This window comes from Salvia splendens, chromosome 10, assembly GCF_004379255.2.
Source record: "Salvia splendens isolate huo1 chromosome 10, SspV2, whole genome shotgun sequence".
NCBI classification, from domain to species: Eukaryota; Viridiplantae; Streptophyta; class Magnoliopsida; order Lamiales; family Lamiaceae; genus Salvia; species Salvia splendens.
This window is the reverse complement of record NC_056041.1, coordinates 14,328,753-14,400,841: the sequence shown is the minus strand read 5'-3', so window position 1 is coordinate 14,400,841 and position 72,089 is coordinate 14,328,753. Positions and strand designations below refer to the sequence as shown.

The following is a 72,089-nucleotide window of genomic DNA, read 5'->3' as shown; positions in this document are numbered from 1 at the left end:
GGAAGGAGTTCGGCGAGGGAGCCTCTGATCGCTATGATCGGGCTTCTTTTTGTCTTCTCTAGATGAGCTGTCTAAAGACCGTTTTCGACGGTCTGCCTCATCGGCACGAGAAAACTGGTCCGCAATGTCCCACATCTCTTGAGCTGTTTGCGGACTGCATTCCACGAGCTTTCTGTAGAGAGCTCCGGGCAGGATTCCATTTTGGAATGCCGAAATGACAAGTAGATCATTGAGATCATCTACTTGTAGGCATTCCTTGTGGAACCTCGTCATAAAGTCGCTGATCTTTTCGTCGCGACCTTGACGTGTAGAAAGCAGCTGAGCCGAAGTGATTCGGGCTTCCGCTTTCTGAAAGAACCTCCTGTGGAAAGCATCCATTAGATCTCGGTAAGATCTAATGCTGCCTTGGGGGAGGCTATCGAACCACCTTCTTGCGTTCCCGATAAGCAGCTCGGGAAACAGCTTGCACATATGGACCTCATTGAGACCCTGGTTCACCATGTTATACTGATAGCGTCCCAGGAAGTCATGAGGATTCACCAACCCGTCATAAGTCATCGACGGAGTTCGGTAGTTCTGTGGAAGGGGAGTTCGGGTGATATCGTTCGAGAACGGAGTCTTCAATGCTCCGTACATGGCGAACCCGACATCTCTTCGGTATGGAGGAGATGGAGATCTCCTGTGATTCCGGTACGGAGGAGGAACAGGAACATGTCGGGGTTGAGGATTCTTCTTCCTGGAAGACACGGCACTACTGCGGTAGTGACTTTCATGTCTGGATGAGGAAGGAGAATCCACCGTTTTCGTCTTCGGCTCTTGGCTCTTTTGCAGGAAGGCTAAGAACTCATCCTGCTTCTCAGCCAAGAACAGCTTGACAGCCTCATTCAAATCAGGCTGCTGGGAAGACTCGGTGTGTGGACCTTTTGAGCGGCTTGTTCCTTCATCGTGAAAACTGGAAGTAGATGTCTCCCGAGGCTGTTTTCCGGACCTGCGGGCTGGACTAGCTTCCTCATGGTTTTCACGAACGGTATTACGGGTAGTATGTGATCTGGTATGCATTTTTTTGGGGTGGAAAAAGGGTCAAAAATTCGCTTTATCACAAATTTGGTTCTCTGTTTCCCACAGACGGCGCCAGTGATGGTTGGGCGAATTTTTGATGGTGATGAATGTAGGAAAATACAGATCACGATACAGAGATTTACGTGGTTCGATTTACTGAGGTAAATCTACGTCCACGGGAAGAAAAGAGGGCAGAGTTGTATTGCTTGATCTGTTTTCTACAGCTTACAATACAGACTTGCTATTTGATCTTTGATCTCTAGAGAACTTTTCCTATCTGATCTAAGTTCTATTTATACATTGAACTAAGATCGTGGCTTGCATCACCACTAACTAGGTCGTGGCTTACATCATCACTAATTAGGTCGTGGCTTACATCATCACTAATTAGATCGTGGATGTCGTGGAGGTCATGAGATCTTGCATGGGTCCACCACTGAATAGATCGTGTAGTGGAGGTCGTGGAGGTTCTGCATGAGTCCACTATCTCCCAGTTCGGTCGAATACTGAGACCGAACTGCTGAACTATTGCCGAGCAGCTTTTGCCGATCTGAGAGTAGAGCTTGATTGGTCGGCTTTTACCGAGCTGTAGGCTGGGGCCGAACTCTTTGGTAATGCCGAACTGATTGGTCGGCTTTTACCGAGCTGTAGGCTAGGGCCGAACTCTTTGGTAATGCCGAACTGATACTCTTCCTTGGTCTTTGGGCTGATGGGCCATCACTGCTATTGGGCTTGTTTAGTCCGTACCCCATCACATACTTAGGTATTTGAATCTACACAAAAATTTATATTGAAATTCATAAAAGAAGAAAAAATTGCGAGCGTCTCTATCTAGATAAGCTTAGATAGCATGTTGGTCGCTTCTAGATTCATTCACTTGCTAATTTTACTTTTACACTAATTATGATATTAAAATGTTGAAAATTCAGTTTTAATCTTCCAAATTCAGTTTTGAGACTTTTCAAAATCTTCCAAATTCAATTATGAAAATTGAAACCTTTGTAATGATTGATTAGTGGGAATCCCTAATAATTAACAATATTCCAAATTTGGACATATACATATATATTAAAGTCAATAAATTCTTTTACGAATCTAACTCTTCCAAAAACCACATTCGCTATAAATAACGAACCCATCTCAACAGAACTCATCACACACACACACAAAAAGATAAATTATCATATCAAGCAATGGAGAAAACAATAATTTTATCCTGCATTCTTCTTATCATTCTCTCCACATGCGCAAGCACAGCGCTCTCAAAGTCCTACTCGCAAAGCTCAACGTACAAGGCAAGCCAGTCAAGCTGCAGACAACACACTTCCATTTCTTCATCCACGATACCCTAAGCGGATCCAACCCGCATCGCAGGCCCACCCGGGCAGGAGAGCAATCCGATTGGGTTCGGGTCCGTGTACGCCATCGACGACTTGCTGACGGAAGGGCCGGAGATCACGTCGGCGGTGGTCGGAGGAAGAGGAAGGTTCAGGAGGGCTCAAGGGACTGTTTTCGTCAAGACTTATTTCTTGAACAATACTAATGGAGATGCTATTCTTGAGTATGATATCGAGGTTGCTCACCCTTGAATGCCTACTAGTGTTAGGGTTGCTGCCTGAAAGGGATCATGATACGTGCGTGCAGACATATGAAATATCTCTCTTATCATTATTTAATTAGTTATTGATTTGCATATTTTTCCCATATCATTAGTTTCTTATTCCCTAAGTCGGAGTAGTTCTATAAATAGGAGATATTGTATTCTTCTATTTCAATTAAGAAATATGAAATTATCTTTTTAGCTTTTATCGTATTTTATCTTTTTGCAATCCTAAATCTTGGTTTGATCGTCCGGCAAAGCTCTGGCGACTGCCTTTTATCATGTTAAGGGAACTTCACCCTTAACAATTGGTGCTTTCATTGAGATCTCTTCCTCTGAATCGCTGTCTACATGTCGTACAGCTACACCGGATATCAACTTCGGCAGGCAGATTACCACCCATGGCAGCCCGTATCTCAACCCCTGCTCCATCCGATCAGAGCGTTAGATCAACAACCAACATATCCATATCCACAGGATGAGATAATCCACCCACAACACCATCCTTACCAAGCCCGTAAACCCACTTCCTGGCACCCGCCATGGCTGCGCCAGGAAACTGCGTATCAGCCACCACAACACCACCCATCGCAACCCATATATCAGCCATCACACCATCCGATTGGATCATTAGATCTGCAACAATCATATCCTGTGGATAGACACTTCCACCCACAATTTCATCCCTACCAGGCCCGATAGCCCACTTGCTGGGACCCGCCATGGGTGCGCACCCAGCAGAGTTCTTTGACGTATGATCAAGCGCCGTTGTTATATCCGCAACCTCCCAATCAACCGGATTGGCAATGTATCCCAACGACTAATGATGTCGGCCATATGGAGCCTCTCGACATGCCATGTGATCCAGTGACCTCCCAACTGTATCAGATCACCTAATACAGTTTTTAATACACTATGTACTGAATATGACCTGATATAACACGGCTGCTCTTATATTTTAAGATTTGGAGTTTTTGGTGCATTGGTGAGTCTACATGAAAAACGAAATTTATTATTATTTTTTTAGTAAACTTCATTATTATTTATTATTATTTTTTAGGTATGAATATGTCCATTGACATTCTTCTTTTTTACTACTCACTCCGTCTCATAAAGATTATCTCACTTTGACCGGACACGAGTTTTAGAAATGAGTTAATGGAATATAAGGTTCACTACAAAAAATGGTAAAAAGTGAAACAAACTTTATGGGACGGACGAAAATGGAAAAATGGGACAATCTTTATGGGATGAAGGGAGTATTAATTTCAATTTTATTATTATTTTTATTACTTCCTTCATTTCACAAAAGTATACATTGGGATGACACAAAAGCACACAATTAGTAAAGGAAAATAGAGATACGAAAAATTAAATTTACCACATTTAAAAAAAAGTTATTAAAAATAAAAATAACTAATTTATTGAAACAAACCAAAATAAAAAATATCTATTTTTATGGGATGAAAGAAATACTATTGTTTCTATTGAGAATAATATACTATTTTCAGTGGAGATTGCAGCACATTTATAGGACGAATCAAATTGGAAAGAATTACTAATTTTATGGGATGGACAAAGTAAATATATATGTAAAAGATAAATACAATAATAATGAATATATGAAATAATTAATAGAAAGAGAAAATAAATAATAAAATAAGGGAGACATAAATAGAAAATATGAGTGAATTAGTTATGGTAAGAAAAACGCCTAAAATGAGACAATTAAATAAGGAAACGTTTCACCTTAATTGATTAGTCATTTACATTTATTTCATAATTATTTTTTGTCGTAATGGTAACAAATCATTAGGAAGATACGAAAGATCTCACCTTAATATATTTATTATATGTATTTCGCTGCTTTCCCATAATTGCAATGGATATTAATACTCCATATGAGAGTGAGTAGAGTATGCCAACACAAACATATCAACTCTTGTTGAATCTATTTACAAAATTACTCCCACACCTCTTCTTGAATCTAAGTGTACACCCACCTACTATTATCCAATACACCATCATTGGCGTACAACTTTCGTCCACAACTTTTGAAAGAATCTATACTAATAATAAAAAATAACAGTTGGATGAAACTACTATGATACCCTTTTTTGGCAGAAATTTTGTCTATTTATTGAAAGTTAGTCCCTCAGTTTCACTATAGTTGAGTCATTTTATCATTTCAGGAAGTTCCTATCATAAAACACTAAGTCTAGAAAAGGTTCAAAAAATGGTCATTCGACAAATTTTGAGACGATCTTTCTCCAATGAAAGAAGGTCAGCCGAAGTTCCCAAAGGGCACGTTGCCATCTACGCCGGTGATAATGAAAACAAGCGGTTTGTGATTCCAGTCACGTACTTGAACCATCCTTCATTTCAAGAATTGTTGTGTCAAGCCGAGGAAGAATTTGGGTCAATCACCCGATGGGTGGACTCACCATACCTTGCAGTGAGGACTTGTTTGTAGATCTCATCTCTGGCTTGAGCAGAAGATGATTAATAGCATGTACTATTTAGGTTAATCCAATTACATATAGTAAGTCATTAATTAAATAATGTCATGTACTAATTATTTTAATAAAATAAAAGTAATTAGTCTTAAAACCAAACTCGTTCATCAACTTTTCGAATAGTAACAAGTTAATGAACCAAATTATTTACTCCATTTAAATTGGGTCATTTGATAAAATTTATCAAAAGTCAAACCCCATTTAAGAAAGGCCCAATTGATCCAAACATAAAAACGTGCGTCACCATTTAAGAAAGTTGTTGGCATGTGCGTCCTACTTTTATATATTGGTTTTATAATAAATTGTGAGTATGAATGAGTTAGTGGAATATAGGGTCCACTATAAAAAATAATAAAAGTGAAAGGTGATAAATTTTCAGGGATGACGATGGAAATAAGTAACAAATTTTCAGGGACGAGTAGCATAATGGGAAGATGTGATTAGGACATTAGGTAGATCAAGTATAATGTGTTTGAGACTTAGATCACCCTTTTTCGCATTTTTTTTGTTTTTTTTCTTTTTTTCAATAGTATTTAAATTTTAATTAGCATATGAATATAAAAAATTTCATTTTCTTTCAATTTAATTCACATAAAAATATTATTGGCATATGAATGTAATTACGTGATTGGGTGACAACAAAATTTAATTATTTAATTACTAGAATATATAACAAATAGTATGAAAAATAAATAATAATTAAAAAGTACTAGTAAAAGATTATGTTGAATTCCCTTCGTCCTCCATTATGTGTCCCAGTTTATCCTTTTAGTACATCTCTTGTTAATTGTCTCACTTACTTTTAGTAATAGACCCTACATTCTACTAACTTATTTTCCTTATAAAATTATCTCTCACATTATATTATAAAATTAATAAAATATAATAGTAGGACTCACATACTACTAACTTTTTCAACTCACTTACTTTTTCAAGTCACTTTCTTTTATGAGGTATTTTTTAAAACTCTTGTGAAGTCAAAACAAGACATATATATAGGGACGGAGAGAGTATAAAAAATGTCCTTAAGCTTTCAATAATATTACCAATAAAATGTTCAAACTAATAGGTAGTACTCATTCTACCCAAGAATGTCATCACTATATAATTACTGAGTTTAAGCAAAATAATGCTAATAATAATCCATCCATTCCAAATTAATCAATGAATAAGTTAAGAAAATACTTTTAGTAAGTTGAGCAGAAAAAATAAAATATAAGTGATTATGAGTAAAGAATAAACAAGAGAGTTTAAAAGAATTGATTTTTGGAAGATTAAAAAAAAAATAATGATTCATTAATTAGATTGAGACATCAAAAAAGGAATGCCAACTTAATTCACTTAGAATGAGGAAAAGTAGAGATCTATTTAGCCAAAAATATGAAGTACGTCGTGATCTGCATCATGGAATTGTGTTTGTGTATAGACTTCTTCCACGAAATGAGCTTTTGATTAAACACAGATAAGAATTGAAATCTATTTACATCTACATGTTACATCGATGTCACGTTATACGACGTTACATATATAGATGACATAATAGCAGGCTTGATTTCTTAGACAATTAATCGTCTATGTAATTTGTAGTCGGATAACTGAATAAACTAGTGTAAATACACTAGTAAAGCAAGCTAAAAACAGCCAATTTTGAACTTTGATCTAGTGTGAAGCCATAACAATAACCATTTTAAACATAAATCTCGAAAATGTGTAAAAAACGATGATAGAACTAGCTACTAGCAACACCAATACAATAGTACATATATTAAATTCTAAAGTCTGAACAACTAAGAAGCCTGTCATAACACATCAGTTAATAACAAATTTAAAAACTTACAACATTCAGAACGATTCAGCCAAGAGAAGGAGGTTTTCGAACTTTTGTAACTTGCTCAAACCCATACGAAATCTCTATCAGCTTTGCTTCGCTGCCTTTCAATCCTCTGAAGCATATCCCAAACGGCATCCCGTCTCTCTCGTAGATTATAGTAGGAGCAATATAAACTTCACACATAGCTCTAGATTATAGTAGGAGCAATATATATAGGTCCAAGTAATGGATTTGAAAACTAGAAGTGCAAATACGTACCAACTCCGGATTATTCTCGTTGAAGGCGATGATATCTGCTAAAGAACGCACAGGAGAATCATCCAATTCTTTCAGGTAAACGTGTATGTGTGCCTTGAACTCAGCCGCCATGATTATTGAGATCTCACCACTTTGATTTGGATCAGGAATCGTCTCTATTTGATCTATCTTCAAGTTGTCAATTATTTGTGCACCTCTCAAAACAACATCAAACAAACTAAACTTCCTACTTCCTTTAGCTCATCAGATTCAATATTAGAGTTGATATGAAAATTCACCTCAGTGTATCTATATGAAGCTCAAAAGCTTCAGATTCAGCAGTACCATGTATTTTCTCCATGAAGGGATGCCTAATTATACCGAGCCTCTTTCCTTTCAGAGCATCTTCATTAAGAAGCCGCCTTCAGGGATGTACTTGGATGCCTCCCAACGGGGTGTCATCTGCTCGGCTCGTGAGGCCAACAGTTGGCTTGATCCCCACGACCGAGCTGTTAACCGAGGGACAGATGATGGAGCTGTGAGTCTCACTCCCGAGGGAAACACACACCATGATATTGCAGATCCACTGCTCGATCCACATGGAGTCCCAGATGACAGATACGGATTCTATAGCATTGACAAAAGAATGAAAAACTATGGCTACTAGACAACAAGAATCTGTTAAACATACACCAAATCTCTCCAGCAACCCCCAAACTAGACCTGGTTGTTAAGCAGTCAGCTTGAGTTGAACTGTCCTTCTCCAAACGGATCATGTTTACTCATACTATAAATTTGTAGGTTCCAATGAACCAAAAATCTTTGCAGGCAATCACACAAACTATATCTAATTGGCAAGCGCAATGTATGATTATCTACTGTACAAAAAATTCACAGAATTATACACACCAAAAAAAAAGACGACAAGAGAGGGTTAAGAGGCACAAACCACTCCTTGTCCGGAGCGAGCACACCAGCCATTGGGAACTCCACTGAGAGAACGGAACCTATTCCACTCACTCAAGCTCGCCTTACCTAAAATCAAGGCGCCGCTCCACCACCGCAGCGTCGCGCTGCACCTTCGATCCGAGCAGAGCGTAGGAACCGGCGGTGTTGTTGAGCTAATCGCGCGTCCCGATCGTATCCTTGAGGAGCACTGGAATACCGTGCAATTCCCCCAAATCCGCCAATCCGCCGCCGCGTCTCCTTCCGTAACATCCCAAACTTTTGTGACTTCTTTTTATGTTATTGGAATTTTGGAATTTTGGAATTTTGGAACGTTTGATTCAATATGATTAAGTGTTTTATGTGAAATAAATTGACGTGGTTATTGTGGAATGACGAGCTTGAGATTTTATATTATTCCAATGTGGGGAAATAATTAATAGGACCATGCATTTATTCTTTACCAAGTCAATTCATTGAAAAATTCGGCCATCCCTAACTATTGAAATAGTACTTCTTTTTGTGGATTTAATTAATTATTTTGGGACATTATTCCAAATTAAATCCAAACCAATGGACCTTAAATTACACTACATGAAATTCGAACTACATCCATTTATCCTTGGGAGTTTCGAAAATCTCCAATAGGAGATTGGATTATTTTTCATTTGATTTAATTGGTGCTTTATTGACTCTCCTTCTTTTGAATTTAATCCAATTAAATCATGTTATATTTTATTTCTTCACCCCAAAATAAAAGAGTTAGGATTTTTGCCTTGGCTATTTGAGCCTAGTTTTTCGGCCCCCTCCAATAAAATTTGGGAGAATGTTTTATTTGTTTCCTAATTTGTGGGATCCCTTTTTATTCAAATAAATTCTCATGTCTAATTAATTGGGTATGTGAATATTTTTCTTCTATTTTCCTCCATATCACACGCCCCCTATGCAATATTTTCCTTGTGGGAATTTAATCAATTGTTGCCTATTTTATGGGAGCCTTTTTTTCATAAAGAAATTACCTAATTTAAATCCTATTCTTTTAATTGAGGATTTAAATAATTTCATTGTGCAATTTCTTCTTAAAATTTTCGGCTCCCACCCCTTTTCCCTACTTGGAGATCTAATTTATTTGTTTCCTTGTATTCATTATTTTTATTTCCTAAATTATGAATATATTCTCTCCAAGTAAATATTGATATATTTCCTTGTAATTAAATCAACAAATTTTGGAATTAATCCCCTCAAAATACACGCTTACTTTGTGTTCTAATTGTGAGATTTTTATTTAATTTATTCCTCCCACAATTTAATTATTAATTGGGTGTGAATTAAACCTAGTACATAAAATAGAATAAATCCTAACCCTAGCCACTATTTTCACACGCCTTCCTCTCCCTCATTCTCTCCCCACACGCTTTTTTCATCTTCCCCCACTCTCCCATCTCCAAAAATCTTCCATCCAACTCTTTTTCTTGCAATCCGTTGAAGTTATTTTCGAGAGCCTCCGACGAATCGCTTCACTCTTCGTTCTACCGATTCGTTTTGTCAAAGGAAGGTATATTTGCACACTTTTTCTCTTCCTTCTCTTTTGAACCGTGTTTTGAGTCCTACATGCATGGAGGGAGTGTAGGTTTGATAGATCGCAAGTTTTAACGGGAGGGAAATTGTGTGTTCGTAAGAACTTGTTTGATTTTTACGTTGTTGATTGGAATCATGTGTATTGGATCGAAATATTTGTGAATAATATGAGTTTGTATGCAAATATGTGTATGAGGAACGTGTAAGCATGATTATGTGTTTTCGAGCATGAAAAATCGGTGGTTGTGTTGTGGAAGTTTTAAAAACCCTATTTCCGAATTTGAACCAGAAATCTGTGATGCACGACCAGTGACTTATGATCTGTATTCGACCCATCAAACGAACGAATTTTGCTACGAAATTTTTACTGAGTAAACTTCGAGGTGTTTTCTGTGTCTCGTGTGAATTTCAGCCTGTTTTATCGAAAAATGAATTTTTAATAAATTTTTGAAGTTGACTGCGCAAATCTGCCAGAGACGTGAGTTCTCGCCATGAATGTTTCGTTTTCTGTTTGACTGACCAAATGACCTCCGATTGATGTGATTCTTGAACTATATGAAAATTTGAAGTGTCTTCTGTGTTGTGTTAAAATTTCAGCCTCTTTCCTTTCAGGGCATCGTATGAAATTATGGTGAATTTTTCAAATGAACTGCGCAATACTGTCAGAAATTGTATGTTCCGACCAGAGAGTTCAATATGTGATATGACTGACCAAATGATGCGATTTTGATATGAAAATTTTCATGGATGAACTTGAATGTGTCCTCTGCATCGTGACCAAAATTTAGCATGTTTTGAGGTCGGGTGAATTTAAAGTGATTTTTACAAAACGGTCGCGCAATTCTGCCAGTTTTCTGCCTTGATTAAATGACACTTATTTTTCAAGTTTAAAAGTATTGTATGATGCATGTATGTCCAAGGAATGTGCTTAAATGTTGAAATCACTTGTGATAAGTTGAAATGTGTTACGTGTGTTTACACCTTTGAGATGTATGTTGGGTTTGGGAAATTGAGGAAAACGATGAGAGGGAAACTATAGGACATGCATAGTAATGTGTTGTTGTGTGAGGCTGACTTGTGTTGTCGTTGACAAGGGTGTTGTGTACTCGTGAGCTCGAGGATCGAGAGTTGCTAAGTTGGGTTGTGAATTGCTAAGATAACGAGGTGGGCTTTCTTTTCAAACCTCTTTACTTTTCCGAAAAATATTATGTGGAGATATAAGGGTGGTTTAACTGTTATCTCATGCCATGTTGTTTTTGTTATGAGATTGTGTGCCTGATGCCTAGTTCGTATGAGTTTACTCCGTTAGGCTATATGGCTGTGTTGTGAAACGAATTCGGGTCCGAGTAGGGCCGTAAACCCTGTCGGGCTGTGTACACTGGTGGGATCGTGAGCCGTCCTTGCAAGTCGGCCGGTCTCGTGGGCGAATAGTGTGGCCACACTATCGTCGCACTGTGATGTGATTGATGGATTGATGTGAAAAGTGGGGAGATAAATTGTCTGGCCAGACTTGAATATTTTTGTGTTTCTCGTGATATTTCTTACTACATAAAACTCGAGATCACTGGTATGGATGACATAACTTATTAAAATGTTTTCGGCATGAGCCCATTGAGTACAACAAGTACTTAGCCCTGCATATTATCTTTCTTATGTGCAGGTTGAGCGGGATGTTGCGGTGGATGTTGAGCTGGCTTAAGTACCTAGGATGCGTTGTGTCTTCATACATAGGCGTTATCCTTGACTCTCCTTAAACCTTATTTTTCCGCTGCTATAATTTGAACTATGACACAAGACTTAATCTTTCCTTTATGTTTTTGTGTTTGAACCTGTATGGTGGTGATGAGTTTTAAACAAGTTTTACGTTGCCTTTTAAAATGGTATTCTTCGAGATTTAAGTTAAATGTTTGTTTTACTTTAATTTTTAATTGATGTATTTCTTAAGTCTAATTTTTCCGTTGTCCTTTTTTAAAAGTATTTTATCTTATGTCTTTTCGAAAAAAATATAACCTTATAATCTTTAAACTAAGTTGTTTTCCCTTCTTTAAATTAATTAAGTTGTTCTTTTAAACTGTTATCCATGCACGTCGGTCACGATCGCCGCGTTTGTGGTACCCTTTGTATGGGCGGTCGTGACAGAGTGGTATCAGAGCTTCGTTCTTTCGCTCTGGTCCGAGAGTCTTCTTTCATTTTAAGTCTAAGTTTTTTTTTTTTTTTTTTTCATTTTAAGTCTAAGTTAGTGAACCCTTTTTTACTAGAAGTGTCACGAAGCCTCAACATCCAAAGCATCACGCTCAACCAATGAAAGTGAGGTATGTCTTAAATTGTTGAAAGTATGCGAGATTGATGCATGAAAATGTATGATGATATGATATGACGTTTGACAAGTTTATGCATGTGAATGAACGATATGCATGAGGATGAGTTGTGATGGGATGACTATGTGAGCATGACTGCTACGATAATCTAAGCATGTATTATGTGTGTGAATATGACGTTGTGATAGTATGATTACGTGCAATACGAGTATGAATGACATGATAATTAAACCACGTGTTATGTATATGTGAATACGGTATTGTGATAGTATGATTATGTAGAGTATGAGCATGATTGACATGATGACTTAAATATGTGCTATGTGTGTGAAATTGTTATGACGTAAGCATGTGAACATAGGAAGATGGCGTGTTTTACATGAAAGGTGGAAATTGACGAGTTGTTTTGAGAATGTTGAAATTTTTGAAAAAAAAATGAGTAATCTAAAAATGTTGTTTCAAACATATATGTGAAGTGCATGAGTGTTTTGTTTGGAATGCAAATGTGTTATGAGTTTTGAAAGATGTGCATGGTGTTTGACATATAAAAAAAATGGAAAAGGATTTTGTGATTGATGTTTTGCAATATTAATGACTATTTGTTCTAGTGGAGTTTGGTTAAGGAAAAATGTTTATGTTGTGGAAAGCTGTCGGAATTTTTGAAAGAAAAAATATCTTTGAATTTTAAATGAAAACATGTTAGTTCTTTCTTTTGGGAAAATTTATTGATCAACGGAAAATGTTGTGTTTATGAATGGTTCAAAAAAAAAATTTGGAGTTTCGAAAAAAAAAAATTTAATTAACTTTTCGTTTGGAAAATTTAGCTGCGAAAGTGTGATGTTATGTATGTTATGAGGTGCGAAATATGATGCGTTGTTCTATGGAGTGTTTTATACGCATGATGAAAGTTGATGCAAAAGCATGTTTTAGTTTGAGTCAAAGCTTTTACTTTAAAAGTGAGATGTGGAAAAAAAATTTGGGAACATGTGAAAGTTTAAAGAAATTTTGTTTCTAAAGTTTTGAATATAATTGTGAAGTTCGAAAGTGTTTGCTATGGAATGTGAAAATGTGGTGTGTTTATCTTGAGGTATGAATGACGTAAATTGTGGTAGATGATAATCTATGAGATGATGAATTGTGTTGTGAACTTAGAGTACCTAAAACATAAGTCTAGTTGACCACGCGAATCGTAGATCTAAGTTGGAAACTTAACTATTGCTGTTCCAAGCAATGAAACATAAGAGAATATGAGAGTTGAGGCAAACGCTTAAGTCAAGGTGTGAGACAAGAAGAACCGATGCTAAAAGATATTTTCATGCAACGATGAGCGATCATACTCGCGATTTAAATTAGTATAGTGTAATCTTGCGTAAGTGGCAATACAATGGAGATGATCTTCATACCCTACTAAGTAGCACGAGGATGATAACAATGTCCTACGAGGATAGTCAGTATGACATGCAAAAGAAATTACGAAGATGTAGATTCCGACTACCATTATTAGTGGCAATGACACGAAGAATCTCAGTGCGGAATCCACGGTTCTTAGAGCGATGTTACCAGTTTCGGCTTGCAAAAGATGAACGAGGGGTGCGACTTTAATAGCTAGAACAAACTATTCTAATCAACAGTTCTTACTTGGATTCTAAGAAGTTATCTTTCAGGACCTTTCAAATAGCCGTGAGCCCTTATCGGTTTAACAACTTGTTCCATTCACCCCTTGTAAGTGATGCATAATGTTTCTTTTCCTCCATTGAGTCATAACTCATTTTCAGTTCTTGGAAAGTGGTGTTGCCTTCATAACCTTGGAAACTTGGGTTGATTGTAGTCTTCTTTAACCTATTATTTATACGGACCATACTTTGACTTTGTAAGCCTTTGCTATTGAACTTCATTCCTAAGGCTGCTTGCAGTTATGTCCTTCAATATAATCAGGTTTCGCAGACATTTTTTTATGGGCTATTCTTCTTTGAGTTTTCGTTCAGTTTTTCATTTTGTCACCATGCATGTGTCAAGTTCTTTCTTACATAGTGAAATTCTTTTTGGTTCAGTTCCACTATGTGTATCCTTTCAATATTAGAACACTTCTTTCTACAACGCGAAGTTAAGGCCTACATTTTATACCTTTCCTTGACAAACTTAATCCACTTGATTGTTTTCGAAAGCCCATTTGACTTTGGTTGCCTTTCACAAACTTATGAACCCATTGATGTGATTCTACCATTCCATATTATGATTTTCGTTGAACCATGATCAGTACCATTTTGTGACAATTGCCTACATTTCTCAATACTCATGCAACTGATCATTCTTTTTCTCAACCCTTTAAGTCATTATCCATTGATGTGTGGACCTTTCAAATTCGGTCGAATAACAGAATTATCTTGTTTGGTATCCTACCATGAGAATTGAGCTCCAATTCGATTCCATCATATATTCACATCTTATGTTCCTTCAAGCCCCGTGGGGATGATTATAACCAATTGCTACAATTCGAAACCGGTTCATATCCAAGCTAAGAATGTTTGAGTATATTTTTGACTTCGTGATTCATATTCTGATTAAGAAACTTTCAGCAGTGTTGCTACACTTTTGAAATCATTTGATATCCAAGTTAAGACTGTTTGATAAAATTTTGAGTTCTTGATACACATTCGGAGTTCTTGAAGCGACATTGCATGGAGAGGCAAATTTCTTTTCGAGCACCTAGCAAAGAGCCGACTATCTCGTATGGAATTTCCATGAACAGACGAATTCCTCTTCAATCGGAGTCCTCGGAGGAGCCCTTGTTGTAGCAGAGAAGCAGGTGGAAGCGCCGCTGCAGCACCGCCGCCGATCCCGCATTCTGTGAAACCATGATTCTGCGCTATTGTCGTGGATCTGTTGGCTTTGTTGGAACCACTGTTTGAATTGCTTCCACGCGTACTTTGCCCACCGGAGTTGCCATTATTTTTTTGTTTTCAAGATGTTGTGGATGAATTTCAGTGGCAATAGCTTCAGTGTTGAATAATTATAAATTTGACAATACAAATTAATGTAACCAAATAAGGAGTTACTGCTTAGATGGTGATCGGAGGACATTTTATTCTTGGTTAAAATAAACAAGAGTGTTAAATAAGTGTTTGCTAGAGTGTGTTACTAAGTCTCATTTCATTCTTTGTCAAAGCAACTCCTAATTCATTCGATGATTTTATTTATGTCTTAATTGAACAATGACCTATGTTTCTGCATTCATCTTTGTCGCTAATTTATCTTTGGTAGGCTCGTAGTCTGTGTGGTTTTATACAATTCATTGGATGAGTTTATAAGATTTTGAACAAAAGAGGCCTAAATTAACAAAACACATCACTCTTATTCTGATTTTACTTCACTCTTATGTACAAAACACATCACTCTTATTCTGATTTTACTTCACTCTTGTTTACAAAACACATCACTCTTAAACTGATTTTACTTCACTCTTGTTTACAAAACACACCACTCTTATTATGATTTTACTTCACTCTTGTTTACAAAACACATCACTTTTATTCTGATTTTACTTCACTCTTGTTTACAAAACACATCACTCTTACTCCGATTTTACTTCACTCTTGTTTACAAAACACATCACTCTTACTCCGATTTTACTTCACTCTTGTTTACAAAACACACCACTTTTATTCTGATTTTACTTCACTCTTGTTTACAAAACACATCACTCTTACTCCGATTTTACTTCACTCTTGTTTACAAAACACATCACTCTTATTCTGATTTTACTTCACTCTTGTTTACAAAACGCATCACTCTTGTTATGATTTTACTTCACTCTTATTCACAAAACACATCACTCTTATTATGATTTTACTTCACTCTTGTTCACAAAACACGTCACTCTTATTATGATTTTTTACTTCACTGTTATTTACAAAACACATCACTCTTAGCATGATTTTACTTCACTCTTGTTTGCAAAACACATCGCTATTTTACTTCACTCTTGTTTGCAAAACACATCACTCTTAGCATGATTTTACTTCACTCTTGTTTACAAAACACATCATTCTTAGCATGATAATGCTTCACTCTTGTTTACAAAACACATCACTATTTTACTTCGCTCTTGTTTACAAAACACATCACTCTTACCATGATTTTACTTCACTCTTCACTCTTAGCATGATTATTTTTGGGACAATTCAACATTGATATTATAATTAGATCAGAGCAAGAAGAAACAGAAAGGGGCTACATCTGAAATGCATAGCTAAAATCTCACAAAATTCAAATACTACACTACATCCCATCATAAAAATTGCAACGATATCTTATCACCTAATGTTAATTCCCTAATTAAAGGAAATCAAAACTAAGAAAAATAGAAGATAAATTGGGAAATGCAGGCTAAATCATATCATAGATCTGTGTGTTCCCGCTCGGGGTCAGATGCCACGATCATGTGCTACAAGATGTCGTAGAGCGGCCCGCCCTTGGCCATCGCCTCCTTCTTCTCCTTGATCACCGCGATGAGCTCTTTCCGGAGCGCCGCCGCCGCCTTGTTGACGGTGGCGGTGTTGTTGGCCGCTGGAAGAGTGATGATTGGAGACACCGATGCAGATTCCTTCGTCGGGGAAAGAGAGTCACTTGAATCGCGAAAATATTGATAATTTCCAATTGAATTCCTCTTCAATCGGACGAATCGGCGGTAGGAGAGCTGAGAACTATTTTGCAGAAGAAGGAAGAGGATGAGAAGAGAAGAAAGCGGTTTCTTTTTCAAATGCCAATGATGTAACCTAATTTTGGATGTGCAATGACCATTATACCCCCGCCTTATTATTGTGGAGTAAATTTGTGATTGAGGGAACTAATATCTCATTAAATTCAAAAATTAATACTAGCCCTTGATTTTTTTGATCTTGTGGCTATTATTTGTTCTCTAGTTATATGGTTAAGAGGTGTTTGCCATAGATCATGACCCTATATAGAGTTATATATATATATATATATATATATATATATATATATATATATATATATATATATATATATATAGGATTGTATTCAAATCCTTTTCTCCTTATTAATCCAATCTCCTTCTTAATCTCAGCCCCACGATTTTGTCATCCGACGGTTAGATTGATGCCACGTGTCATTTAATAATGCAGATTTTCAGTTAAATAATGCACACCGACTAATAATGCACCGTTATAGTGTAATAATGCACCGTCATAGTGTAATAATGCAGATTTTCAGTTGAATAATGCACACCGAAATGCACACCGACTAATAATGCACCGTTATAGTGTAATAATGCACCGTTATAGTGTAATAATGCAGATTTTCAGTTGAATAATGCACACCGACTAATAATGCACTATTATAGTGTAATAATGCGATCATCTGGACCGTTGATGAATGAGATCTAACGGTCCAGATTAAGAAGGAACTTAAATTTAAGGGGAGTATATCATATGATAACCCCCAATTTGTGTGATAACCCTATAACCAAATCTGGACCACACATATTTTCTAATCTTGTGACTGAGATTCAAACTTAGATTTACTTCATAAAAAAGGCGCAGAGGGTAAATATGTCATTTCCCTCATTTAATTTCTGAATTTCGCTCCATTCTTTCACTCTCACTGCATAAAATGATAGTTTTGCCGGATAGAATTATACTCTGAGTTGATACAATGATATTTTTACTGATTTGTAGGTATGTACATAAAATGATAGTTTTGGCGAATAGAATGATAGTTTTGGCGGATAGAATGATACTCTGAGTTGATACAATGATACTTTTACTGATTTGTAGGTATGTACATAAAATGATAGTGCTGGCGGATAGAATGATAGTTTTGGAGGATAGAATGATACTCTGAATTGATACAATGATACTTTTACTTATTTGTAGGTATGCACATAAAATGATAGTTTTGGCGGATAGAATGATACTCTGAGTTGATACAATGATACTTTTACTTATTTGTAAGTATGTACATAAAATGATAGTTTTGCCGGATAGAATGATAAAATTGTGTTTAATTGCAGAATTTCAATCTAATCCAAAGTAATTCACATAACAATTTCCCTTATTAAAAATAGAATGAGACAATAGTTTTGTGTACACACTGAAATGAGTCCACTAAATAAGATTACATTCATTTAATTATCATCAAGAGAAAAGAAATATTTTATTACCTATCATAGATCGTACGCTAAGTACGTTGAACCTTGAAAGATAAAATATTTTATTTTCCTGCCTAATCTGCAAAACATCTACCGAAATTAATTATATTAGATCAATTAATTTATCATTTGAAGACTCTAGTTAATTTTCTCGGTTGTTTAAACATGCAAATGTCTTTTTATACTTTCACTATCAGAATACAAAAATTTCTGACATTTTAATATACGAGAACTGAACTTTCTTTTCAATCATGTACTCCCTCCATTTCTTTAAATTAAAACCCTTTCCTTTTTTAATTTGTTTCTTTAAATGGAAACCTTTTATTTTGAAAATTAGACCCCACAATCAATTAGCACTAATTCCATTATCATATATCACGGTCGAAATACCGCCGATGATAGAATGGCCGAGGGACTGCCACCGCCGCATCTTCCGCCTCATCGGCTTCACGTTGCACAGCTGCAACAAGATTTTAGAACTCCAGATCTACCGCTTGTTGGAATTGTTCATCGTCAGAATCCATAGCTGCAAGGTTGAATTGAAATTGGAAGTAAATATTGGAAAGATTGGAGGAAAATGGAAGTAAAATGGAGTTGGAAAAATGGAATGGAAGTGTAGTATTTTATAAAGAATTTTCGAAATTTTAAAAAAAAAATTAAATTCCGCGGCCCAGCCACGAAACGTGGCCCGCTGCAGTGGAGGGCCGCGGCCGCGGCTCGCCCTCGGCTCTCGGCCCTGCGCCCCGCCTCTCGGCTCTCTGCAATGGGGGGCCGCGGGCCGCGGCTCCCCATTGTGGACACTCTTAGTCGATTAAAGCCACTTTTTAGAGACCAGCAAAAAGTAAATGCAATTCGCTGCCATTTTTTGAATTTTAAACACACAATTACACATTCAACAAGATTTAGTAGATACTACATTTCAACGGAAATGAAATCTATATCAATCAGATCAACACTCATTTTGTAAAACAGAATCACATTATCAAATTGCAATTATGGGAGTAAACATCGATCAATGCTAATTCTTTACCAAGCAAGCTAGATTAGACTAATTCATTGATGGATAAAACTTGGAATTTATACATAAATAACAACGAAACTAAAATTCAGCTCAAAATCAAAACGAACAGAATCTTAAAACAGTATATTAAATAAAAATATACTCCTCGCTTTCAACATCAATGACGAAATCAAGCCAAATCCACTCATATCAAAAGGAAAATTCCATCAATGACAGAATGATACGATTATTATTATTATTATTATTATTATTATTATTATTATTATTATTATTATTATTATTATTGTTATTATTATTATTATTATTTAGTTAGTTAATTATGGATTTGCATATCTTTTTCATATCTTTTGTCTTGCTCATTAAGTTAGTATCCACTATTATAAATAGTGGACATTATTCTTTAGTTCGATCATTCAAGAAATATCAATTATCATTCTATTTTATTTTCTCTTACTCTCTTTCCTTTCAAACGTGCAAAACGCACAAAACCCTAAGGATGAAAGCACCAATTGTTAAGGATGAAGATCCTTAACTCGTAGATTTTGCGTCGAACGTCGCGGGAGCTTTTGCCCGTCGATCAATCCGGCGTCAAAATTAGGATTTTGTGTGTTTTGCACGTTTGAAAGGAAAGAGAGTAAGAGAAAATAAAATAGAAGAATAATTGATATTTCTTGAATGATGGAAAGGAATAACAATATCCACTATTTATAATGGTGGATACCCCTAACTTAAGGAACAAGAAAATAATCCTAATAAATATGAAAAGATATGGTAAATCAATAACTAACTAAATAATATAGATATGGGGATAATTTAGGAATATGTTCGTATCAGACGGAGATAGCGTTGGCCAAGCAACCGCTCCAACGGGGGCTTGGCCGGATCCGGACCCATTTATAAAGAAATTTTCCGAAATGATAAAATGACTCAACTATAGTGAAACGGATGGAGTAACTTTTAATAAATAGACAAATTTTCAGCCAAAAAAGGGTATCATAGTAGTTTCATCCAACTGATATTTTTCATTAGTATAGATATAGAGTCTTTCAAAAGTTGTGGACGAAAGTTGTACGCCAATGATGCTGTATTGGAAAATAGTAGGTGGGTGTACACTTAGATTCAAGAAGAGGTGTGGGAGTAATTTTGTGAATAGATTCAACGAGAGTTGATATGTTTGTGTTGGCATACTCTACTCACTCTCATATGGAGTATTAATATCCATTGCAATTATGGGAAAGCAGCGAAATACATATAATAAATATATTAAGGTGAGATCTTTCGTATCTTCCTAATGATTTACCCCGCTTGATACCATACGACATAAAATAATTATGAAATAAATGTGAATGACTAATCAATTAAGGTGAGACGTTTCCTTATTTAATTGTCTCATTTTAGGCGTTTTTCTTACCATAACTAATTCACTCATATTTTCTATTTATGTCTCCCTTATTTTATTATTTATTTTCTCTTTCTATTAATTATTTCATATATTCATTATTATTGTATTTATCTTTTACATATATATTTACTTTGTCCATCCCATAAAATTAGTAATTCTTTCCAATTTGATTCGTCCTATAAATGGGCTGCAATCTCCACAGAAAATAGTATATTATTCTCAATAGAAACAATAGTATTTCTTTCATCCCATAAAAATAGATATTTTTTATTTTGGTTTGTTTCAATAAATTAGTTATTTTTATTTTTAATAACTTTTTTTTAAATGTGGTAAATTTAATTTTTCGTATCTCTATTTTCCTTTACTAATTGTGTACTTTTGTGTCATCCCAATGTATACTTTTGTGAAATGAAGGAAGTAATAAAAATAATAATAAAATTAAAATTAATAATCCCTTCATCCCATAAAGATTGTCCCATTTTTCCATTTTCGTCCGTTCCATAAAGTTTGTTTCACTTTTTACCATTTTTTGTAGTGAACCTTATATTCCATTAACTCATTCCTAACACTCGTGTCCGTTCAAAGTGAGATAATCTTTATGAGACGGAGTGAGTAGTAAAAAAGAAGAATGTCAATGGACATATTCATACCTAAAAAATAATAATAAATAATAATGAAGTTTACTAAAAAATAATAATAAATTTTGATTTTCATGTAGACTCACCAATGCACCAAAAACTCACCAATAATGTTTGACCAAAAGCCGTTGGATGCCATGTTGATCAAGCTGTTGATCAAGTCGCAGCATGCCGAGTTGATCAGGCTGCTGCGCACAATGCTGAGGTTGTTGGGCATGGTTATCGGTACATGGCGACGAAGCGAGAAGCACGTGATAAACAAACCAAGGCCGTTGCGCTAAAAGAACCAATCCGAGAACTCGCACGAGTTACAGCTGTGATTGAGCCGAGCACGCCAGCTAAGGTGGAGGACAACCGTTATACTTGGAGAGACGTGTTGCTCAATGGAATAAAGAAGAGAGAGACTTTGTAGAGTTAGTTAAAGTAGATTGCAGAGTTTGTTAAAGTAGATTAGTACAATGTTCTGGATGGTTCAAATCAAGAATATATGTATTGTATCTGGTTACATTCAATGTAATGAAAACACATACGAAGTGTTCTTGCTGAAAATACACCATGTTGTTATCATCTTTCTCCTTTATGCTCCATTTGGTTTCCTTTCACATGTGAGGTGCAATTAGTTTGATTGTTCAATTTCATAATCTTGTTTAGCTAGTTAATAGTCTAATTAAAACTAGGGCTTTTGCCCCAAATTCTGGATCCTTCCTCTAGCTAGTATAAAAGGTTAGAGGTGTCTTGTAATGCTTCGAGTTTGACAGAGCTTTATCTTCAATCAAAAATACAGTCTTTGTCGTCTTATTTATGGCTTCTTTGATCATACTTTCTTTATGCAAATTCATGGGGATCCTCAATAATCCGTTGGTGTCTGGGCCGGCGTTCACCCACAGAAATTAATACAACATTTTGAACCCTTTTTGAGAGACTTGCTCAAGTCCCGATCTTTAATCTGCAGTAGTATTTGACCCTACGAACCATTTTTTTTAAATTTGAAACCTTATAAAAACAAATTGGAATCTTATAAGAAAAATAGGGAATTTAAGGGGGAAAGGGAAAATGTATCTGGACCTAGAAGAGAGGGAGACAGCGCTGTGAACGGAGGGCAGCGGCGGCGAGGTCCAGTCGCACGCCGCGAGCTGAGACGGCTGGAGCTCGGCAGCGACGGAGAGACCGTGACAGCGGCAATGATACAAGCCAATCATCATCATCGGCAGATCAGTATGATCAAACACAAGAAGAAGAGAGTAGAGGAAATGGAGCGACATGCAAGCGTGACAAGAGTACTCGCCGCACAAGAAGGCCGCCTACACGCCTTCAAGACTATGTTAGTCATTAGTCATTAGCTATGTATAGTGTATTTCGTCAGTTGCTTTATGTGATGTAATAGGTTTAGTGAGTCGAGCGTATTATAAGCTCCATGTCGGATTTTCTTTGTTGGTTCTTTCTCGATATGCAAAAGAACCATAGGGTCCTTAGTTAATATAAATAGGGAATAATAAGAACCCTTTTACTATTACTTTTCTCTTAGTCACTTACAGAAGCTATTTCTATTTCCTTTCTTTCTTCTTGTTCGACGGAAAGACATCTGCGACGGAGGAGAGAATCTGTGATCGTTGACGTCGATAAGGATAAGGTGAAAGGTCCTTATCAGGCAGCGGCAGCGGCGCTGCTCGGCGACGGTAGGCCGCGGCGGCAGCGATTTGACAGCAACCGAGGCGGAAATGGCGGCTGGTCTTCGACGACTAGGGCGGCTGGGGTCAACGGAGAGTTTTACCGACGGTGTAGCAGAGAGCGAAAGAGAGAGATGTGAAAAGACAGTGACTTGATTTCAGTTTGAAAATTTTGAGTGAGGGAGATGAGGATATGCGCTGATTTGGGCTTTTGATTTTCTAAATTGTGATGACAAGAGGAGAGCGTGATGATGGGTGTCTCCCATTTGGATATTTTGTTTTCCCTTGGTGAAGAAGGCGAGATTTAGAAAGAGGAAAAGAGTTGCTGGTTTTAGACGTGTAGTAGGGAGTTTTTTTTTTAGTTTTTTTTTTCTTATTCTTTTTCCTTAGTTTTAGTTTGGGCCACTGTTAGTTTTTAGTTGGGCCTCAAATTAGTTGCTACGTTTTGGGTTAAAGATTATGTTGGGTTTAGATGTTGGGCTGCCCAATTAATTTGGGCGACAGTAATTAAGTTTCAGACCGAACAACTTTAGGATTTATGTTTTTCTCTATGAAAGAACAAAGATAATTTGAGCACACGGACGCATGCATTGTTTTAAATTATTTTATTTTATTTTGCAAAGTCTAATTTTTTCATACCATGTTATTTCGAAAAGGGTAAACTTTTGCACGTTGTTTGCGGTAAGTACATAAAGATGATTGAGGAGTTAAGCCAATGAAGTGGACTTTCTTTTTAAATAAGGACTATGTCCTAAGTATATTTATTTTTCAAATGAGGCAAAATATGTTTGTGCTATGTTATTGTGTTGCTATGGGACCTATCTAAAGTGGTTGTTGCCGCGTATGTTTAATCGAATTCGGGACTGACTAGGGAGCGAGTCCCAACTCAGGCTAGTGCACACCCCGTAGATCACGCGCTATCTCTTCGAGTTGGTCGGTCTAGTGACTTGGAATGTGGCCACATTATTTTTCATGTACGTTCAGATATGGTATGGTGATGTTGATGATGGTGGTGATGATGTCGATGTTGATGGATGGTACGTTGAAATGTTTTAGTGACTCGAGTCTTTTCAAAATTAAAAATCTCGAGGTCACTCTTTAATGGTAATGATAAATAATTTTTTTATAAAATATGTTCGACATGAATCCACTAAGTGCATCAAGTACTCAGCCCTGCATATGTTTTAAAAATGTGTAGGTTGAGCAGCAACGACGCGAGCGGCGTTGAGTGGTGGATGGTGTTGAGCAAGTTCAATGAAGAAGTATGTTTTGTTTGGTATTCTGAATGCATCGGTGTCTCCAGGCGTGACGGTGGGTGGTGTTGAGCAAGTTCTCGGCCAGAGATGCTGCAATAGGTATGTGCACACTTGGATTCAAGAAGAGGTGATATTTGATGATTATTCTTTGTATGATTGGTGTGATGATTTTTGAAATTAAATGCAAACAAGCCAAGGAGATGTAATATTTATTTGGAGTAACAATTAGTATAAGATTTTCATGGTTATAGTATCCATATTATTTGTACACTTGAAATGGTCGGATCATACACACTCCTTCCGGGTTGATATGTTTGTGTTGATGGGGCATACTCACTCTCATATGGAGTATTAATATCCGAAATACTAATACAGAGGAAAGCAGCGAAATCCATATAAATATATTAAGATTAATAGAGGTAAAAGGTAGTAAGAAAAGTAATAAGGAAGAGAAGCTAGCTTTCAATCCAAACTAAATAGCAACAAGTTAAGTTAGGGTTGGGTTGGTTTCTCACGAAATTGTTCAATAGTAGGGCCATTGATGAAAGTCATGAAGCTGCATTGGAAGGTCTTGAGGGCAGCACCATCATCCATGTCCTTAACTTTGAAGGTCACAAAATACTTATTATAGCAGCACGGTGCAAACTGGAGGTTCATCTTCTCAATGCTATCAAACACCAGCTTCCTATTCTGAAGCTTAGGACATTAAATTAAGTACTACTCCACATATAAACATATTTCTAAACTAATTAATTAGGAGTATTTAACTAACATGTAGTTTGTTGTAGTCGTCGAGGGCAGGTGACACATAAACACTATTTCTATCTATATGCGTCTGAGTTGCTGGAGCTATAATATAGTCAAAATAAGGGAAATCGAAGGAGCCACAATCATTGCCCTGCAAGCAAGTAAGTGAACACAAACATGAAATCTAAATAAACACACACACACACACACACATATATATATATATATATATATATATATATAGGGGAGCACTATTCTCCTTTTCCACTCTTAGATTCTTTTCTCTTCTTACTAATAACCGTTAGATCTTTTCAATCAACGGACCACGTTAATCCTTAATAATGATTTCCGCGTTGCATTATAGAACCTTTAGTTGTGCATCATGGGGGTAATATTGTAAAGTTAGTAAAATGGAACCGCCATATTTTTGGCAATAGCGAATTTTAAGGGATTTGCAATCTTACGCCTCTTCAGTTTTCTCCAACTTCTCTCCAGCATACGATTCGACTCTCCCCACTCCTTCCACTCTCTAAAACCCTATTACATCTCCCACAAATCGATTTTGACAGCCTCCGTGACATATTTCGGCGATTACACTCCACCGTGGTTACATCTGCCACAAATCGACCGGCCTTGACTCGTTTCGACGAATATTCAACAAATCTTGCAGGTATGTAAATGGAAAGCATTCAACTTTGCAAATGCCTACGAGAGGTCGACCACTCTCTCAAGCATCAGAGGATGCAGGTGAAATTTCCGACGCTATTCAATATCTTATTTGTTGCTTGCGTGAAAGGGTATTTGCAACTCTGTTGATTGCTCATTATCCAGTTTAAAAAGGAATAACTTTACAATGTTCTTTAATCTGTTGGTGTATATGTGCTCAGTCCGGATGGAATAGGTTTATCAATTTGTGTGGGTAATGCATTATGAAACTGTAATTGTACATTTTTTGGAGTATATTGTGCATTATATGATTGGTATTCTTTATGTGCAGTAAATTATGCAATGTGCATAGTGTCGTGTGTTTTGTGTTGTGTTGATTAAACTCGTGAAGTAGTTTGTATGTGCATATTTTAGTGTAAACTATGCATTATGAAACATACTTTATGCATTATTAAGGGTGTTGGATGTGTTGTCATATTTGCTCAGTCTGGATGTGTTTTTTGTATTATGTTGTGTGGCCAATGCATTGGCAAACAGTAAAATTGGATTTTTTTTTCTACTATTGAATGCATTATATGAGTTGTATAATGTATATAGTTTCAAACATTATGTGTGTAACACATGTGCGTTTTCATGTTGAGACGCTGCACTATCAGTTCGTTTGTGCATTTAATAGTGTAGACTATGCAGTATAGAACATTATTTATGCATTATTCAGGGATTTGAATGTGTTGCCATAGATCCTCAGTTTGAATGAGCTTATTTTATTATGTTGTGTGGGCAATGCATTTTGAAACTATAATATTGCATTTTTTGTAGTATTGACTACATTATATGAATGGTATCATTTATACAGTTTACTATATTTTATGTATAACCCATGCGCATTATCATGTTGAGACAATGCATTATTAGTAATATTATATGCATTATCATGTTGAGACAATGCATTATCAGTATTATTTAATGCAGTATCATGTTGAGACAATGCAGTAATATTTAATGCATTATCATGTTGAGACAATGCATTATCAGTAATATTTAATGCATTATCATGTGAACATCTATAAGTATTATATAGACTTTATTGAAAATGTTATGATAGTTTTCTTTGTTTGTTCTATTTCAGAGAAGCGGCTACAATCAGAAATAGATGATACAGTAGATGATGTTATACCAGTTGCTTTGGCTAAGAGGTTCAGGGATAGGTTGGCAGAGGGCGCTCCCAGTGCGGTCGCAGGTGATGCTGAAAAGAAACAGCTAAAGGGACGAAAGCCTAATCGGCTGTACTGTAGACGACCACCGCTGGAATTTTTTAACTACTTGAAGCAGTTAAATCCAAGACAGAAAAGGGCGGTTACGGAGATTGGTTTTGGGGCAGTACTCTGTTTTTGAGAATATGTTTTATGACTGTGAAATTTCAAACACGCAGCCGAACAGTTTGTGCATGTCGTTTATTCGGATTGCCTTTATTTTAAATGCAGTCCACGTTATTTTACAATGTAGTGTGTATTATGTTATTTGTCCATATACGTGTACGATTAACTCTCATATTGCTTAACATAAACCACATAATTTACAAATCCTAGTGCATAATGCAATGCCTACACCAAATAATGCGTTCGTACATTACACAATAACTATACTAATCCATATACAGAAAACGGATCAAAATCTTGTGCATCATATCTGCATGTCATTGCATTATTTGTACTGAATTATGCATTATATAACTTTTTGTGTGTATTTGAGAATATGCTCTATGACTGTGAAATTGCGCATTTTAGTTTCTGTAATGCATTATTTGTGATATGTAATGAACATTTATCCTGATCCGTTTAACTTAAGTTGTGCCGTGTTTCTATGTTTGGTTCACGTTTCTTGTTTTCTCTAAGGGTTTAACAAGCCTAGGGGCTAGGGTGTAGTACGTTCTAAGTCTACATAACGTTGTCCAAATACACGAGCTGCAGTAATTCGTCTGGGGTTGCACGTTCATAGCGCGTAGACATTTTTAAAACAGATGTACGTAATGTACATTTGTTGTAGAGTATAATGCGTAGTTTAGTTTCTGTAATGCATGTTTTGTGATATGTAATTCATATTTATCCTGCCCCGTTTAATTTAAGTTGGGCCGTGTTTAGATGTTTGGCGCACGTTTCTTGTTTTCCCTAAGGGTTTAACAAGCCCAGGGGCTAGGGTCTAGTAAGTACACATTAATAACAACGTTAACAAAGACCATTAGTTTGATTTATAAAACTAGTGTTTAGTTATAATCGCGGATATGCACTAATTTTGACTGATTTACATAATATACATATTATGTAAGAGACGAGGGCCCTTTCTTCCTCTACGGCTCTTCGGCTCACCCTTAGGGTCTAGGGTCTATTTATAAATCAAACTAATGGTCTTTGTTAACGTTGTTATTAATGTGTACTTACTAGACCCTAGCCCCTGGGCTTGTTAAACCCTTAGGGAAAACAAGAAACGTGCGCCAAACATCTAAACACGGCCCAACTTAAATTAAACGGGGCAGGATAAATGTGAATTACATATCACAAAACATGCATTACAGAAACTAAACTACGCATTATACTCTACAACCCAGACGAATTACTGCAGCTCGTGTATTTGGACAACGTTATGTAGACTTAGAACGTACTACACCCTAGCCCCTAGGCTTGTTAAACCCTTAGGGAAAACAAGAAACGTGAACCAAACATAGAAACACGGCACAACATAAGTTAAACGGATCAGGATAAATGTTCATTACATATCACAAATAATGCATTATAGAAACTAAAATGCGCATTATACTATATAATATGTACATTATGTATGACAGTAAAAAAAACCTACGCGTTATGAATGTGCGACCCCAGATGAATTACTGCAGCTCAACGTTATTTAGACTTAGAATGTACTACACCCTAGCCCCTAGGCTTGTTAAACCCTAAGGGAAAACAAGAAACGTGAACCAAACATCGAAACACTGCACAACTAAATCAAATGGAATGTTCAATACATATCACAAATAATGCATTACAGAAACTAAACTGCGCATTATACTATATAATATGTACATTATGTATATCACTAAAAAAACATACACGCTATGAATGTGCGACCCCAGATGAAATACTGCATCTCGTGTATTTGGACAACGTTATTTAGACTTAGAACGTACTACACCCTAGCCCCTAGGCTTGTTAAACCCTTAGGGAAAACAGGAAACGTGAGCCAAACATCGAAACACTGCATAAGTTTAATTAAACGGGTCAAGATCAATGTTCATTACATATCACATATGATGCATTACAGAAACTAAACTGCGCATTATACTCTACATATCAGAATTCAACAAAGTATAGCATCTCCTTTCACGCAGCGCTCCCTCTCTCTTGGAAAATTCTCCGTCACCGTCAGCCATTGTTTAGGTCTGCTCTCCCTCCTTCGTCGGCGTTCCGTCGCTGAACTGCTGCACGGCTGCTGTCCTTCGCGCAGCTACTACCCATGTTCCCAACCTCGCTTTCTCTGCCCTCCGATCTGTACTCCGTCGTCACCGTCGGCGAGCTCGAAAGCTCAGCTCTCCGCCTATCTTCTTCTCTCAGCGCCGCTGCGATTCGGCGCAGCCGCGACTCTCCATCATCGCTGTTGATCAGCCACCGCTGCCACCACTAGGGTCGCCATTGAACGGATGTTGCTGTTTTCCTCCCGCCATGGCTGTGCGCGATCCAGCACAGAGCCGACGTCGCATCAACCTCTATTCCCCGTCGCTGCCTCTCATAAAGCACAGATGTAATGGAGAAATTCACGTCAATGGCGTTTGGCAAGGAATAATAACCGTGAAGATTGAGTTGGAGTAAATTTAGGAAGTTGCCATAACCAACCAAATTATTGATTACCAATTAAGCCCTTTTCGTTTTTTTTAATCATTAAATTAAATGATTAAACACACTAATTTAGGCCATTGGATACAGGAAATCAACGGCTAAGATCAAGAAGGAAATAGGAGGAAATATGAGAAAATGAAATGAATACATCCCTATATATATATATATATATATATATAAAAAGGAAGGCAGGTGACTCTAGAAATTACGTCACTCTCGGTTATGAGTTGTAAGTATTTCTTGTAATCTTCACTATTTTTAAGATCATCCGGCACCTCCCCATCACTTTCCTCTTCTTCTACCTCTACTACTCTTGTTACTCCGCTTTCGAATAGTGCCTGTAGTGCAATCAAAATCAAAATCAGCAACAACAAAGGCAGCAGATCTAAGCAAAAAGGAGAATGTACATCGATATCCGAATCCGATCCAACATCCTCTGAAAGTGATTGGTGCAGTCTCTTAGGCGGCTCGTCGGGATGTGTCACCACCTCGCATTCGACTCTCTTTGCCGGAGTAAGAGTAGGAGAGGGATCTGTCATCGCCATCGCCCTATTCAAAACCCCTAATTTTAATTTATTTAATCACCCAAAACATGCCGATGAAGAAGGAGAGAAACGAGCGCGGAAAATGATTGGAATTTTTAGGGGAGAGAAGCGAGCGGCGCAGAATGATTACAAATTTTAGGGTTGTCAAATTTTTAAGTGTGCGAATTGGGTTGATAATCAAATGGGCTGCAGTTGAAATGGTCTTCTCCACCAAATTCATCTATTGGGTTGGCCTCATAAATGAAAACTGTGCGAATATTACGTAATTGCCTCCATTAATGTCATCACATTATGGAAAAACAAGGAAATATCCACGTGTTATTTAGAATATACACTACATTAACAATTTTTTAACCAAACTAAACCAATTATTAAATTTTTTTTGATGCAATTAATAGACTATAATACAAAAACCGATTAAATCACTACGAAAAAAGATAATAGTTACTCCTTACTTTCTTCGGGGTAAATAAATTATATCAACACTCAAACATGATTGACTTTAATATTTTTTGCTCTAAAAAGTAAAGCACGAACATATTCAAAGAATTATCAATCTATTTGAGGCAGTGGCGGATCCAGGATTTTCGATTTGGTGGTGTGAAAATTTGTATAGTAACTCGGAACTTTGAACTCCGGCTCTAGCATAAATTAAGATTATCGTCTTATTATTCATATTTTGTAGGCAACATCTTCCCTATAACCAACACATTCCCAGACTCCAGTAATAGACAATATCAATCGCAGAACATATCAATAGTTATCTACGTTTTCATTAGGCCATCCGCAATGGGCGGACGATGGCACGCCCGATGGCGCGCATCGTCCGCGCCATCGATCGTCCGCGCCCATTGCGGATACGGACGATAGGTCGCGGACGATCGTCGCGGCCGATACTAAGGGCGCGGAGGATGGCGCGCCCGATGCCTATCGTCCGCGCCATCGTCCTCCCCATTGTGGCGTACACGGACGATGGCCGCGGACGATAGGCATCGGGCGCGCCATGATAGTCGAGAATGAAGGCGGAAGCATCACCGATTGGAATGAAGATGATCGTGCATCTAGTTTGGCCGGCGCGTCGACCGAGCCACCCGATAGAGGGTTACCGTTAGGCTTCAACGAGGTTCTATCTAGACAGGCCTCAATGCGCAACCAACAGGATCATGCGCAGCTCATGAACGACATGATCGAAGAAGTGTGGGCTCGCAACCGCCGTTGTTGAGTTCGCGTTTTTTTAATTCGCATTGTAATGTATTAATTTTTATTCAATGAAATGAAGTTTTTGAAATTCGTATTTAATGTATTAATTTTGTTAAATTCGTATGAGTTTTGTAATAAATATTAAAAAAATGATGATGTGGCGCGTCATAGGGCGCGCCTTAGGGCGCGTCTTAGGGCGCCCCACTGCAGGTGAGGAGGTAGGAGGATAAAACTGCTGACGTGGCGCGCCATAGGGCGCGCCTTAGGGCGCGCCTTAGGGCGCCCCATTGCTAATGCCCTTAGTCAAAATTTATGGGACGGAGGGAGTAGTAAAAAAGAAGAATGTCAATGGACATATTCATACCTAAAAAAATAATAATAAATAATAATGAAGTTTATTATAAAAAAAATAATAAATTTTGATTTTCATGTAGACCCACCAATGCACCAAAAACTCCAAATCTTAAAATATAAGAGCAGCCGTGATATTCAGTAGATAGTGTATTAGAAATTGTATTAGGTGATCCCTTTCAGGCAGCAACCCTAACACTAGTAGGCATTCAAGGGTGAGCAACCTCGATATCATACTCAAGAATAGCATCTCCATTAGTATTGTTCAAGAAATAAGTCTTGACGGAAACAGTCCCTTGAGCCCTCCTGAACCTTCCTCTTCCTCCAACCACCGCCATCTCACGGGGGTTCTCCGTTATCTGGTTCCTCGAGAACACGCTCAACGTTGAACTCCCCCGTAGTGAAACCGAGATCGACGTACAACACCAAGGATGGAATCTGTCCCTGGCTCGACGACAGATACATCCCCTGAGCGTTTCCGACCACCGCCGACGTGATCTCCGGCCTTTCCGTCAGCAAGTCGTCGATGGCTTACACGGACCCGAACCCAATCGGATTGCTCTCCTGCCCGGGTGGGCCTGCGATGCGGGTTGGATCCGCTTAGGGTATCGTGGATGAAGAAACGGAGGTGTGTTTTCTGCAGCTTGACTGGCTTGTACTCTGAGCTTTGCCAGTAGGACTCTGAGAGGACTGTGCTTGCGCATGTGGAGAGGATATTGTTTTCTTCATTGCTTGATATGATAATTTCAGTTTTATTTTTATTTTATTAAGTCCTGTTGAAAGGGATTCGCTATTTATAGCGGATGTGGTTTTTGGAAGAGTAAGAGTAGTAAAGAATTTAATTAACATAAATATAAATATGTCCAAATTTGGAATATTATATATTATTTGGATTCCTACAAATCAAATTATTACAAATGTATCAGAGCTGGATTTTGAAAATTTTTTAAAGGAAAATGTTTTGGAGACATAATGTCTAAGACATAATGAGGTTAAAGTAGTCATTTTAGCTTGTTTTATATTTTTATTTAAATAAATGTTTTGTATATATACCATACTACCCTTATGCATATAAAAATATTTATTTATATATAACAATTACTTGATTAGGAAAGTTGTGTGTATTTATATGGATGGCTTGATTTAAGCAAATTATACTCAAATTGTATGAAGTGTATTAAATACTCCTATGATGCTAAGTCACGAATTTTATTTTAAAATATAATTTTAAATAATGAATTTAAACTTTATTTAAATAGTACATTATACAATTATATTTTTTAAATTCTAAACTTATATGTACTTAATAGATTTAATACTCAATCTTAATTTTATCATTACAAAACATTATTGAATCTAGAATTTATATGTATAAAATTAATAAATCAATTTAATTGCTTGAGTTCTTAGAGCATCAAAATTAAGATTTGAAATTTATACATGTTTTAATTTATTAATGGACAAAATGTTAGGGAACAACAATTTAAATATGTATACTAGAATTAAATTGTCAGATGGTGTCAAAATAATTTAATTAAGTAATAATTTAGCTATATAAATTTAATAGTCATATTTCACAATTAAATTTTTTCATTTTTTATACACACCCTTTCTTTCATGAGATTATAACAAGTAAAAAATTAAGTATATATACATACATCTATTTACTAAAAGTATTTTAAATTTAGAATTTTAAACATTATTAATAATAAAAAAAATTGGACGTGAATAACTATTACTATTTCGTTGGATGATAACACTAAAAAACTAAGTATATATATGCATGTAGTCATTTTTATGATTCAGAATTTAAATAATTATTTAATACTAATAAAATAATTTGATGAGAATGACTAATACTATTTCATTATACTAGTCTTTTACAATTTAGAACTTTAACGATTATTTAATAACAAAATACTTGGATGCGAATGAATATTCCTATTTCGCTGGGTAATAACACTAAGAATTTAAGTATATATACATGTAGTCATTTTATGACTTCAAATTTTAATAATTATTAATAAAACAATTTGATGCAAATGACTATTATCATTTCACTAGATGATAACAAGTAAAAATTAAGTCTATAACATATTTATACTACTACTATTTTACAATTTAGAATTTTACACATTATTTATAGAAAAAAAATTATTGTATGTGAATGACTATTATTATTTTGTTGGACGACAACACTAACAAATTAAGTATGTATATGCGTGTAATCATTTTTACGATTCAGAATTTTAATAATTATTTAATACTAATAAAATAATTTGATGAGAATGACTATTACTATTTTGTTGGATAATAACAATTAGAAATTAAGTGCATATATACATGTAATTATTTTTATGACTTAGAATTTTAATAATCATTTAATACTAATAAATAATTTGATGCGAATGACGATTACTATTTCGTTGGACGATAACACTAAGAAATTAAATATGTATATGCATGTAGTCATTTTAATGACTTAGAATTTTAACAATTATTTAATATTACTAATAAAATAATTTGATGAGAATGACGATTACTATTTCGTTGGACGATAACACTAAGAAATTAAGTATGTATATGCATGCAGTCATTTTAATGACTTGGAATTTTAACAATTATTTAATACTACTAATAAAATAATTTTATGAGAATGACTATTACTATTTCGTTGGACGATAACACTAAGAAATTAAGTATGTATATGCATGTAGTCATTTTTATGACATAGAATTTTAATAATTATTTAATACTAATAAAATAATTTGATGCAAATGACTTACTATTTAGTTGGACGATAATACTAAGAAATTGAGTATCTATATGCATGTAGTCATTTTTATGACTTTGAATTTTAATAATTATTTAATACTACTAATAACATAATTTGATGTGAATACGTTTACTATTTCGTTGGACGATAACACTTAGAAATTAAGTATATATATACATGTAGCCGTTTGTATGACTTATAATTTAAATAATTTTTTAATACTAATAAATAATTTGATGCTAACTATTACTATTTCGTTGGATGATAACAATTAAAAATTAAATATATATACTTATATGTATATTTTTTACAATCTAGAACCTTAATGATTATTTAATAATAAAATAATTGAATGCGAATGAATATTTTTATTTCGTTGGATGATAGTATTAAGAAATTAAGTACTCCTATGACTATTAGATGTCAAATGTTTTTATATAATGCAAATTTGTAGAAAGTCAATTTATAATATGAGTTGACTTTTGATAATAATTTGATTGATGTATATTTAGATAAAAGATAGTAATTTGATATGAATTGCCTTTCCTTTATGATTAATTGATATATATTTATTTATTCAATTATTATTTAATTCAAAATAAGGGTATGTTAGTCTATACAATAATTTGGTTTATGTCAAATTGACATAGGGGTATTATGTCTTGGAGACATTATGTCTCTAAATCATCACCCTTTTTTAAATTAGTTTTCAAAACTGAATTTGGAAAATTTTCGAAAAGTTTCAAAACTGAATTTTGAACATAGTGTAAAAAATATATAACCAGTAAATGAAACACGCTTAAATTTTTTAACGTCTGAAAATCCCTGCAAATTCGACAGCTTGAATTTACTAAAAGAAATATTTCCGATGTTATTTTTGTGCATGACTCGTGTCGCAATTAATATATACATGTCATGTCATCAATCATCATCTTAGCCGGGAGAAAATATTCCATGGTCTTGACACACCAAGTTGGCAATATGATTTGGTCTGACAAACTAATAGTTTTTTGACAAGTGTAATTAATAACCATGTGTAATATGGAAACTAAATACATCTAATATATGGAACATTTCCTTAATTTATTAATCTGAAACTATAATATTCCAATATTAAATCATATTATCGGAGATAAAAACCTATAGAATTGAACAATAGAGGAGTCGCTCGCCCATGAATTTTAGAAAATATATTCTAAAATTTTGAGCTCAATTAAAAATAATCTGTAACTAATATTTATCTACGAAACTATATTGTAGATTTGAGATGAATAAGAGTGACTCCGATACATTTAAATCATAAATCATAAATACTAAACCCTGAACCTAATTATTTCCCCATACTAATATATAATTAGACTTATAATCTCTGAGTGAAGAAAGCAATTAAATGTAGAAATAATTAGACTTAGAAAAGCACATATAGTACTCCCTACGTCCCACTTTAGGAGTCTCGGTCACTTTTGCACACTCGTTTTGTAAAAATCATAGTAATAAATAGTTAAAGTGAAGAAATGATAAAATAAAAGAGAAAATAATATAGACAAGAGTCTTGTCTACATTATTATCTCTCTTACTTTACCATTTCTCCACTTTAACTATTTATTATGATTTTTACATAACGAGTGTGCAAAAGTGACCGGGGCTCCTAAAGTGGAACGGAGGGAGTAATATATAATATTTTATTTCTAAAAAAGAAAATATCCCCAAAATGTAACTTTAAAAGATCGACTTTAATATTGCAAAAAAAATATTAAGATTTCTTTGCAAAATCTTTTCAATTCATCACCTCTTCTAAAACCTTTTCACTTCTCTACGTTACTACGCGAACCCAAAAAATCTTTTCACCTCCAAAACCTTTTCATTTCTACCTCCCCAAAGATTACAATAATAATAAAAAAATTAATATTATAGAGGTTTTATTAGTAGTGGACTACTGCTATTTAACTTCAAATTTTTAATTAGGTAATCAATATATCTTCAAAAAAACTTTATACTTCCACCTCTCAATTAAATTTATTTTCAAAAACCTTTTCATTTCTACTTCTCATAATTATCACAAAACTACCTTATTATTATTATTAATATTATTAATATTATTATTATACATATTAATATTGTGATAATCATCTAAAAATGCAAAAAATTAACCTATTTTCTTATATTATTGTAAAAATGTTTGAAAGTATGTATATTGCAATCATTTCATCACTTGCATTACTAATCTGCATAATCTCCTCAAATGACTTAAAATTAAAAAGCATTCTAATTATGTGAAAATATGAATTAATAGTTGAGTTATAATTGCAAGAGCAAGTTTACGTTGCAATAATTTAAGATTGCACTGGTGAGACACTTCCTGGTCGAGCTTCATTTCATTGCAATATAGTGACCCTATACACTAAAAACTCAAACCTTGAAACCTAAATCCTAAACCCTTAACTTTAAAATATACTCATCATGACCAACAAATGAGACAAATATCAATTAATTCTTCCTCCGCCGCCCTAGTTCAATTTTACTTTGTTGATCACTTATTCTATTTTGGGGGTTTTAGTCTGTATTCGATATCTTACACTGGGTTGACCTACTTGATAATCCTTACTCATATCAACAAAGTGCAATTTTAATTAAAAATAAATAAAAAAGCATGTTGACATTTTTCCCCCTAAACTCCACTTTTATATAACTCATAAAAATCTATATGAATATCATTGTAAATATTGAAATTTATAAAAAAAATTAGGTTTAAATTATATTTCATATATTTGATTGGATTAAAAAAATTAAATATCGTCATTATTATTGAGCATTAAATATTACACAACATTATTATCTAATATTTAAAACTTTTAATACAATGGAATTGACTCGATCATGCATCAGTATAAGTATATTGACAATAATGATCCATAATTGTATAATATTATTAACCAGGATTTCATTCATTTATACTATGGCCGTTCACATTACATACCATAAATGGTAAACCCCATCTCAGAACTCACAGTTAATTATGTCACGTTATTTTACTCCATTTTGAGTGTTGCAATACCTACGATAATTAATACCCCAGAAACACCAAAACTATATCACAAATTAATTTAATTTTCTCAAATATTTTTAATTCATCTTCAAAAAAAAATTCATTGCATTTTCCCCATTCAATTCAAAAACCTTTCTTGTAATTTATTTATATATTAAATATAATGTATATTCTTTAAAAATTACATAGCTTGAAAATTAAAATATGATCCATTAAACATAACTACAATAAAATGTAAGCATAAACATATTTAAACATTGGACATCTCAATTATACGAAGATATGTATTAGTATTAATTTTCTTCAACTTTCTCACTTCCTCTTCTCCAAATTATCATAAAAATAAAAAATAAATAAAATACTTCCACTCTCTAATTCTTTAAAAATATGCATAATGATTATTTGTTATTTTCTCCAAAACCCCCTTTTATATATGAATCTAAAACTTGGTCAAATATTGAGTTGATTCATTTTATTTTGCATTTTACATATTCAATTAATTTATTGTTCGACACATGCTTATTTTTTATTTGTTCATTTTAAATTAGTACTATAATTTTCATTAATATTATTGTACCAGAAAATCAACTAACGCAACTCATGAAGTAATCATTCTATAATTACTTATAGTTTTTAAATGAATTCATGAATACGATTTTCAAATTTGTGATTAAATTGTAAAGAATAGAAGCATTTTTTTTTTTGCAAATTCAAATACGTACAGAGTATTTGAACTCGATAGTTATAGGGATAGATTGCAACTGAATTATCCCTACTAAAATACTCAATAACACATGATATTTAATATAATTAATCCATATATAATTATAGGGATAGATTGTGCCAAACCAATTTATTATAAACAGAATTTAATTATTTTTTCCAAATTAAAAAATTGAATATTGAGCCAAATATGATAAAAGAAACCAAAAATTATAAAACAGCTAAACCCCGAAGGCCCCGATAAATAACTTCTTAAAATCAAATAATTGAACAAAAATAAATTTAAAAAATGTAAATTAAATAAATTGGGCTAAAAATAATTACCATTGCAAAATAATTATAAAATTGACCTATATCTATTATGAGTTACTTAATTTAGTTAAATATTGATAGCCTCCCTCTTTCTCACGATCGCGGCGCCCCCTCCATCATCTTCTCTACTCTTCATTGCCTCCTCAATCTTCTTCTCTATATTTCATCGCCTGCAATTTCCAGCAACTCCTCCATGCTTCATCTGTTATTTTCGATAACTCCTCAATCTTCTCAGACATAATGTTCATTTTCTTTCTTCCTTTAACAACGCATTTGTTGGACTTTCGCCGTGAAACCTTTCAGTTCATGACGACAATAGCACGTCTTATGCAACAACACATGAGAATCACAACACTTTTTTTTCCACCACAGTCATTACAATTTTAATTAAGAGAATTGGTATTTATAGAAAATTTAGTAGCTTTTGGCATTCTAATCCCTTTTATATTCTTCTCTATTGACTCTTATTGATCCTAATTTAATTTATTATAAATTAAAGTAGTAATAAATTGCATTGGAATTTTTAACCGTTCTCAATTATAGGTTTTATTGAATTAAATATAATTTCAATGGTCATTGTCTTCCATTAATTAAAAAAATATGTTATTAGTTATTAGAATTCTCATAATCATACGTTTTAACATTTAATCATGTTTAGAGACCCTTTAATCACACATTTTATCTTTATTCGTAGTATTTTTTTAACTAAAATGACATTTACATAAATATCTCCAAAACTCCCCCTTTATATATGTATAGATATACAGTACATTAACAATTTTTTAACCAAACTAAACCAATAATTAAATTTTTTTGATGCAATTAATAGACTATAATACAAAAACCGATTAAATCACTACGAAAAAAAAGATAATAATTACTCCTTACTTTCTTCGGGGTAAATAAATTATATCAACACTCAAACATGATTGACTTTAATATTTTTTGCTCTAAAAAGTAAAGCACGAAACATATTCAAAGAATTATCAATCTATTTGAGGAAAATACTTTACCAAAATTTGATCTAATGAAACTACTAATTCTACGAAATTAATGGACTGATTTCTAATGATTTTACACCCCTTATAACTGCCACCAATGAATTCTATTATAATTGGTCTCATCTTAATGTACCTTAATTACATTGGTCGAAAAAAATTGAAGCATAACTTGTAATTAACTTTGTCTCCCATCTTACTGTACCTTAATCAAATTGGTGAGTCCTAACTTCTAATTAACTTTTCACTCATGAGGCATGATGCCTTTATTGTTTGTGTGGCTAACTTTAAGGCGTGAAACGATGTAAAATAATCAAATTTCATGATTTTTAATAATTTATTTTATTATTTTATTATTTTATTATTTTATATACTTTAAATATTTCAATCCTATTAATATTTTTACTTAGAATGGTTTATTACTAATTACTCCATCATCCCTGAAAGTTTATCTCATTTTTTTCTCTCCTTAAATTCACGATGTTGAATAATGTATTTCTGATGTATTCAACTGTGATATGAAAATTATGAGGACTTTACACACCTAAAAGGCTAGAGATTACTTACATAAGGAAAGATTTACCCTAGATACAAATCAGGAAAATTATTCACTAAAATCAATCTTCAATTAGTCTCGTGATTTCTTCCAATTTCCTTGATTTATTTCCAACGCTCCCCCTCAAGTTAAACACTTGCATCACCCATTTTTAACTTGTCTAATACTCCGTGGAAGCTCCTCGAATCAACTGCTTTGGTGAGGATATATGTCGGTCATCCGATCTTCCAAAAGGAAGATCCACAATTTTAACCTTTATGTTCTCCATAATGAAGTGTCGATCCACCTCGACGTGTTTCGTCCGGTCATGCTGTACTTCAGATATGGTGATAGCTGCCTTGTTATCACAGAAGAGTTTGAACGGATGTTGTGATATCAGACCAAGTTCTGTCATAAGCTTCCTCAGCCATAGGATCTCTGTTAGACCACTCCTGATTCCTCGAAACTCTGCTTCAGCACTGGATAATGTTACGACTTTCTGCTTCTTGCTACGCCAAGTGACGATATTTCCTCCAACAAAGGTAAGATACCCAGTCTACGTCTGTAAACCCAAATATCTCCATATGTCTGTGATTCCCAAATAAAACTCCATATCCTGGAGTTCCCTTCAAGTATCGCACAATTATCAATGCTACCTCCCAGATGTTTGGGGTTTGTGCATAAACTGGCTAACCACTCCTAATTCATAGGCAATATATGTTCTAGTGTGTGAAAGATAGATAAGCTTACCCACGAGGCGCTGATATCTATTATGGTTTGTGAGTTTTGCCCCCTCGATTAGTTGCAGACCATGATTCTGCATCATCGGTGTCTCAGCAGGCTTGCAATCCAACATCCCTATTTCAGCTAGAAGATCCATGACATACGTCCTCGGGTTTATAAATATTCCTCTCTTGGATAGCAGCACCTCAATTCCCAAAAAATACTTGAGAAGTCCCAAGTCTTTCATCTCAAACTCGGTAAAAAGATTTTTCTTCAATTGACTTATTTCTTCTTCACCATCTCTTGTCAGAATCATGTCGTCCACATAAATGATCAGACATGTAATCTTCCCTTCCTTCTTCTTGAGAAATAGTGTATGATCTGAATTTCTCTATTTGTATCCATACTTCTTCATTACTTCAGTGAACCTCTCAAACCATGCCCTTGGAGATTGCTTCAAGCCATAGAGGTTCTTCTTTAGTTTACACATTTCATGTCCTCTAAAGTCTGCACCAAAGCCGGGTGGGGCTTCCATATAGATTGGCTTTGTTAGTTCCCCATGCAGAAAGGCATTTGTTACATCAAACTGGTGTAGTGGCTTGCTTCCATATAGATTGGCTTTGTTAGTTCCCCATGCAGAAAGGCATTTGTCACATCAAACTGGTGTAGTGACCAATCTTTATTCGCATCAATTGAAAAAAGAACTCAAATGGTGCTCATCTTGGCCACTGGTGAGAAGGTATCTGCATAATCAACTCCATAGGTCTGAGTGTACCCTTTCGCCACTAGCCTTGCCTTGTAACGTTCCATAGATCCATCTGGTCGTCTTTTGATTGTGAATACCCAACGACATCCTACTAGTCTAGATCCTTCAGGTCTCAGACATACCTCCCAAGTCTTGTTCTTCATTAGTGCCTTCATTTCCCCTATCATTGCCTCCCTCCAGTGCTTAATTTTCATAGCTTCTTTGGAAGTTCTAGGAATTTCTTTTTCCTCATACGGGGCAGCAGTTAACGCCCTTTGTCATCTCAGTGAGATTCGTCTTAGCCAGGTCCGCCACCGAGTATATGCTTCTTTTAGAAATACGCTCTGGGTTGTACCTCTTAGGTGGAATCCCTCTAGTACTTCTCGGAGGCATTATGTACCGCCATGTGTCACCATCTACCGCTGCATTCTCCACAACATTCTTAACAGTTTCTGTAGATGAGTCATTAGAAATAACTGTACAATCTAATCCAGTGCCAGGAATTACTTCAGATATCACTGAAGGAGGATTGTCGGGATGTGGTGGTTGAGGAGGCTATACATGTGGCAAGACGAGCTCGGTGGAAGTACTAGCTTTCTCTGTTGGTTCCACGTTCGAGTTGTTATCACTACTCTGCCCCTGACCACTAAGGTTGGTATAGTAGTATTCACATTCCAAGAAATTACAATTCATTGAGGTTATAATTTTCCTAGAAGAGGGATCAAAAAACCTATATCCTTTTTTTTATTTATCCCATACCCCAATGAGACACACTTTATATCGCATGCGGAAAATTTATTTCTCTCGTATTTAGGAGCATGGACATAAACAGAACACCCAACGATTTTCAAAGGTAGAGTAAGAGGTTCTGGTACCTGAGCCAATATAGATAAGTCTGAAGAGGAGTTTTCATGTTCAGGATTTTTGTAGGAAGACGATTGATCAAGTACACAGAGTTTGGTCCACAGAGGTTGTGGACCAAACTTCTCCACCGATGATGTTGCATTGGATAATTGGTGGTTGCACACTTGTACAACTAGTGGAATGTGGATCCCACTTTTATATATTATTCCATCTGTTTTAACTAAGTTGAGTTAAAACTTTTGAACACAGAGATTACGAAATTGCGTTGAAAAGTATGAGATATTAAAAAAGAAAAAAGTAGTTAAGAGTAATTGAATGTTGTGTTTTTTGTCCAAGGGAAATGAATTAACTTAGTTGAGACATCCCAAAAAAGAATACAACTGACATAGTTGGGAGTAAGATGGTGTAGTTTTATAATGCTCCATCCGTCCGCGAATAGGAGTCCCATTTTTTTCATTTTAGTCCGTCTGCGAATAGGAGTCCCGGTTCCACTCACATTACATTTAAAACTAATATATACTAGTGGGACCGTTATTCCACTAACTTTTTTCCACCCACTTTTCTTAACATTTCTTAAAACACGTGTGTCAAGGAATGAGACTCCTAATGGCGGACGGATGGAGTAATTGTGTCGCACCCCAACCCCTCTGACGTATATATTATAATAAACAAATATAAATTAAAGTAAAGAAATCATACATTAATCTTTTCACCATCCAAATAGTATAATTATAAAATCCATCATTTATTAGACTTATTTACAAATATTCTAAATCGACACATATAAATAAATATCAAACATCATAAACAATTTCAGATCCATATGCATATGTCTCTCTGTTCAATTTATTATTCAGTGAAAAATCAAGTCCGGTATCTGCCCAAGGTTCCATTGTATATGACCCAAAGGTCCCATTACCTTTGTGTGTGTGTGTGTGTGTGTGTGTATATATATATATATATATATATAGGGGCACCTTATTCTCCTTTTCACATCTTACATCATTTTTCCTTCTTAATAATACCCGTTAGATCTAGGGAATCGACGGACATTGTTTCAATAAATCTACTTCTGTGTTGCATTATAGAAGGTTCGTAAATGCATTATAGGGGTAATCTAGACATTTTGGCCGAATATGAACCACCATATTTTTGGAATACACGACTTTCGTGGGATTTGAAACGATCTCAATCTTCTTCTTTCTTCATTCATTATTCTTTCACCCCATGCCACTCCTTCCACTCTATCCACAACCGAAACCCTAGACAACTCCCTCCCAGCGCCGCGTCTGAAGATTGGGGATTTTGTCGACCAAATTTCGGAGGAAATAGCTATCACCGATAACATCTACTCAGAAACACCGATTCGTTTCTACTAGGTATGTTTCCATAGTGATTTAGGCGTCTTTTTGTCGTGATTTTGCAGACCCACGTTGTTAAAATTGAATCTTTGAATGCGCCGAGGCGCAGAAATCTCTGAAATTAGTTGTTCGACTAGGGTTGTCACTGATTATCCTGACGTAGAAATTGTGTTGTGTTAAATAGGGATGGAATTAGGTCTCTTATATTTCTGTTGTATGCCAGGTTCAAAATGCCGAAAAGAGGTCGTCCGCGCTCCCAAGCATCACAGGATGCAGGTAATTTGCCGTCGCATCTTGTGCTTTTCAGTATCGGATTAGTTTATTGTGTATAATGGTATTCCCATGTCTGTGTGTTGTTTGTATTAACTGTGCTAGAGAATAAAATATTTAAGATTACTGTGTGCATTTTTTAGGGCATACTGTGCATTATGTATCATTATCTATGCATTATATTGCTGTTAACATGGAGTGTTGTTTGTATTGTTACAGAGGATTCAGATTGAGGATTAAATATAGATTCTTTACAATGTGAATTGACAGTTATAATTATCTGGTTGATTTTATGCATTATGGCTAAGATTAGTATACTCGATTAATTGTTCTTACATCATCAGTTTTTCCTTGCTGTACGTAGTTATCCGCATTAATCTCATCTGATTTTGTTTTTTTATTTGCATTGCATTATGTCAAAGCATAACAGCATACATTCCAGGTTTTGTTGCATTTTAGAGGTTTAAGTAGTGTTATCTGTGATGTACAACATAATGTTAACAAAAAAATTTATGTGCATTATTTAACTTACACTGTGCATTATGTAACATGATATATGCATTGTAGTCAGTATTTTAAGCATTATTGCCGGTCTTAGCTGTCGTGGTTAAGTTTAATACATTATTTATTATGACTTACGCATCATATGTTGTGGTATATGTATTAATGGTGTTAGCTGTGGTGTTTAAGTTTAATTCATTATTTATTGTGACTTAAGCATCATATATTGTGCTATACATATTAATCAGTAATCAAATTTAGTTCATGATGTGTTTTTCGGTCCATTTCAGATAACCAGCTTAGAGTCGACATAGACAGTGTTGTCGACGACATTATTCCCGTGGCGCTAGCAAAAAGATTTAGGGAGAGGTTAGCCGAGATAGGCCCTGGGACCTCTGGTAGTCAAGGTGAGCCTAAACCACCTACGGGGCGAAAACTTAGCACAGTCTTTGTTGGAAGACTTAGCACTTTAGATATTTTTACAACCTTGAATACACTGAACAATGTTTTTGAGCATAGTCTTTCTAATTTTGATCTTGTGAACACTCAGCCGAACCGTATGTGCATTCTTTTTAATCAGACGGATACAAATACTTTGTGTAATTGGTGTATTATGTTCTTTGTCTTGTTTGTAATATTTTTTTTGTCTGTATAGGTAGCCAATTAACTCTCGTAATGCTTAACACATGCCAAATAATGCACTAATCCTTGTGCGCAATGCAATGGCAACACTAAATAATGCATTTTTATTATACACCTAATAAATTAAGCCCCGTATGTAGTACGCCTTTATTTTATGTATATCATATCTGCTTATAATGTAAGTATTCGTATTAGATTATGCATTACAAAACTTTGTTTGTGTATTTTACACAAATAATGCAACAATCGTTGTGCGTAATGCTATCGCCTCAACTAAATAATGCATTCGTTTATTGCACACCTAATAATTTAAAACATATATATACTACGCCTGAATTGTATGTGCATCATATATGCTTATAATGCAAGTATTCGTATTAGATTATGCATTTCAAACGTTGTTTGTGTATTTTACACAAATAATGCAACAATCATAGTGCGTAATGCAATGGCAACACTACATAATGCATTCGTTTATTGCACACCTAATAATTTAAAACATATATATACTACGCCTGAATTGTATGTGCATCATATCTGCATATAATGTAAGTATTCGTATTAGATTATGCATTACAAACGTTGTTTGTGTATTTTACACAAATAATGCAACAATCGTAGTGCGTAATGCAATGGCCTAGAGCTACTGTTTGAGGCCTAGGTATATGGGCCTAGGTATATGCATTATTGAACTTAGCCTGTGCATTATCAGTGATGTTTAATGCATTATGCGAATGTGTTACGCAATCATTCATGTGATCTGATTAATTACGTTGTTTGCATTAATATGTAAACAATAATATGTGCACATCTTTACACAGAATGTTGTTTACCTGGTATTATGCATTATTAGATTTCATGTGTACATGGTTCAAAAGATTTTAACGAGAGTTTCAAAAAATGTTTAGTATTACTCATTTGTGCATTATTTTAAATAATCTGTGCATTCTGTAACCAGTAGTATGCATTATATAGCATATATTATGCATTATTGTATTTTGTAATAGTAAAAGTCTGATATTTAATTTTGATGATTACATATCAGAGAAGCTGCTACGACTTGAAATCGACGAAGCAGTCGATGATGTTATTCCAGTAGCCCTAGCACAAAAATATAGGGAACGATTGGCCGAGGCAGGCCCAAGCACGTCTCCAGAACAGAGTGAGGAGAAGAAAGCCAGGGGGAGAGGTCGACCATCTCTATTGTCGACAACCAACGTCTAAGTTTCTAACTGTAGTATATTGTTATTGTACATTCCATTAAGTGTGTGTGCATAATAATGAAAACCTTCAATGCTAACAATGTACAGTATCAGTTTCGTAATATGTTCTGGGATGCATTGTTTGTCAAGTATTTTGCATTACTATGTACATACTACACCACATGGTAACGAGTAATGGATATTAATGACTATATAATGCACAATATGTGAACTGCAATGCATTCGAACAAGTTGTACCGTGTTACGATGTTTGGCACACGTTTCTTGTTTCCCTATGGGTTTAATAAGCTTAGGGGCTAGGGTATAGTACGTAGACATTAATAACAAATTGTAAACCGATACGAATAATGCACCAAATTGTAACGAGTAATGGATATTATTGAATATATAACCTACGCGCTATACATGTGCACCCCAGATGAATTACCGCAATTCGTGTATTTGGACAATGTTTTTTAGACTTAAAACATACTACACCCTAGCCCCTAGGCTGGTTAAACCCTTAGGGAAAACAAGAAACGTGCGCCAAATATCGAAACACGGCACAACTTAAAATAAACGCGCCAGGATAAATGTTCATTACATATCACAAATAATGCATTACAGAAACTAAACTACGCATTATACTATAAAATATGTACATCATGTATATCAGTTAAAAAATAACTGCGCGCTAAGCATGTGCAACCCCAGATGAATTACCGCAGCTCGTGTATTTGGACAACGTTTTTTTGACTTAGAACATACTACACCCTAGCCCCTAGGCTTGCTAAACCCTTAGGGGAAACAAGAAACGTGCGCCAAACATTGAAACTAAGGCCAAACTTAAATTAAATTTGTGAGTATAAAAGTACATTATATATCAAAAAACGTGCATTACAGCACTTAAAACAAGCATTATATAGTATCATATGTACATTGTGTATATCGGCTAAAAACTACTACCTAACGGATATGATTCCTAAACCTTAGATGAACCTTAGATGAATGACCAAAACTCGTTGACTCAATGCATACTACAACCTAGCCCCAAGAATTCCTAAACCCTTGGGACAAATAATAAACGTGCACCGAGCAATCAATCTCGGCTTAATATTTCCACATAGATGGAAGCTACTTGGTCTTCTTGTATTAATGGGCCAAGCGGTGAATCCTGCTCTCCACCAAAATCAACCTGAACTTGGAATCCTTATCCTTCTTGTTCCTCTCCAAATGCTTCCTGATGGCCACGACCTTCTTGATCAAGTGGTATAGCTTCCTGGAAGCGGTCCTTCATTAATTCCTCCAACCTATACATTGCAGATGACGTTTTATGCATTATACAGACAATATAATCCATTATGCATAATCATTTGGTGCATTATTTGTACCGGGTTAACGCCAAAAGGTATGATTCATACTCGCGGGCGATCAGTTATTTTCTCCATCTTATACATTGCCGATCACATATTATGCATTATATAGTCAATACAATTCATTATCCGTCATCTTAAACGTTTTTTTGATGTGTACGTAACATACCCTACCCCCTAGGCTTATTAAACCCTAGGTGAAACAAGAAACGTGTGCAAAACATCAAAACTACTAACCGATATTTAAGACCTAAAGGAATAAGGCATACTATCGGTCCTTCAAATATTCGTACAACCTATACATTGCAAATAACATAGTATGCATTATACAGATAATATAATGCATTAGGCATATTCATTTGGTGCATTATTTAAACTAACTTTATTGAGTACAACATGTACATTGGAAACTTATGTGATTTGTTTTTAGGTCAAACACAAGCTATTCTTATACGTTTTTATTAATGGGTATGTACTATACCCTAGCCCCTAGGATTATTAAACCCTAACGGGAAACAAGAAACATGTGACAAACATCAATACTACAACCCGATATTTATAACCTATACATTGCCGCCCACGTATTATGCATTATATTGTCAAAAAATGTCATTATACTCCATCATTTGGTGCAATATTTGTACCAACTATAAATAGTATAATATGTAAATTGGAAGCTTACGTGATTTATTTATAGGTCAAATACAAGCTATTCTTAAACGTTGTAATTAATGTGTACGTACTATACCCTAGCCCCTAGACTTATTAAACCCTTAGGGGTCAAAACAAACGTGTGCCAAACATCAATACTACGACCCAATACTTATACCCTATGCATTGCCGCACACTTATTATGCAATATAAAGTAAAAACAATTCATTATACTTCATCATTTTGTGCATTATACGTATCGTTTTAAATTACTGCACTATTCAAGCCGAGAGCTAAACCCTGAAGGAATGTTTCATAATCGCGGTCGGTCATTATTTACACTATCCTATACATTGCATTTCATAAATTACGCATTATATAGTCTATAAAATAGATTATCCATTACTATTTGGTGTATTGTTAGTATCAATTTACATAACTACATTAGCCACGCCATTAACTATACCCACAAGGACTGATACGTACTAACGGTGCATCATCATGGTTTTGACTCTCACCCTATACTAAATCAACAATCCACAACTATTGGGCATCCACAGGCCATAACAAGAACCCTAACGGACAATAATTGAAACCTCGCCAAAGTTGTTTTTTGCAATATATCGCAACACACGAAATACGTGCTCAACAAGTATCTGGATAACAAATCGGATCTGAATTGGTATTGATACCTACGATACATAAACAAATACACGCATACGGAGAAAATAGAATTGAATTACCTTCTTCCATTAATGACAAAAAACGATTATAACAACGCCGGCGTAACAAGATAGAAAACCCTAGGATCGAACAGCCGAGAGAGACGGATATTGCAACGACCCAAATACTATGCTTTGAATTTCAAAGATGGAATACTGCAAAAAATTGCGTCTGGAACGCGTGAAGAAGATGAAAAAAATGGAAGATTTCATGGGAGGATTTCGTGGAATTTTCCTTAACCACCAAGCTATTATTTCCCTATAATGCCCTTCCACGTTAAAAATTGTATTAAAATGTATTATTTAAGTTGAATATTTTCGGCCTTAGGATGTAGAAAATAAACGGTTGAGATCAAGAAGGAAAAAGGAGGAAATATGAGAAAAGGAAATGAATACATCCCTATATATATATATATAGAGAGAGAGTTGTGATCATATGATAACCCCTAAATATCGTAATAACCCTATAACTAAATCTGGACCGCACATTTTTAAAATCATGCGGTTGAGATTCAAACTTAGATTTACTTAATAAAAAAAGGCGGAGGGGTAAATATGTCATTTTCCTCATTTAATTTCTGAATTTCGCCAAATATCACGTAAAATGATAAAATGATATATGTTCATAGAATGATAGTTTTGCCGGATAGAATGATACTCAACTTCATAAAAAAGGCGGAGGGGTAAATATGTCGTTTCGCTCATTTAATTTATGAATTTCGCCAAATATCACGTAAAATGATAAAATGATATATGTTAAGTTTATTGCATAGAATGATAGTTTTGCCGGATAGAATGATACTCTGAGTTGATAAAATGATACTCTGAATTTCGCCAAATATCACGTAAAATGATAAAATGATAAAATGATAGGTTTATTGCATAGAATGATAGTTTTGCCGGATAGAATGATACTTTCAGCCGATAGAATAATAGTTTTATATCACGTAAAATGATAGGTTTATTGCATAGAATGATAGTTTTGCCGGATAGAATGATACTCTGAGTTGATAAAATGATACTTTTGACTGATAAAATGATACTCTGAATTTCGCCAAATATCACGTAAAATGATAAAATGATAAAATGATAGGTTTATTGCATAGAATGATAGTTTTGCCGGATAGAATGATACTTTCAGCCGATAGAATGATAGTTTTATATCACGTAAAATGATTAAATAATAAAATGATAGGTTTATTGCATAGAATGATAGTTTTGCCGGATAGAATGATACTCTGAGCTGATCAAATGATACTTTCGACTGATAAAATGATACTCTGAATTTCACCAAATATCACGTAAAATGATAAAATGATGAAATGATAGGTTTATTGCATAGAATGATAGTTTTGCCGGATAGAATGATACTCTGAGTTGATAAAATGAAACTCTGAATGATAAAATGATACTCTGAATTTCGCCAAATATCACGTAAAATGATAAAATGATAAAATGATAGGTTTATTGCATAGAATGATAGTTTTGCCAGATAGAATGATACTTTCAGCCGATAGAATAATAGTTTTATATCACGTAAAATGATAAAATAATAAAATGATAGGTTTATTGCATAGAATGATAGTTTTGCCGGATAGAATGATACTCTGAGCTGATAAAATGATACTTTCCACTGATAAAATGATACTCTGAATTTCGCCAAATATCACGTAAAATGATAAAATGATAGGTTTATTGCATAGAATGATAGTTTTGCCGGATAGAATGATTGTCACGACCGCACTTTGCCAAGGATAGCAAAAACGGATAAATCGCGACTAATAAAAGGATTTAAAGAAATATGGAAGAAATGAAGATAGAATTTGCACATTGAAAAGTCAAACAATATGATAGATAAGATCCAAGTACTCGATTACAAGGATTTGAATAACAATGGCATTTCATCAAAAGGAATCAGAGTTTCGATGATGAGAGTTCACTATACTCTCTTAACACACTGCAGCGGAAAAGGTCCAAATAACAACCTCGTGTATGAAGACACGAAGCGTCGAGAGATCCACCTTATTTACTTAAGTAGCATCGACTCTGATCAGCACGCCTCCACCCTATTGCTTAATCTGCACATTTATAAATACATGCAGGGCTGAGTACAGGAGTACTCAGTGGACACTTGCCGAAAACAAAACATACATATATATAAGTTGTCATCCATCCACAGTATCACACGGGGTTTTCTCAAAAGGCCCGAGCATACTAAATTCTTTGTGATCTTAAAAGTCCGACTGCAGTCTAAGTTCTTGATATTCCCACCATGTCTGAGAATCCAGTGTTCCGTGAAGGTGGCCACCTTCAACGAACACCCTCGCCGGCCAACATCTCTCTAGGATGGCTCACAGCGCTCGCGCGTATAAGTCTGTGTTGGGATTTTACCCACTCTCAGACCCGAATTCGTTATCAATTTTTGTTGGCATCGCCAAACTCCCGGCGTATAGCCCTCACAGACAGGTCTCAAAAACAAACATTTTATGGCATGACAACAACGTTAAAAGAGATGATCACAATCTCATTTTTCAGAAAAGGTATTTCATAACTTCAAAACTTTTGCTTTATATCCACACTATAGTGCTGGATATTTAAAAGAAAGCCCACCTGATACGTTTACTCCTCAAATAATATTCTCCTGTCGGCCTTAATTTGCCCTTGCATAAATTCTCCTTTAAAATAAATAGCGTAACACTCTAATTAGTACTCGAACTATTTTTCTGAGAAGAAAAAGAATGCATGTATCCTATAGGGTCGCATCTATCTCTTAGTCTTGGCTCATAGGATTTTTCCTTAAATCCTAACTCGGCTTTATTGTGCGGCAGTACTTAATCATTTTCTTTACTTCCTTTGGAGAAATTCTATTTTCTCAATAAAATATGGATTCTTATAATCTCTCCTTAAATCCCTTTTTCTTCGGATTTTTCTTAAGGCTTCTTAAGACCTCTTAAGGCCGCCCATGGCGTCGCGGGGTAACGCCGGTCGGCCCTTCGCGTTCTCAACTTCATCATTCTTCCATTTTCGGAAACTTAGTAAACTATTCGGGAATTAATTAATTTATGATAAGCATCCAAGCTTAATTTCTTAAATTAGTTCCTCCAACAGTTAAATCTCGGCCTAATTAAATCTCGGTTCATCTGGCCCATCTCGATCAAACAATCATTCTCGGCCCATCTTACATTAATTGGTGGTCTCAAGACTAAATTGTGTGGAGCCCCATAATTAACTTGGCCCAACTATTAAAATGAGGCAGCCCACTTCCCTTGATTAATTAAATGGAACTTGGCCCAACCATGAAATGGCCCAAACTAAAATAACTTGCTTGGCCCAAATTTTCAATTATACTTCTCTCCACCGAGACATCTTCCCCACTTCACATTCCTATTTCTCTCTAAATCCCTAATTGAGGAAGGAAAACAGCGCATCTCTCCCTCACTCTCACGCCTCCTCCGGCGAAATTGGCACCGCTCCGTGCCGCCGGAGCTCGCCTGTTCCGCCTCCTCTCTCAATTTTCACACATCCTTTCCCAATTTCTCCAATTTCAGAATCCCTAAATTAGGAACTGAGGAGCTGTGCCTCGTCTCCTTTCCTTCCGGCGGAATCGTCGCCGACGGCTCGTCCTCCACCGCCGGCGTCTCTCTCTCTCCTCCGATTCCTCGATTTGGTGAAGTCCCGGTTAGGGAGAAGGCGTCGCCTTTCTCCTTCGTCGGTTTCCCTCTCTCTCGCTCGGCGAGCTCTCGTCTGCGTCGCCGCCGACTCCAGCAGGGTGGCTCCGGGCAGAAATGCCGCCGATACACCGCGAGGCGGTCGTCGTCCGTTGGCTCCAGCGGACCAGCCATCTCCCGGCTCGCCTCGTTGACTCCCTCTCGGCCTAAAGCTAAGTCCTCTCCCCCCTTTCCCCCGTTGTTTCACTGTTATTGAGTTATGGCAGTATCTATGCATTGTTGGGGTTTGGCTAAGTTGTCCTCTCAAGAGAATGCTACTGTTTATTTGTTGTGTATGCAAGCTGATTGTGTTTCTGGGGCAGCATTTGGATGTGTTCGAACTTACTGTCGATTGTTGCTATTCTAAGTGATCATGCTTCTAAAATTCTAAGTCTGGAATCGTTCATGTGGCTGTTCTATATGATGCAAAGGGTATGGTGTTGTGAGGATTACCTTGCTTGGTGATTCCTTTCGGTTGCGGGGCTGCTCCTATCTCGCTGCCATTCCTTCCTCTCTTGCTGCACTTCTTATGCCTTATGAATATAGAGAGGTGTGAGGAAGGAGATGGTGGTGGGGCTGGTATTTATAGCCAAAACTCCTTGGCATTTTGTGTCTAATTTGGGATAAAGATTCCTTCACTTTTGAATTTGAGCTTAAAGCTTCTATGCCTAAATTGGTGTAAGGCATTGGAGAGCTCCCCTTTCTATTTTGAGCTAACAACTCACTTCTCTTTTTGAGTTGAGCTAAAAAGCCTTCTTGCCAAATTGGTGAAAGTCTTGGGATAGGGGAGATCTTTGCTGATTTCTCTTGTGATTTGCATAATATTCCTCTTCTCTTATGGGTTTGAAGATAGTTCATCTTTCTTGCTTCACTTGTCATTTTTTTTGCCTCTTTGGTGAAACTTTGGAAAGGTGGCAAAAAGGATAATTTAAAGCTCTATAATGCAGCCCCTGGGCTGCCCTATTTCGCCTACTAGTTTCTTTTTCCTTATTTGGGTTTGTGCCACTCTTCCCTTTTACTTACAAGTCATATTTTGATCCTCATTTGGTGTAAATTTTGTAGGCACTAAGGCTGTCCCCTTGGAGCCTTGTGGAGGTGGAAACCGAGAAGATGTGGAGGAAGAGAATAGAGTTATCTACTACATCACTTACTTGTTTTATTGCTAAGTTTAGCAATTGGCTAAGCAACAGGCTTTGAGTAGCTTTTGACCAAGTCCCGAATTAGCTAATAGCTTGATGTTGGCTCCTTTCAAAGCTTAGAGTAGGATTAGTTGTCACTTGTTCTTTATTGTGGCAAGGGTCCCCACAACAAATGTATCAATCTCCTGTATTTCTATTTTTCCAACAATTTGTAATTCAAAACTTAAATTTCCTTGTAATTTAATTTCCAATAGTCTCTTCATTCAAATTTTTTTTTATATACTCTGAATCCGTGCACGAAAACTCGGGGTGTTACAATGATACTCTGAGTTGATAAAATGATACTCTGAATGATAAAATGATACTCTGAATTTCGCCAAATATCACGTAAAATGATAAAATGATAGCTTTATTGCATAGAATGATAGTTTTGCCGGATAGAATGATACTTTCAGCCGATAGAATGATAGTTTTATATCACGTAAAATGATAAAATAATAAAATGATAGGTTTATTGCATAGAATGATAGTTTTGCCGAATAGAATGATACTCTGAGCTGATAAAATGATACTTTCGACTGATAAAATGATACTCTGAATTTCGCCAAATATCACGTAAAATGATAAAATGATAAAATGATAGGTTTATTGCATAGAATGATAGTTTTGCCGGATAGAATGATACTCTGAGTTGATAAAATGATATCTGAATGATAAAATGATACTCTGAATTTCGCCAAATATCACGTAAAATGATAAAATGATAGCATAGAATGATAGTTTTGCCGGATAGAATGATACTTTCAGCCGATAGAATGATAGTTTTATATCACGTAAAATGATAAAATAATAAAATGATAGGTTTATTGCATAGAATGATAGTTTCGCCAGATAGAATGATACTTTCAGCCGATAGAATGATAGTTTTATATCACGTAAAATGATAAAATAATAAAATGATAGGTTTATTGCATAGAATGATAGTTTTGCCGGATAGAATGATACTCTGAGCTGATAAAATGATACTTTCGACTGATAAAATGATACTCTGAATTTCGCCAAATATCACGTAAAATGATAAAATGATAGGTTTATTGCATAGAATGATAGTTTTGCCGGATAGAATGATACTTTCAGCCGATAGAATGATAGGTATTTTTGGTGTATAAAATGACATTTTTGTTTAATAAAATGATACTTTTACCTGATAAAATGATAATCTAAGCGGATAAAATGACAGTAACCTTATAAAAATGATACTTTGAGTTGATAAAATGATACGTTTACTGCTTTGTAGGTTTGTATATTATGTATTGTGCCGATTATATTAGGTTTATTGCATAGAATGATAGTTTTGCCGGATAGAATGATACTTTCAGCCGATAGAATGATAGTTTTTCCGGGTAGAATGATACTTTTGGCTTATAATGATAGTTTCGTCATTTTTTATGTCGAAGTATCATTTTATCGGCTGCGAAATTAAATGAGCGAAATGACAGTTTTACCCCTCCGCCTTTTTTTTATGAAGTAAATCTAAGTTTGAATCTCAACCGCGTGATTTTAAAAATGTGCGGTCCAGATTTAGTTATAGGGTTATTACGATATTTATGGGTTATCAATATAACGCACCCCTATATATATATATATATATATATATATATATATATATATAGGGTTTTGATCTATGCAAAACTAGATTTAAATACAGAAACGCAGAACAATATCATAATTAGGGCACTTTTAGGTCATAATTAGGTAATTTTTAGGTCATGCTAACAAAGCATGACCTAAAACGATCTTAGCATGACATTAAATCCAAATATTATAATATGACCTAAAATTGCTTAATTATGATATATATATATATATATATGTATATATATATATGACCCGACGGTCCATTGTTATTGTATACATATATATGACCCGAAGGTCCATTGCTATTGTATATATGACCTGTAGATCTCGTTGCCATTGTATATATGTATATGACCCGTAGGTCCATTGCAATTGTATATATAACCCGTAGGTCCATTGCATTGATATCAGACCCAGGGCAAGACAGTTACAAATTCTCTTTAATCCAAATGATTCAAATAATTTCAAAATCATGTGTAAACATGCTCATTGCATCAATTACATATTTCGTCAAATAATTCCTTTACAATATATAAAACATATCTATTGCACCAATCACATACCCATGCCATATTTTCAAGATCAAACACATAAACATATCATAGTCAATCATATAATCCAATTATTCACTTTATTTAAACACCTAGTAAAAAAGTATATGAAATATGCTAATTAAAAGTGTGATTTATACACACCTACATATAAAAATAATCTATCCAAATATCTGCTTCTGCTTCTCATTTCAGGATACTCGATCATTCTCATTTTCTTCTTTTGTTTTGGTTCTCTACTAAATATGTCGGTAACTAAAAGAATCAAAGTATTTGTTGTTCATATCCACCTACCCTCCGTATATATAGAGAGACATTTTATTTATAAAATAAATTAAACAATAGATATACGTTCCTGCTAGTAGATTAGTGGCACTACTAAATAGGAACATGTGTGCAACACAATTATATAACTTACATTGTATTTATCTCTTTTATTAATAAAATATTCATCTAGATTTACTACTTGGAACTTATTTCCATTTTAGAACTCTAAGCGTATGTGTATCAGTGTATATGTTAAATGGCTTATGCGTAAAATGTAAAGAAATCACATCATATATACGTACATCTATGACATTTTAATTAACAACTAATTAAATATTCAAAATTAGTATTAACGTATATAACTAATTCATTATATTAATCTCTTCAAATATATTCAATGTTCTCTTTATGACTATCGAATGGTAAATCTGTATATAATGGGTTAGGGATGTTAAACATTGTAATTATGAGTAGAATGAATTAGTTGAATATTATATTTACTTAAAATAATAAAAATGAAATAAAATATTTATGGAGGACCATCCCAACAAGAAAATACTCGTACTATGATACATTTAATAGGAATGGAAGAAATCTTTTTGTCTAAATGTACATATACTTGAAATTTCACCATGAAATGTCAAATCCACCATCCCTTTTGATTTTCATAGGATCAGTATTATTAAATCTAGAGTAATATTGTTACGCATGCATATACGGCCCCTCCGTCAGCACGAGCTCGGGTGGAGAGAGAGAAAGGAATACTGGACAAAATAGTAGTACTCCCTCCGTCCCACTAAAGATGACCCACTTTCCTTTTTGGTTTGTCCCATCCAAGATGACCCATTACTATAAATGGAAACACTTTTCTCTCTACTTTATTCCCTCCCTCTTACTTTACTCTCTCCACTTAACACACAAAATAAAATTGCATAAAACTCCGTGCCGCCCAAGGAAGGGGTCATCTTCCTTGGGACGGAGGGAGTACTATATACTACTACTAGTAATTGTTTTATTTATCCATTGCTTTAGTAGTTGATATAATAATTTCTCTTTTATTTTTTTTGTGTGAGTACTCCATAGTAGTATTTCCGATGTTATTTTGTGCATGTCTTGTTTCCCAATTCATTCATATTACATGTCACGTATTTAATTTATCTATCCATTGCTTTAGTAGTTGATATAATAATTTCTCTTTTATTTTTTTTTGTGTGAGTACTCCATAGTAGTATTTCCGATGTTATTTTGTGCATGCCTTGTTTCCCAATTCATTCATATTACATGTCACGTATTTAATTGGATTCAAAAATCATTACCATGTCGGACTATTGCTTGTTATAAATCTAAGAGTTATTAGGACATCAAACTGATCCATTTTGCCGGGACGAGCAGGCGAAATCACGTTGCAAAGACATTATGATCCAAAAAATTGTTTCAAATCTAATTTTGTGAAGATTTAAATAAATATAAGACTGAAGCGATTGTGAGAGTTGTGTTTAACGAAGAGAAGTTGAGCAGTTGTTGAGCATCCCGCTGGCCCGGAACTCTAGAGAGGGTGCATTATTTTGGTGTCCGGAGCAGAAAGGCAGTTTTTCTATGTACGCCCAGCATATAGGTTTTTGTGCGAAGGCTCCTTTGAAGTGGCGACAAACTCGATGGTGTGGGACAGGCTCTAGAAACTAAAAGTGCCACCTAAAGTGAAGGTCTTTTTATGGAAGGCATGTAGAAATTTCCTCCCAACGAGGGACCGATTGCGACAGCGCCAGATGGAGGTTCCAGAGATCTGTCCAGTGTGCAACTTTGAGACGGAAACTGTTATCCATCACCTTATTTCTTGTGGCCTTGCGCGTGACTATTGGCAGAGGCTAGGGGTGCCGTTAATCTCGCCAGGTGAGAGGGGGTTTCTCGATTGGTTGGAAAAAATAGTGAGTGGTGATTTAGAGGTGGAGATTGAAGAAGTGGTTGTTGTGCTGTTGCATCTATTGTTTAATAAAAACAAAATTATATGGTGGAATGAGAACGGATCAGCTACAAGAATTATTGGTGCAGCCCGTAGCTGTCTGACGGCTTGGAGAGAAGCTCAGGTTCAAAATGACATTGGTGCACGGGGGGAGACTCCATTTGGAGGAAAAATGGGTGAAGTCGCGAAATGGTGTGCTAAAATGCAATATAGATGTTGTTGTGTTCGAGAGCCAAAGAAAAGTTGGTTGTGGAGCGGTTGTTCGAGATTTTGAAGAGACGGTGGTAGCGGCGACGTGTGGACAGGTGGGAAGGTTGGCTGATCCATCTATGGTCGAGCTCATTAGCTTGAGAGAGGTGCTGAGTTGGGTCAAAATAAAGGGATGGAAAGAGATAGAGTTTGAGATGGATTCCCAAACGATAGTACTCGCAGTGGCAGATTTATGGAATGATGAATCTATCTTTGGGGCAGTGGTAGAAGATTGTCGTCAGCTTTTGAAAGAGGTCTATGAGGTTCGTAAGGCGATCAGCAAATCAAGTTGCTCACACGCTTGCTCGGGCATCAGGTTCTGTAGCTGAGAGCAAGTTTTGGTTGAATTGCATTTCTATTTTCATTCGCGATGTAATCGTTATGAATTTGTTTGAATAATATACTATTACATTTAGTGTAAAAAATAAAATAAAGTCTAGTAGCATTATGGGAAGCTGTGATTAGGACATTAGATAGATCAAGTGTGATGTGTTTGAGACTTAGATCCACCTTTTTTCGCATTTTTTGTTTTCCTTTTTTTCAATAGTGTTTAAATTTTAATTAGCATATGAATATAAAACTTTTTATTTTCTTTCAATTTAATTCACATAAAAATATTATTGGCATATGAATGTAATTACGTAATTGGGTGAAAACAAAATTTAATTATTTAAAATTACTAGAATATATAACAAATAGTATGAAAAATAAACAATAATTAAAAAGTACTAGTAAAAGATTATGTTGTATTCCCTTCGTCCCCCATGATGTGTCCCAGTTTTTTCTTTTAGTACATCTCTTGTTAATTGTCTCGCTTCACTTTTACTACTTTTAGTAATACACTCAACATTTCACTAACTTGTTTTTTCCCTCACATTATATTATAAAACTAATACTATATAAAAGTAGGATTCACATACCACTAACTTTTCCAACTCACTTTCATTTATATTTTTTAAAACTCATGTTAAGTCAAAACAGGACATATATATATAGGGACGGAGAGAGTATAAAAAATGTCCTTAAACTTTCAATAATACTACCAATAAAATGTTCAAACTAATAGGTAGTACTAACATTCTACCCAAGAATGTCATCGCTATATAATTACTGAGTTTAAGCAAAATAATGCTAATAATAATCCATCCATTCCAAATTAATCGATTCATAAGTTAAGAAAATACTTAGCGTTTAGTAAGTTAGAGTATCTGCGGTGAGCAGGACGGCGTCCGTCCGTCCGTGCCAGCGGCACGGAGACGTCGTTCGCCGCTGCGCTCGCGCCGCTGGCACGGCGTTGCTCGATGCATCGAGAACGTTCGTACCAGCGAGCAGGTGACGTGGCCGGCGCTGATTGGGCAACGGCATAGCCGTTGCATTTGAAATTTTTTTAAAAAAAATCGGAATTAAAAACCGATTAAAAATAATAAAAAAATTCCCACTTCCGAAAAAAAATATTCGTTTTCTATCGTTTTCTACCCACTTTTATTTTTTTTTCCCCCAAAAATACACATTTTCATCTATAAATGCCCCCACTTTCACACCAAAAAATTCACACCACACTACACAATTCTCATCTACATTCTCTCATTTCCATTCTCATCTACATTCTCTCATCTCCATTCTCAATCTTTCTTCCACAACATAACAATGTCCGGCGACGGCGATCACCCCTGGGTTCCCACGGTTGGAACCCCGAGTGGTTCGGTTCACAACCGTTTCCTAGTCCGGAAACGGAATTTTCGGCCCCTCCTCATACCCAAAGTTCGGGAGTTCCGGGTGGCTACCGGCCTTACCCGATCGACGACCAAGATGCCCCCGAAGGGCTATACAGGTGGACACCCGAGCCGAGCGAGGTCGACCGCCCCCTCCCAAACTCCGACTCATCCTACTCGCGGTGTCCGCACACCGTACACTCCGGCGGAGATGGAGCAATTGTTCAAGGCGTTCTTGTCAATCTCCGAAGATTCGGAGGTTGGCACGAACCAAACCGACGATCACTATTGGTAGCGCATCTGTCGCCGGTACAATGAAAATCGGCCGACGGGAACAATCGAGCGCAACGAGAGTATGGTGCGCAACGCCATCTACCGAGCCAACGAAGAAATCCAAAAGTTCCAGAGTATTACCTCCATGAAGAGCGGTCGGCGGGGAGCGGTTGGAGCGAGGTCGACGTCATTACTGCCGCGGTGAACACCTACCAATCCATGAACTACAAGCCGTTCAAGTACCTCAACATTTGGCAGGAGACGCGGTCGCATCCGAAGTATAGGGGAGGCGTAACATCCTCCTCTAGCGGCTCCTCCAAACGGTCAAGGTCGGTATTCCTATCCGATGCCGGCTCCGAAGACGTGGTTAGCCAACTCGCCGGAGCTAACTTGGGTAGCCCCGACGCCGGCCCGAGCGGTTCCCAAAGCTGACCGCAGGGAAGGAAGAAGGCGGCGGCCAACCGCCGTCGCGCCGCGATTCCATCCGGCGATGCTCCCGACCCCGCTCCCGTTCCCGTGCCTATGCGCCACCTCCACCCCCCACCAACTCGTTGTGGGGATTTTGGCCCAACTCAATATGGCCGATAGGTCAACTATGACCCTCACGCAACTTCGATCGCACGAGGCCATAATATTAGGCCTCCAAAAACAATTGGGGCTAGTGCTGCCGGATGAATAGTCTTCCACAGGATATTTTTAGCTTTAATTATGTAATTTTTAATTTTTAGGATTTTAATTATGTAATTTTTATTTTTTAGGATTTTAATTATGTCTTTTTTATTTTATTTGTAATTTGTAATATTATTTCAGTTTTTTTAATGAATTTTAATATTATGGAAATATTTTTATTTAAATTGAATAATAGAATGGTAGGACCCTTGTGCTCGTTCTTGCGAAAGAGTACGGCTGTGGGTGTTGTGCTCTTGCCTAAAAGCATGCAGAAAAAATGGGGCCGGGCCCACAACCATACTCGTTGACAAGTATACAGTTGTGGGTTCTCTTAAGTAGAAAAAATAAAATATACTACTAGTGATTATGAGTGAAGAATAAATAAGAGAGTTTAAAAGAATTGATTTTTGGAAGAAAAAAAAATGATTACTTTTGATTGGGACGTCAAAAAGGAATACCGACTTAATTAACTTAGAATGAGGAAAAGTAAAGATCTATTTAGCCAAAAATATGAAGTACGTTGTGATCTGCATCATGGAATTGTGTTTGTGTATAGACTTCTTCCACGAAATGAGCTTTTGATTAAACACAGATAATAGTTGAAATCTATTTACATCTACATGTTACATCGATGTCACGTTATACGACGTTACATATATAGATGACATAATAGCAGGCTTGATTTCTTAGACAATTAATCGTCTATGTAATTTGTAGTTGGATAACTGAATAACTAGTGTACATACACTAGTAAAGCAAGCTAAAAACAGCCAATTTTGAACTTTGATCTAGTGTGAAGCCATAACAATAACCGTTTTAAACATAAATCTCGAAAATGTGTAAAAAACGATGATAGAACTAGCTACAAGCAACACCAATACAATAGTACATATATTGAATTATAAAGTTTAAACAACTAAGAAGCCTGTCATAACACATCAGTTAATAACAAATTGAAAAACTTACAACATTCAGAGTGGTTCACTAACCTTTAGCTTCAGCCAAGAGAAAGAGGTTTTCGAACTTTTGTAACTTGCTCAAACGCATACGAAATCTCTATCAGCTTTGCTTCGCTGCCTCTCAATCCTCCGAAGCATATCCCAAATGGCATCCCGTCTCTCTCGTACCCGGCCGGGACAGTTATTACCGGATACCCTCCAATAGCATAGACGGCAGAAGCACGAGAGCCTGGTGTCACCATTGCATCTAATTTGTGCTCCTTCATCATTTTCTCGAATCCATTTGTTGAAAGTTTCGCCAAATTCTCCAGTATAGCCATTTCGTGCTCGCCCAGCCCATTCGTCTTCTCAGATTCTATGAAGGTATTCTAATCATGCTCATTCAGCATTTCCTATGGCAGAAAAACAGTTTCTCTTTCAAGATTTAGGACACAGCACCAAATTCAGACAAAATAAACTTCACACATAGCTCTAGATTACAGTAAGGGTGTGTTCAGTTTCACTGATATGAAATTATTAGGTTAACAAACTGTATCAGATTTGAGGGTGGGTGGCCCACCAAGTATGAAATAAAAACAAATGTTCAGTTAATAAGAATTACACATGTTTTGGAGAGATGTTTTATGCACTGAATTTCATATTTCCATCCCGTACCCTTTTACTTGGTTGACTGCATGAGGGAATTGATTTTTGGGGGGGCAAAAGGGTCATTTACATGTCCAACTCATGGTCCAACAGTACAACCAACAATTAAAACACACGAATTTTGAATGATATAAATATGGGGAAATAAGGCTGCAACAGTGCGGGCCCTTGTACAATATTAGGTCTAACGGAATTGAAACATGTACACCAAACATCAGATTTCCCCCATATTTCCAAAGAATTAACCCCAATTCTTGCTATATCTAAGAAAGTGAACACACCCTAAGATTTATCGATCCAAGAAATGGATTTGAAAACTAGAAGTGCAAATACGTACCAACTCCGGATTATTCTCGTTGAAGGCGATGATATCGGCTAAAGAACGCATGGGAGAATCATCCAATTCTTTCAGGTAAACGTTTATGTGTGCCTTGAACTCAGCCGTCATGATTGAGATCTCACCACTTTGATTTGGATCAAGAATCGTCTCTATTTGATCTATCTTCAAGTTGTCAATTATTTGTGCACCTCTCTGCCTTTGATCATAATCAAAACAACATCAAACAAACTAAACTTCCTACTTCCTTTGGCTCATCAGATTCAATATTAGATTTGATATGAAAATTCACCTCAGTGTATCTATATGAAGCTCAAAAGCTTCAGATTCAGCAGTACCATGTATTTTCTCCATGAAGGGATGCCTAATTATACCGAGCCTCTTTCCTTTCAGACCATCTTCGTTAAGAAGCCGCCTTCAGGGATGTACTTGGATGCCTCCCTCGTTGCTTCATCATTCGGGTCGAAACCTGCTATCACATCGAGCACATTAACTGCATCCAATACAGTCCTGCATATTGGCCTAAAAATCATTCAGACAATCATTATCAGACATTCGCAAAAAACACCTCAAGATTTTATCTTTTGATGGATAAGAATTCAGTACAAGCATGTGTAATTACCCAATTGTGTCCCAACGGGGTGTCATTGGTATAACCCCTGCTTGGCTCGTGAGGCCAACAGTTGGCTTGATCCCCATGACCGAGTTGTTAACCGAGGGGCAGATGATGGAGCTGTGTGTCTCACTCCCGAGGGAAACACACACCATGATATTGCAGATCCACTGCTTGATCCACATGGAGTCCCAGATGACAGATACGGATTCTATAACATTGACAAAAGAATGAAAAACTATGGCTACGAGATAACAAGAATCTGTTAAACATACACCAAATATCTTCAGCAACCCTCAAACAAGACCTGGTTGTTAAGCAGTCAGCTTGAGTTGAACTGTTCTTCTCCAAACGAATCATGTTTACTCACACGATAAATTTGCACACGTTAGGTTCCAACAAACCAAAACCACACAAACAATATCTAATTGGCACACAATTACCTATTACATTAACAATGTTGCAAATGCCATAATCAACACCTACATAACAAAATAGACGACAAGAGAGGGTTAAGAGGCACAAACCACTCCTTTTCCAGAGCGAGCACACCAGCCATTGGGAACTCCACTGAGAGAACGGAACCTATACCACTCACTCAAGCTCGCCTTCCCTAAAATCAGGGCGCCGCTCTTCCTCAGCCGATCCACCACCGAAGCGTCGCGCTGCACCTTTGATCCGAGCAGGGCGTAAGAACCGGCGGTGTTGTTGAGCTTATCGCGCGTCCCGATCGTATCCTTGAGGAGCACCGGAATACCGTGCAATTACCCCAAATCCGCCAATCCGCCGCCGCGTCTGCTCGTCTCCTTCTCCCTGTCTAATTCATCCGCCAGTATCTGTGCGTCCGGGTTAACCTCGATCACGCTGCGAAGCACGGGATTGAGGCGCTCGATCTGGTGCAGGTAGAAATCGACTAGCTTCCTCGCGATGAGTTTGCCGTCTGCGAATGCTTGTTGAATGGATTTGATTGTGGCTTCTTCCACTTGGAAATTGAGCTCTTCCATGGCGGAATTTCATCTAGCAGTAGTAGATTTTGTGATACCTCTGAATTTTAAGCTGGAGTGCCGAATGCGTGATATGGACTCCAAGAAATTTCTTCATTAACGCAAAAAAATATTAAAAAATTAAAAATAACAAATTCATTTTGAGATTTGCGCGCCTTTGTTCTTTTATATTCCTATTCAATAAATATTACGCTTAATATACTCCAATTTTAGAATATTGACATAATAAATATCGGAAAGGAAATTCCACAAATAAGACAACGGTTTAGTAATACGATTAGATAAAACTGCTTGCTTGCTTCAGACCTATATTATCGAAATTTCCGATTATGATTAATCGGGATTATAAATTGAAAAGTATAATCTTACACTTTCAGCTAATCCACCAAGCTGATTGAGTTTGAAAAGTATATGATTTTGTAATTAATATGGCGTACTCTTTTACTAATAATTTTTTATTTATATGAAATGAATACAAAAGGATAAAAGTAAGTGTTCTTTTGACTCAAATTAAATAGTACTACTAGTAATACAGTACGTACTATACGAGGAGTATATGCAATTGTCGAAAGCTCAGATGAATTGAATGTGCATCGTGTATTTGAATAAAAATATCATGTGCAGAAATGGAAACAATTTAAAGTTTGTGCATTTACAATTCAATATTCAATATAGTGGAGTATTTTCTTTTATTTTTACTTCACTTCCTCCATTCTTGTAGTAAAAATGATTGTAAATTGTCCAAGTCCTCAAAGTTTGAATTTCCGCAACTAGAACAAGGGCTATGAAAATTCCTCTTTATCCTTTTTCTATAAAATAAAATGGCCAAATTCTCAACAATTTATTTGTAGCAACAAATTCCAACTGCAGTAATAAAAAGTTTACACAAGTAGATTCAAAGGTCAACAATCTATGTAATAAAAGAAGCCCCTCTTCCAAAACTCCTCCAGCCCATCAACCTCATTCTACAACTCTATAATAAACGCACAAAAACAAATTTAAGAAGCCAGAAACACACAATTTGAAACACCTAAACAAAGGTGTGGAGATTCACTTGCAAGTGGTGAATCTGCAAGTGGCCGCATTGCCCGAGCCGGAGTTGGCCCTCGTGAAGTTCAACGCGGTATGGAGCACGTGGCGCGTGGACCCCATCAACGCCAAATTCATAGCTTCGATCACGCCTATAGGGTGGTATGGGAATTGTATGCTATTGTAGGAGTTGAGCAATGCTGTGGTGCCTTCTCTCAACAATGTCCTATAGGGATCCCCTCTCCCTAGCATCCCCTGCCTTAGGGTCATGTCCGCTCCGTACCTACGACCCGCGATCAACCCGAACGTGACAGCCACCTTCATGTCCGGACTCACCACCTTCCAATAGCATTGGTATTCCGGCATCAACCACATCCTACAACACAAGTATCATAGTATAATATCATGATCAAAAGTTAGATTTCTTTTTTTTTTTAATTGGTAAGTGAACAGAAATTTTAAGGTCGCGTCACAAAATATTAACCTATGCCCCCACCTAAGGGGAATGATCAAAAACTAGATTAGTACAATAAAACTTGACTTACTGGTGGGGACAGGCCGAGGCTTCGAAGAAGGGCGTGGGCGGGAAGCGGGGGACTGGGGGCAGCAGAGGCGTGGGCGGAGGGCTGACCGGGATGACCGGGGCAGGGGTGGATGAGCTCTGGCAGAACGACATGGGTTGAGCCGGCTGAGCTAGCAACGGGTCTACGGAGTACATCCCCGTGTTGAACATGTTGAACATGAGCCGGAGTTGCTTGGCCGGCCCCGCGGCCGCTCCACAGGCGTTCGAGCCCTGCCCGTTGCTCGAGACCTGCGTGTAGCACGCATTCAAATTGGGGGTGCCCCCAACCCTCATCGCGTAGTTCCCTAGCCAGTTCGTGGTCTCCTCCCCCCACGTCGTGTACTGCCCATCGCTCCCCGGGCAGGCCATTGTCACCTTTATCCCTGATACTCAAAACGACGTTGTTTCATTTAATAAATCCAACATTACCAAAAAAGAAAAAAAAGACCTTTAAAAATTAGATATTCAAAACACTAAACATCAAGAAACATGAAAATGTACCATATAAGGGATAATCAAAGAGAGAGATCTGGCCATCTTTGCATTGATCACAAAACACGGTTCCGGTGACCATGGCGTCGCCGCGAGCTCCAGTGGTCGAGGCTCCGGCGACGAGGAAAGCTGCAAACAGAAACTTGTGCAACCAATCCATGAGTTGAGACGAGATTGAATCTGCCGAGAAACGAATGGCTATAAGTAGTGAAGCTCTGTAAAGAGGATTTGTTGATGTGAATTAATGTGAATGTGAACACTTTTTACACTTAAAAAAGAGAGAAAAAAAAAAGAGAGAGCCAATGTTTTCGTAGTAATAACAACTGCTGCTATACAACTCTCAACTGCCTCCATTTATTGTGAAAGATTTGTCATTTGAAAAAAAACATATGAGCGAAAAAAGGTACAAATTGAATTTAATGCTGCTGGAAGAATTAGAATCTAGCTTCAAACATTAAGGCAAAAATTTGAATTTTGATGGAAATTCGACCATGTTTACATGTTTTAATAGGAGCCATCGACTTTTGTTGCTATTAAATGGATGGATTATGATTGTAAAAACAGATGAATCAAAGAATGGGAGTATATAAATGAGAGTAAAAAAGGAACAGTGCTGCGTTGAAGGATGTTATGCATAATGTCGGCAAATTAGTGAAGAGAAACTGTGTAAACAGCAGAGGTTAATTAATAAGCTTTAATGGAGTCGATTTTTCACATTTCAATATTCTGAGATGAGTTGTTTAAATTAGGTTGATTGTACAGTGTCTCCGGTCGTCTTGAACTTGCTTATTTTTGGGTTTATAACATGATTTTGAGATCAAGAGGCTAAATATATGACCTTTATAGTTAGTTCAATTGAAATTAATTATGAGAATAAAGCTCATATAGTACTACCTTCTTCCACAATCATTTTCTGCTATGTTTTAAAAAAATAATTATAAATAGTTAAAGTAGCGAAATAGTAAGATAAGATAATATACTATAGAAAATATTTTCTTTATTGCATTCTCTCTCCTACTTTACTTTTTCTCCACTTTAACTATTTAGAGCATGCACAACGGTGGCGCAAGGACGAGGCTCGCCGCTGCTGCGCTCGCGCCGTGCCAGCGAGCAGGACACGTGGCGAACGGCGATTGGGCAACGGCATAGCCGTTGCCTTTGAATCTTTTAATTATTATTAAAAATCAGTTTTTAATTAAAAAAACGATTAAAAATTAATACAAAATTCACTTCCCAAAAAAAATATATCCGTTTTTTACCACTTTTTAATTTTTTTTATTTTTTCCCCCCAAAAATACACACTTTCATCTATAAATACCCCCACTTTCACACCCAAAAATTCATATCAAACTACACAATTCTCATATTCATTCTCCCATATTCATTCTAATCTTCATTCTCTCATATCCATTCTCAATCTTTCTTCCACCCTACAATATAACAATATCCGGCCAAGTCGATGACCACCCGCCCTCTCACGGTTGGAACCCCGAATGGTTCGGTTCACAACCGTTTCCTAGTCCGAAAACGGAATATTCGGCCCCTCCTCAAACCCAAAGTTCGGGCGTTCCGGGTGGCTACCAGCCATACCCAATCGACGATCAAGGTGCCTCCGAAGGGCGATACGGGTGGACACCGGAGCCTAGGCCGACCGCCCCCTCCCAAACTCCGACTCCTCCTACTCGCGGTGTCCGCACACCGTACACTCCGGCGGAGATGGATAAATTGTTCAAGGCGTACTTGGAAACCTCCGAAGATGCGGTGGTTGGCACAAACCAATCCGGCGAGCACTTTTGGTGGCGCGTCGTTCGCTGGTACAATGAAAACCGGCCACCGGGAACGATCGAGCGTAACGAGAGTATGGTGCGCAACGCCATCGGCCGAGCCAACGATGAAATTGGCAAGTTCAATGGTTATTTCCTCCAGGAACAGCGAAATGTCGGGAGCGGCCGGAGCGAGGTCGACATCATCACTGTCACGCTGAGCACCTACCAATCCATGAACTGCAAGTCGTTCAAGTACCTCAAAGTTTGGCAGGATACGCGGACGCACCCGAAGTATATGGGAGGCATAACATCCTCCTCTAGCGGCTCCTCCAAACTGTCAAGGTCGGTATCCCTATCCGACGCCGGCTCCGAAGAAGTGGCTAGCCAACTCGCCGGAGCTAACTTGGGTAGTCCCAACGCCGGATTGAGCGGTTCCCAACGCCGACCGCAAGGAAGAAAGAAGGCGGCGGCCAACCGCCGTCACGTCGAACCCGCTGCCGAACCCGCTCCCTATGCGCCACCTCCACCCCCGAACAACTCGTTGTGGATGCTCTTAGGCCAACTCAATATGGCCGATAGGTCAACTATGACCCCCACGCAACTTCAAACACACGAGGCCATGATATTGGGTCTCCAAAAACAATTGGGATCAGTAGTCTTCCACGGGTAATATTAGCCAATAATTATGTAATTTTTAATTTTTAGGAGTTTAATTATGTAATTTTTAATTTTTAGTATTTTAATTATGTCTTTTTTTATTTTATTTGTAATTTGTAATATTTATTATGGTTTTTTAATGAATTTTAATATTATGGAAATGTTTTTGTTTAATTAAATTTTAAATTGAATTGTGCTCGTCCTTGCGGAAGAGCACAGCTGTGGGTGTTGTGCTCTTGCCAGAGAGCAGGCAGGAATAGTGGCGTCGGGCCCACAACCGTGCTCGCTGGCAAGAGCACGGTTGTGGATGCTCTTAGAGTATCTTCAAGGAGGAAAGAACAATTGAGAATGTATATTTCTCATTTATCTTCTAAAAAAGGTAATTATACCTTCTTAAAAAGTAATAGACTCCAAGTAAAGAAGATAAATTAAAAAAGAAAATAAAATAACAAACTTTTTACTTTTTGTACCAAGAATAGGTAAAAATATCTTCTCAAAATGAAAGAATGTATAATACCTCATCAAATGCCCTTTCCATTGTAGCGTGAAATTTTATGAAGAAGAGGTAAATATAGTAGTTATTTCTCTTTACATCTCCATTTACCATTTCCGTTAGAAATGATCTTATAATTATTTTTCCAAAACGAGTGCAGAAAATAAAATGACTCTACTATTATGGAATGGGGGAATAGTTATAAAAAATTACATAAAGATTAATTGACCAAGGATCCAAAATTTGTTTTCAATAGACGTTGTATTATCTATATTTCGTATTCAACATGTTAAAAAGAGATTTTCTGAAGTAGAGACTAAAGCCGTTAATGGTTTTGACTTGTGTACACCTTGGTCGGCCACCTTAGAGCATCCGCAATAGCGAACGTCCGCTATTGCATCGAATGAGGCGGGCGCGGACGTCCCCGACAGACGAGAGGTCGTCCGTCGGTTTCAGCGGACGTCCGCTATTGCGGCGTGACGACGGACGTTCCATTTTTTCTGATTTTTTTTAAACTCTATATACGGCTCGTTGCACTTCGTTTCATTCGCACCACTTGTATTGACGAGTTTATATCTCTCTACTTTCATTTCTTTTGAAGATAAATGGAGCACGACAGTGATTCTCCCGCCACGAGCGACCCACAAACGCAGACGTTCCCCGTTGAAGGTGGGGGGAAACGCCAGCGAAACTGCAGGGATGCCCAGGATGATGCCCTAAATGCAGGGGGTGAGTGGAGGGATGATGCCGCAAATGGCGGGGATGGTGCCCCAAATGCCGGGGATAGTGCCCCAAATGTCGTGGATGATGCCGGGTATGGTGATGCCCGGGATGGTGCAGGGGGTAGCAGAGTGTGGGTCTGTCTCCCAATCACCTGGGGACAACGTGTATCGCCCCTACGTGGATTTATTGTGTAGTGACATTACTCAACTGGAGACTCAGTTCACCGGCAATGAGACTTTCTCTTTGGAGGAGCTGTGGTTATCTCCGGTCAGGGAGTCTCCCACTGAGATACCACCAGAGGCAGAGGGACGGGGCAAGGGCAAGGGCAAGTGTAAGGGTAAGGGCAAGGGTAGGGGCACTAGTCAGTCCTCGCGTGTCCTCATTGACGAGGGTGGGCGGGAGACGAGGGAGAGGAGGAGGAGGAGGAGGAGGAGGAGGAGGAGGAGGCCGGCGAGGGAAAGAGGACCGTCTGGAGCGAGGCGGAGTGTGTCGCGTTGGAAAACTCCTGGACGAGTATAGTCGATGATCCCTACATCGGGGCTAACCAGACTATCGACAGGATGGGGTGGCGCATTAGCCAAAACTACATCAAATTCAGCCCGGAAACAGTGGGAGCGACTGAGGAGACAACTCACCCGATTTACCGGCATCTACGAAAACAACGTCCATACGGCAACCAGTGGCATGTCCATGGAGGACGTGAAGAGTTTGTCCATGCACCAGTTCATCGACAAGGAGAAGAAGTTCGGCGCCTTCAAATACTGGGATGTCTATCTTGTGCTGCAGGATTCCGCCAAGTTTCGTGCGGGTGTTAAAGCTGGCTGGCTAAAGCGGACGAAACTCAACTCCTCCGGCGAGTACAGTAGCAGTGCCGGTTCCCACGACCTCCCCGAAGCCACCGCAGATGTTCCGACCCCTCCATCGTTTTCCCGCCGCCGTCGTCTGGTTGAGCAAAAGACCGCGATGCGGGCGGCTAGGGGAAGCGCCAGCGGGTCCCACGAGGTCCAATCGGCAGCTCTAGGTCCTACCGAGGATAGTGCCGAACTCACCCACCTCGCCCGCATGCAGCACAATCATGTTTTGCTAGAGACCATAGAAAAGTGGCATGCAGCGATTGACCCCTTATACAAAGAGAAGTTGATGGGGGTCATCGACAGTATGAGGCGCGAGTTGGGTCAACCACCCCTTCTCGGGATTGACCACGGTGACGGCGGGTCTGGCCAAGGGGACGACGAGGAGTGAGTTGGGGGTCGCGTGTGTTGAAGCTTTGGGATGTTTTTTTAATTATGTATTTTTTTAACTATGTAATGTTGTTTTATTATGTATTTTTTTAATAAAATGGTTGCATTTCCCCATATTCGTGTCGAAATTTTAATTCCGTAAAATTAAATATTTGTATTTGTGAATTTTAATTATTGGGATGTCCGTCGGGATGTCCTTGGGGATATCCCCTATTGTGGAGTGGGATGTCCTTATGACGTGGCAGTGCCGTGAGATGTCCTTATGACGTGGCAGGAGGTGTTTTGGGATGTCCGTCGGGACATCCACCCCTATTGTGGAT

General features: G+C 36.6%; 2 protein-coding genes, 1 long non-coding RNA gene and 3 pseudogenes across 4 annotated transcripts; all 6 read right to left on the bottom strand.

Moving 5' to 3' along the window:
* Positions 1 to 6,840: 6,840 nt before the first annotated feature.
* Positions 6,841 to 21,534, bottom strand: LOC121752662 (annotated as a pseudogene).
* Positions 21,535 to 24,621: 3,087 nt separating this feature from the next.
* LOC121753047 lies at positions 24,622 to 30,231 on the bottom strand. 2 transcript variants are annotated; one of them, XM_042148196.1, is made up of 4 exons: positions 29,951 to 30,231; positions 29,753 to 29,881; positions 25,013 to 25,138; positions 24,622 to 24,925 (listed from the first exon to the last, which is right to left on the bottom strand). In XM_042148196.1, exons 1-4 carry the CDS (start codon positions 30,086 to 30,088, stop codon positions 24,911 to 24,913), a joined length of 408 nt encoding a protein of 135 aa, XP_042004130.1. In that variant the 5' UTR covers positions 30,089 to 30,231; the 3' UTR covers positions 24,622 to 24,910. The 2 variants fall into 2 exon arrangements, with proteins under 2 accessions (XP_042004130.1, XP_042004129.1); XM_042148195.1 differs by having other exon boundaries at positions 24,622 to 24,930; positions 29,951 to 30,230.
* A 1,617-nt stretch (positions 30,232 to 31,848) lies between these two features.
* LOC121752661 lies at positions 31,849 to 41,068 on the bottom strand (annotated as a pseudogene).
* Positions 41,069 to 47,172: 6,104 nt separating this feature from the next.
* Positions 47,173 to 54,203, bottom strand: LOC121752424. The gene is made up of 2 exons (XR_006040309.1): positions 53,244 to 54,203; positions 47,173 to 47,647 (listed from the first exon to the last, which is right to left on the bottom strand). It is a non-coding gene; the product is annotated as an uncharacterized LOC121752424 (long non-coding RNA).
* A 7,904-nt stretch (positions 54,204 to 62,107) lies between these two features.
* Positions 62,108 to 64,945, bottom strand: LOC121750736 (annotated as a pseudogene).
* Positions 64,946 to 65,628: 683 nt separating this feature from the next.
* Positions 65,629 to 67,226, bottom strand: LOC121750545. Its single transcript, XM_042145098.1, has 3 exons — positions 66,899 to 67,226; positions 66,381 to 66,780; positions 65,629 to 66,211 (listed from the first exon to the last, which is right to left on the bottom strand). Exons 1-3 carry the CDS (start codon positions 67,047 to 67,049, stop codon positions 65,857 to 65,859), a joined length of 906 nt encoding a protein of 301 aa, XP_042001032.1. The 5' UTR covers positions 67,050 to 67,226; the 3' UTR covers positions 65,629 to 65,856.
* Between the last annotated feature and the right edge of the window lie 4,863 nt (positions 67,227 to 72,089).

Bases quoted from the DNA above. Each gene is read 5' to 3' on its own strand.
- LOC121753047 (XM_042148195.1), bottom strand. From the start codon at position 30,088: ATGGCGATGACAGATCCCTCTCCTACTCTTACTCCGGCAAAGAGAGTC. The intron at 29,882-29,950 runs GTACATTCTCCT...ATTGCACTACAG, and splicing joins GATCGGATTCGGATATCGAT to GCACTATTCGAAAGCGGAGT. The intron at 25,139-29,752 runs GTAATTTCTAGA...ACTTGCTTGCAG, and splicing joins AACTCATAACCGAGAGTGAC to GGCAATGATTGTGGCTCCTT.
- LOC121750545 (XM_042145098.1), bottom strand. From the start codon at position 67,049: ATGGATTGGTTGCACAAGTTTCTGTTTGCAGCTTTCCTCGTCGCCGGA. The intron at 66,781-66,898 runs GTACATTTTCAT...TTTGAGTATCAG, and splicing joins CTTTGATTATCCCTTATATG to GGATAAAGGTGACAATGGCC. The intron at 66,212-66,380 runs GTAAGTCAAGTT...CTTGTGTTGTAG, and splicing joins GCCTCGGCCTGTCCCCACCA to GATGTGGTTGATGCCGGAAT.